We start from the raw sequence: 72,089 nt of genomic DNA on the forward strand, positions 1-72,089 counted from the left end.
AGTGAGAGCAAAGACTGGTTGACTCAAAGACAAGAATGATGTGTCTTGTTAGGGTGACAGCTCTTCCTGCATACTGTTAAACAAGTTTGTTAAAGATCTGGCTCATTGTGAAGGGTTGTCTCAAAAACAAGAATAATGTGTCTTGGTGAAGTGACAGCTCTTCCTGCATACTGTTAAACAAGTTTGTTAAAGATCTGACTCATTGTGAAGGGTTGGCTCAAAGACAAGAATAATGTGTCTTGGTGGTGTGACAGCTCTTCCTGCATACTGTTAAACAAGTTTGTTAAAGATCTGACTCATTGTGAAGGGTTGGCTCAAAGACAAGTATAATGTGTCTTGGTGGTGTGACAGCTCTTCCTGCATACTGTTAAACAAGTTTGTTAAAGATCTGGATCATTGTGAAGGGTTGGCTCAAAGACAAGAATAATGTGTCTTGGTGGGGTGACAGCTCTTCCTGCATACAGTTAAACAAGTTTGTTAAAGATCGGCTCATTGTGAAGGGTTGGCTCAAAGACAAGAATAATGTGTCTTGGTGGAGTGACAGTTCTTCCTGCATACTGTTAAACAAGTTTGTTAAAGATCTGGCTCATTGTGAAGGGTTGGCTCAAAGACAAGAATAATGTGTCTTGGTGGTGTGACAGCTCTTGCTGCATACTGTTAAACAAGTTTGTTAAAGATCTGGCTCATTGTGAAGGGTTGGCTCAAAGACAAGAATAATGTGTCTTGGTGGTGTGACAGCTCTTGCTGCGTACTCTTAAACAAGTTTGTTAAAGATCTGGCTCATTGTGAAGGGTTGTCTCAAAAACAAGAATAATGTGTCTTGGTGGTGTGACAGCTCTTGCTGCATACTGTTAAACAAGTTTGTTAAAGATCTGGCTCATTGTGAAGGGTTGTCTCAAAAACAAGAATAATGTGTCTTGGTGAAGTGACAGCTCTTCCTGCATACTGTTAATCAAGTTTGTTAAAGATCTGACTCATTGTGAAGGGTTGGCTCAAAGACAAGAATAATGTGTCTTGGTGGTGTGACAGCTCTTCCTGCATACTGTTAAACAAGTTTGTTAAAGATCTGGATCATTGTGAAGGGTTGGCTCAAAGACAAGAATAATGTGTCTTGGTGGGGTGACAGCTCTTCCTGCATACAGTTAAACAAGTTTGTTAAAGATCGGCTCATTGTGAAGGGTTGGCTCAAAGACAAGAATAATGTGTCTTGGTGGAGTGACAGTTCTTCCTGCATACTGTTAAACAAGTTTGTTAAAGATCTGGCTCATTGTGAAGGGTTGGCTCAAAGACAAGAATAATGTGTCTTGGTGGTGTGACAGCTCTTGCTGCATACTGTTAAACAAGTTTGTTAAAGATCTGGCTCATTGTGAAGGGTTGTCTCAAAAACAAGAATAATGTGTCTTGGTGGGGTGACAGCTCTTCCTTCATATTGTTAAACAAGTTTGTTAAAGATCTGGCTCACTGTGACGGGTTGGCTCAAAGACGAGAATAATGTGTCTTGGTGAAGTGACAGCTCTTTCTGCATACTGTTAAACAAGTTTGTTAAAGATCTGGATCATTGTGAAGGGTTGGCTCAAAGACAAGAATAATGTGTCTTGGTGGGGTGACAGCTCTTCCTGCATACTGTTAATCAAGTTTGTTAAAGATCTGGCTCATTGTGAAGGGTTGGCTCAAAGACAAGAATAATGTGTCTTGGTGGGGTGACAGCTCTTCCTGCATACAGTTAAACAAGTTTGTTAAAGATCTGACTCATTGTGAAGGGTTGGCTCAAAGACAAGAATAATGTGTCTTGGTGGGTTGACAGCTCTTCCTGCATACTGTTAATCAAGTTTGTTAAAGATCTGGCTCATTGTGAAGGGTTGGCTCAAAGACAAGAATAATGTGTCTTGGTTGGGTGACAGCTCTTCCTGCATACTGTTAATCAAGTTTGTTAAAGATCTGACTCATTGTGAAGGGTTGGCTCAAAGACAAGAATAATGTGTCTTGGCGGGTTGACAGCTCTTCCTGCATACTGTTAATCAAGTTTGTTAAAGATCTGACTCATTGTGAAGGGTTGGCTCAAAGACAAGAATAATGTGTCTTGGTGGGTTGACAGCTCTTCCTGCATACTGTTAATCAAGTTTGTTAAAGATCTGGCTCATTGTGAAGGGTTGGCTCAAAGACAAGAATAATGTGTCTTGGTGGGGTGACAGCTCTTCCTGCATACTGTTAATCAAGTTTGTTAAAGATCTGACTCATTGTGAAGGGTTGGCTCAAAAACAAGAATAATGTGTCTTGGTGGGGTGACAGCTCTTCCTTCATACTGTTAAACAAGTTTGTTAAAGATCTGGATCATTGTGAAGGGTTGGCTCAAAGACAAGAATAATGTGTCTTGGTGGTGTGACAACTCTTCCTGCATACTGTTAAACAAGTTTGATAAAGATCTGGCTCATTGTGAAGGGTTGGCTCAAAGACAAGAATAATGTGTCTTGGTGGTGTGACAGCTCTTGCTGCATACTGTTAAACAAGTTTGTTAAAGATCTGGCTCATTGTGAAGGGTTGGCTCAAAGACAAGAATAATGTGTCTTGGTGGTGTGACAGCTCTTGTTGCGTACTCTTAAACAAGTTTGTTAAAGATCTGGCTCATTGTGAAGGGTTGTCTCAAAAACAAGAATAATGTGTCTTGGTGGGGTGACAGCTCTTCCTTCATATTGTTAAACAAGTTTGTTAAAGATCTGGCTCACTGTGACGGGTTGGCTCAAAGACGAGAATAATGTGTCTTGGTGAAGTGACAGCTCTTCCTGCATACTGTTAAACAAGTTTGTTAAAGATCTGGATCATTGTGAAGGGTTGGCTCAAAGACAAGAATAATGTGTCTTGGTGGGGTGACAGCTCTTCCTGCATACTGTTAATCAAGTTTGTTAAAGATCTGGCTCATTGTGAAGGGTTGGCTCAAAGACAAGAATAATGTGTCTTGGTGGGGTGACAGCTCTTCCTGCATACAGTTAAACAAGTTTGTTAAAGATCTGACTCATTGTGAAGGGTTGGCTCAAAGACAAGAATAATGTGTCTTGGTGGGTTGACAGCTCTTCCTGCATACTGTTAATCAAGTTTGTTAAAGATCTGGCTCATTGTGAAGGGTTGGCTCAAAGACAAGAATAATGTGTCTTGGTGGGGTGACAGCTCTTCCTGCATACTGTTAATCAAGTTTGTTAAAGATCTGACTCATTGTGAAGGGTTGGCTCAAAGACAAGAATAATGTGTCTTGGCGGGTTGACAGCTCTTCCTGCATACTGTTAATCAAGTTTGTTAAAGATCTGACTCATTGTGAAGGGTTGGCTCAAAGACAAGAATAATGTGTCTTGGTGGGTTGACAGCTCTTCCTGCATACTGTTAATCAAGTTTGTTAAAGATCTGGATCATTGTGAAGGGTTGGCTCAAAGACAAGAATAATGTGTCTTGGTGGGGTGACAGCTCTTCCTGCATACTGTTAATCAAGTTTGTTAAAGATCTGGCTCATTGTGAAGGGTTGGCTCAAAGACAAGAATAATGTGTCTTGGTGGGGTGACAGCTCTTCCTGCATACAGTTAAACAAGTTTGTTAAAGATCTGACTCATTGTGAAGGGTTGGCTCAAAGACAAGAATAATGTGTCTTGGTGGGTTGACAGCTCTTCCTGCATACTGTTAATCAAGTTTGTTAAAGATCTGGCTCATTGTGAAGGGTTGGCTCAAAGACAAGAATAATGTGTCTTGGTGGGGTGACAGCTCTTCCTGCATACTGTTAATCAAGTTTGTTAAAGATCTGACTCATTGTGAAGGGTTGGCTCAAAGACAAGAATAATGTGTCTTGGCGGGTTGACAGCTCTTCCTGCATACTGTTAATCAAGTTTGTTAAAGATCTGACTCATTGTGAAGGGTTGGCTCAAAGACAAGAATAATGTGTCTTGGTGGGTTGACAGCTCTTCCTGCATACTGTTAATCAAGTTTGTTAAAGATCTGACTCATTGTGAAGGGTTGGCTCAAAGACAAGAATAATGTGTCTTGGTGGGGTGACAGCTCTTCCTGCATACTGTTAATCAAGTTTGTTAAAGATCTGGCTCATTGTGAAGGGTTGGCTCAAAGACAAGAATAATGTGTCTTGGTGGGTTGACAGCTCTTCCTGCATACTGTTAATCAAGTTTGTTAAAGATCTGACTCATTGTGAAGGGTTGGCTCAAAGACAAGAATAATGTGTCTTGGTGGGGTGACAGCTCTTCCTGCATACTGTTAATCAAGTTTGTTAAAGATCTGGCTCATTGTGAAGGGTTGGCTCAAAGACAAGAATAATGTGTCTTGGTGGGGTGACAGCTCTTCCTGCATACTGTTAATCAAGTTTGTTAAAGATCTGACTCATTGTGAAGGGTTGGCTCAAAGACAAGAATAATGTGTCTTGGTGGTGTGACAGCTCTTGCTGCGTACTCTTAAACAAGTTTGTTAAAGATCTGGCTCATTGTGAAGGGTTGTCTCAAAAACAAGAATAATGTGTCTTGGTGGTGTGACAGCTCTTGCTGCATACTGTTAAACAAGTTTGTTAAAGATCTGGCTCATTGTGAAGGGTTGGCTCAAAGACAAGAATAATGTGTCTTGGTGGTGTGACAGCTCTTGCTGCGTACTCTTAAACAAGTTTGTTAAAGATCTGGCTCATTGTGAAGGGTTGTCTCAAAAACAAGAATAATGTGTCTTGGTGGGGTGACAGCTCTTCCTTCATATTGTTAAACAAGTTTGTTAAAGATCTGGCTCACTCTGACGGGTTGGCTCAAAGACGAGAATAATGTGTCTTGGTGAAGTGACAGCTCTTCCTGCATACTGTTAAACAAGTTTGTTAAAGATCTGGATCATTGTGAAGGGTTGGCTCAAAGACAAGAATAATGTGTCTTGGTGGGGTGACAGCTCTTCCTGCATACTGTTAATCAAGTTTGTTAAAGATCTGGCTCATTGTGAAGGGTTGGCTCAAAATCAAGAATAATGTGTCTTGGTGGGGTGACAGCTCTTCCTGCATACAGTTAAACAAGTTTGTTAAAGATCTGACTCATTGTGAAGGGTTGGCTCAAAGACAAGAATAATGTGTCTTGGTGGGTTGACAGCTCTTCCTGCATACTGTTAATCAAGTTTGTTAAAGATCTGGCTCATTGTGAAGGGTTGGCTCAAAGACAAGAATAATGTGTCTTGGTGGGGTGACAGCTCTTCCTGCATACTGTTAATCAAGTTTGTTAAAGATCTGACTCATTGTGAAGGGTTGGCTCAAAGACAAGAATAATGTGTCTTGGCGGGTTGACAGCTCTTCCTGCATACTGTTAATCAAGTTTGTTAAAGATCTGACTCATTGTGAAGGGTTGGCTCAAAGACAAGAATAATGTGTCTTGGTGGGTTGACAGCTCTTCCTGCATACTGTTAATCAAGTTTGTTAAAGATCTGACTCATTGTGAAGGGTTGGCTCAAAGACAAGAATAATGTGTCTTGGTGGGGTGACAGCTCTTCCTGCATACTGTTAATCAAGTTTGTTAAAGATCTGGCTCATTGTGAAGGGTTGGCTCAAAGACAAGAATAATGTGTCTTGGTGGGGTGACAGCTCTTCCTGCATACTGTTAATCAAGTTTGTTAAAGATCTGACTCATTGTGAAGGGTTGGCTCAAAAACAAGAATAATGTGTCTTGGTAGGGTGACAGCTCTTCCTGCATACAGTTAAACAAGTTTGTTAAAGATCTGACTCATTGTGAAGGGTTGGCTCAAAGACAAAAATAATGTGTCTTGGTGGGTTGACAGCTCTTCCTGCATACTGTTAATCAAGTTTGTTAAAGATCTGGCTCATTGTGAAGGGTTGGCTCAAAGACAAGAATAATGTGTATTGGTGGGGTGACAGCTCTTCCTGCATACTGTTAATCAAGTTTGTTAAAGATCTGACTCATTGTGAAGGGTTGGCTCAAAGACAAGAATAATGTGTCTTGGCGGGTTGACAGATCTTCCTGCATACTGTTAATCAAGTTTGTTAAAGATCTGACTCATTGTGAAGGGTTGGCTCAAAGACAAGAATAATGTGTCTTGGTGGGTTGACAGCTCTTCCTGCATACTCTTAAACAAGTTTGTTAAAGATCTGACTCATTGTGAAGGGTTGGCTCAAAGACAAGAATAATGTGTCTTGGTGGGGTGACAGCTCTTCCTGCATACTGTTAATCAAGTTTGTTAAAGATCTGGCTCATTGTGAAGGGTTGGCTCAAAGACAAGAATAATGTGTCTTGGTGGGGTGACAGCTCTTCCTGCATACTGTTAATCAAGTTTGTTAAAGATCTGACTCATTGTGAAGGGTTGGCTCAAAGACAAGAATAATGTGTCTTGGTGGGGTGACAGCTCTTCCTTCATATTGTTAAACAAGTTTGTTAAAGATCTGGCTCATTGTGAAGGGTTGGCTCAAAGACAAGAATAATGTGTCTTGTTAGGGTGACATGTCTTCCTGCATACTGTTAAACAAGTTTGTTAAAGATCTGGCTCATTGTGAAGGGTTGGCTCAAAGACAAGAATAATGTGTCTTGGTGGAGTGACAATACCTGCATACTGTTAAACAAGTTTGTTAAAGATCTGGATCATTGTGAAGGGTTGGCTCAAAGACAAGAATAATGTGTCTTTGTGGTGTGACAACTCTTCCTGCATACTGTTAAACAAGTTTGTTAAAGATCTGGATCATTGTGAAGGGTTGGCTCAAAGACAAGAATAATGTGTCTTGGTGGAGTGACAGCTCTTCCTGCATACTGTTAAACAAGTTTGTTAAAGATCTGGCTCATTGTGAAGGGTTGGCTCAAAGACAAGAATAATTTGTCTTGGTGGTGTAACAGCTATTCCTGCATACTGTTAAACAAGTTTGTTAAAGATCTGGCTTATTGTGAAGGGTTGGCTCAAAGACAAGAATAATGTGTCTTGGTGGGGTGACAGCTCTTGCTGCGTACACTTGAATAAGTTTGTTAAAGATCTGGATCATTGTGAAGGGTTGGCTCAAAGACAAGAATAATGTGTCTTGGTGGAGTGACAGCTCTTCCTGTATACTGTTAAACAAGTTTGTTAAAGATCTGGATCACTGTGAAGGGTTGGCTCAAAGACGAGAATAATATGTCTTGGTTGACTGACAGCTCTTCCTGCATACTGTTAAACAAGTTTGTTTAAGATCTGGCTCGTTGTGAAGGGTTGGCTCAAAGACAAGAATAATGTGTCTTGGTGGGGTGACAGCTCTTTCTGCATACTGTTAAACAAGTTTGTTAAAGATCTGGCTCATTGTGAAGGGTTGGCTCAAAGACAAGATTAATGTGTCTTGGTGAAGTGACAGCTCATCCTGCATACTGTTAAACAAGTTTGTTAAAGATCTGGCTCATTGTGAAGGGTTGGCTCAAAGACGAGATTAATGTGTCTTGGTGGGGTGACAGCTCTTCCTGCATACTGTTAAACAAGTTTGTTAAAGATCTGGCTCATTGTGAAGGGTTGGCTCAAAGACAAGAATAATGTGTCTTGTTAGGGTGACAGCTCTTCCTGCATACAGTTTAACAAGTTTGTTAAAGATCGGCTCATTGTGAAGGGTTGGCTCAAAGACAAGAATAATGTGTCTTGGTGAAGTGACAGCTATTCCTGCATACTGTTAAACAAGTTTGTTAAAGATCTGGATCATTGTGAAGGGTTGGCTCAAAGACAAGAATAATGTGTCTTGGTGGGGTGACAGCTCTTGCTGCGTACTCTTAAACAAGTTTGTTAAAGATCTGGCTCATTGTGAAGGGTTGGCTCAAAGACGAGAATAATGTGTCTTGGTGGAGTGACAGCTCTTCCTGCATACTGTTAATCAAGTTTGTTAAAGATCTGGCTCATTGTGAAGGGTTGGCACAAAAACAAGAATAATGTGTCTTGGTGGGGTGACAGCTCTTCCTTCATATTGTTAAACAAGTTTGTTAAAGATCTGGCTCACTGTGACGGGTTGGCTCAAAGACGAGAATAATGTGTCTTGGTGAAGTGACAGCTCTTCCTGCATACTGTTAATCAAGTTTGTTAAAGATCTGGCTCATTGTGAAGGGTTGGCTCAAAAACAAGAATAATGTGTCTTGGTGGGGTGACAGCTCTTCCTGCATACTGTTAAACTAGTAGTTTAAGATCTGGCTCAGTGTCTCTTTCTAGCAGGTTCTATGTACTGCAAATCCTCTTGGGTAAGTAATCGTTGTCTTGCTTTTTTTTTGTTTTGTTAGTTGTCCTTTGGTTTTGGCTTGGTGCCAATCTGAATAGTCTAGCCTCTTTTCAACTGTTGTCTCGTCTAAATGAAGGCATGCTGTTTCATGGCATTGGCAGCATCAACAATTTGTTAAAGTTTGTGGTTAATCAGCTTTAGATGCTCATTTTTTTTGAAGATTATTTGGACATGTCCCGTCAGTCATAGTCCATTGAAACTTTTGCGTAGTTTACATGTTAAAGTATTGTCATTTTGATTTCAGCATTTGCATTTTACTATCAAAATTACATACAGGCGAGACATCTCTCTATGTCATCAGTTCATTACAGTATTGTGGTACTGTTTCACCATTGTCCCAAGTTAGGGGAGGGTTAAGCGCTAACAAATATGGTTAACTCTGCCAACATTTTGTATGTGCCTTTCTCAAGCCAGTAATCCAGTGGTTCTGGCATGCCATATACAGTATGAAGTTTGCTCTTGTTGAAACATCCTTGACATTTTGTATTCAACGGTTAGTTGTCTCATTGGCAATCATACAACATATATTATTCTATATTCATATCCATATCATATTAACAACGTGTATCCTTTTGAATATGTATGCAATATTTGCCGCTGGACGTTTAGTAGCCATCAATCAATCAATTTGTGGTCAAGGATTCAGGTCCAAAACTTTTTCAGTTTGATAAAGGAAACACTAACAAATGTGTCAATTTCATCAAGTTTGTATAGAATATGTAAAGGCGAATTTTCAGATCCTTTTTCATAGAAGTCAAAGGTTAAACTGAAATCAATGATACAAGGTAAAACCTTTGTGAACATGATTTGGATAAAAGAGCTTGTTCAGTCATCATCGCCACATGTTGACATACTCTTCATGAGGACATGATATTTCAAGGTCAAAGGTCAGAGATATGGAAAACGCCCTTATAGAGTAAATAGTAACTTAACTTTGGAATTTATTTCTATTATTGTTGAATAATTTGAAAAAATACCTAAAACTAGTAGATGATGGAAACTTGGACATAATATATTGACTTTTTAATTTAGTAAAGTATTCCTAGAAGAAAAAGAGACAAGTCAGAATATAATCTAATACATAATATTTGTTGCAAACCTGAAGGAAGTCAGTTTAATAAAGTTACTCAAATTTTTTTCAATAGAAAATAATTCCTTATTAATATCAATATAAAGTTGTTTTCAAGATGATCATTTTTATTTTTTCAGGGGAGGGGTAGCAAATCCCAGGAATGACGGCCTTTTTAGGACATGTCGGGCCGTGTGACCCCTGGCCACAGCAAGTCTCGGACTCGACAATTACTTCTGTGTTTTCCCCATTGCGATGTGTTCTTATTTTAGTAAATGCTGCTATAATAAATTAAGCTGAATGGCCGATTGTTTTGTAAATACAGTATTGAAATTCCGATCAGCAAAAGATGTATTGTATAAATAGCAATAGAAATTTAGTAATTCAAAATCATATATTTTTTTTCTATTTTCAGATTTTAAAATATTTACTGAGAATTTGTAAACTAATTTAAAAAAAACCTACAAAAGACTTATCATGCAAGTTGAAAAAAATAATCTCAATAAAAAGATCTGTGCCAATCAAATAAACATGTTATTACAAAGTTTTAATATTTTTCGGATTACTTTTATTGGTAGGAATAAGGCAAAGCAATCTGATTAATATCAAATGTTTCACTTTGCAACGTATTTGTTTGTGGCTCGTGTACATGCCGTGACAAACAAATCTAGAGGAACAAAGTGAAAGATCTGATTTGAATCCTATTGATGGCAAATAATCATCAGTCAGTCATAGTCGCAAAGTATGTAACACTAATACAAATTTTCCATACCATTAAAAATGCAAAATGAATTGATCTATTTAAACCAGAGGCCGGTACTAGTGTGAGTGGTTGTGATTTCACCGATTGAGATATGTGGAGTAATCAGATAGAAGATTTATTCCGACATACAATAAATAACATGGTTTTACTGCTGCATCGAATAGTGAAACCAATACGTCATCTTTTCTGAAGATGAATATCAGTTCCACATTAGAAATAGAGACCTATATAGACACAAAGAAATGAGTAAATATATACAAGTGACGAGATTTATCGAGATAACAAACAATACTAGACAAAGAGATCATGAGATATTCAACACAACGACAATGTTTTCAATCTAGTCTCCCATATACCGTTGATCCTGCATAGTCAATTGTATCACGTTCCACAAGCCTGAGGATATTCAAAACAATACATCCGTCGGAATTCCGAAGGAGGGAAGAATTGAATAATCTTCATGTATTTTTATACAGAAAACAAATGCTATTTTAGCAGTTCCATTTTAACCTCAGTAAATTATGAAAACTTTCAGTCAAATCACAAAGATCCATGGAACTTTAAAATATTGACAGGTGACGTGGTCTGTCAATCCAGAAGAGTAATAGATGCAATAGACCTAGGAGAAAAGGTCTGTGCTGGTGCTTTTGATGGTATTATTTGTCCTGTTGGTATGCCAGACTGTATAAACTTTGTAGTAAATTTCGCCTTCGCTGGGCCTAGCGGTGCTTGAGTGTACATTCCCGCAGCTGATAACATTGTTGGTATCTTTGCACTCATCTTCCTAAATGAGAGAACACAGACATTTTAAAGATCAAAACAGCTGGTAATATTGCATCACCTAACTAAAAGATACACATATTTCAGTTTTAAAGACTACCATTTTTTATTTTTTTTTATATATAATTCTGCTTAGTATCACAATTTTTGGCTTATGATAACAGGAAATATTCTACTTTATCAAACACTTGCTTAATTTAGAGCATGCGTAAGAGTCCAGGGATTGATAGACTTTGTTTAACCTGTCAAAACTTTAATATTTATACCTTAACAACATTTTCTGCTTCTAGTCCATACATTTTGAGAGAGAGAGAGAGAGAGAGAGAGAGAGAGAGATCCCTTAAACGATGACATATTGATCGTGAAAAACATAACCTAACCATAACCTAACTATAACAGATTTTCAGTAAAAGATGGATGTGTATAAGACTAACATGGCCGCTAATGCTTTAGTTATACCAACACCAATCCCAGCAATAATGGCTGCTGTAGCTGCTACACCGGATACTGCGGCAATGTACACGGGTGTGTTATCTGAAACAAAAAAGATGAAATACTCCTATCTCACATCTGACATTCATGCAATAACTAACAATATCTATTTGTTTTAGTTTGTTGAAAAAGTAAACTGGTCCGCCATTGCGGACCTGTTTCTGTATTGTTATGAGTTACAATTTATGACTAAAATCAGCAAAGACCCATCGAAACAACATCTAATTCAAAAATTTAATAACACTTTTAGATATTTGGATGATATATTGGCTCTCAATAATGACGACTTCAGTATGTACACTAAAGAGATTTATCCTGCCGAACTGACTTTGAATAAAGCTAATACTAACAATGAACACTGCCCATTCCTGGATCTTGATATCTATATCTTTAACGGGAAGCTTAATACCAAAATTTACGATAAAAGAGATGATTTTTCATTTCCTATTGTTAATTATCCATTTTTAGATGGCGACGTTCCCTTGTCACCATCTTATGGTGTTTATATATCTCAACTTGTTCGATTCGCTCGTGTATGTAACAGCGTATTTGATTTTAACGAAAGAAATCTCTGTATTACTGAAAAATTATTACACCAGGGTTTTCGATATCACAAACTAGTCAAAACATTTACTAAATTTTATCATCGGTACAAGGACATCATTCGTAAATATAAATCAACATGCAGACATCTTATACGTTCAGGTATTTCACATCCAATCTTTTATGGTAATATTCTTTACAAAGCACAAAAATGTCGGTATTCACCTCAAAAGCTAACCAAACCTTTAAACAGACTTATTCAGAAGGGATATAGTTACGATACTGTTGTCAGGTCATTAAGGATTGCATATTTTGGTATTGATATTGATTCACTCATAGGGTCTTTGTATCGGAAATAAAAACATTTATTAAAAAACCAGTTGTTAGCATGATACGGGTTATGTTCTTCTCATATATTTTATGATGGTATGATACTTAACCCCTTAAGGGAGGGATTGTGCTTGATTTTCATATGATGAAGACATAATCTTTCAATCAGTTTAATTGAGGTCTGGAGCTGGCATGTCAGTAACTGCTAGTAGTCCTTTGTTAATTTATGTATCATTGTCATTTTGCTTAGTTTCTTTTGTTACCTATTCTGCCATCGGACTCGGACTTCTTTTGAACTCAGTTTTACTGTGCATATTGCTATGTGTTTCTTTATTCTACATTGGCAAGAGGTATAGGGGGAGGGTTGAGATATCACAAAACATGTTTAACCCTGCCGCATTTTTGCGTCTGTCCCAAGTCAGGAGCCTCTGGTTTTGTTAGTTTTTTTAATTTTAGTTCATTTATATGTTTTGGAGTTTAGTATGACATCCATTTTCACTGAACTAGTACACATTTTTATTAAGGGGCCAGCTGAGGCCCACCTCCGGGTGCGGGATTTTCTCGCTGCGTTGAAGACCCATTGGTGGCCTTCGGCTGTTATCTGCTCTTTGGTCGGGTTGTTGTCACTTTGAAATATTCCCCATTTCCATTTTCAATTTTATTCCATCTAAATCTCCGCACCGAAGGCGATAAGTGAACACAACAGAGGTCCAGTTTATTTAAAAAGAGGATACACTCTTGAGTGAATTTTTTTAATATAGCAATCTTTAATCTAATAAAACAAATATAAAGTACGACAATAATTAGAACAAATACGTTGAATCAATTTTAATGACATCTAGTCCTAAATGTCCTGGCTAGGTCAGTATAATCTACATGGAGTGGAACCTCTATGCTACCCGAAATATCAACAAATACGAAAAAAAAATTAACAAATTTAAACAAAGATGAAAGCCAGGTATCGAATGCCAGGTGTAAATTGAGTTTGTTTAAGGAAGTTAGCTTTTAGACTTTGTTATTGGCGAAAAACACTCACCAACTCCATCGTTTAGCACTAAATTGGCTATTTCAACGTTGTTTCTTTTGAATATGAAGAAATTGTTAACCAAATAATAATGGACTAATCATTAAATCTACCTGTACCACTCGTGTCTTCAGTACTGGTGGTATTAAACACCCCACATTTATCTACTGCTGATTCTAACACGTTACTATCTATAAATAAAATAAATATCGGCATTAGTCAGGAATTTTTATCATTTTACTAAAAATTAAAGGTCACTTTTTCAAGATGGGGCTCCCGTCTTTTTTTTTAAAACAAATCCTATCAGCAAACAACAAGATTCATAAACGTTTATCATCAATGAACGGTATCCGCGGTATATTATCACATCCGTATATACTGAATAAGGATCTCCCCACAATATATGAACCGAAGTGAACCCCGATTATTATTATCATTCCTATTAGAAATACATGGACAAACATAAACGAGGGTGGTAAAGGGTTATTTTCGTGCAACGTGTTTTGCCATTTTTATTTCACGTGCAGCCATGAAAAAGGTACGTTATTCACCGTGTTTCGTGAAATCGGTAAAAGGATCAACGTGCAAGAAATTTTTAATTGTTCGTTCATCGTGAAATGGTAATTTTATTTCGCGTTCTTCCGTGCAGATACCCCCCCTTTACGCCCCTCACAAACGTAGCATACAATTTGATTTTCATTTATACAGTGAGGGGGACATTTCATTATCGCGTATATATATATAGCTAACTTGTTTTAATAGAAATTGTGTCCAAACACAAACACAATTGCTTGCTAGTATCCCAAGTATATATTGACGGCTGTCTCGAAATGTTTTACAGGAGTTGGTATAATGAACAAAATAAAAATTGAAAACGAGATCAAAAAAGATATCCTACTAGCTAAAATGACTGGATCACAGCACCTACTATATATGCTTTGATTTTATTTGTCCCTGGCAGTTTGATAATACATGTACATATCATAGTGAATCGTTGTGGTTTTACTTTATGACAGAAAGAAAAAGGACATAGTCAGGTATATATTTTTTTAAAACAAAATGTAGTTTATTACATGTATATGTCATGAAACAAATTCCGTTCTGACTTGTATCAATCATAGGAAAATATAATTAAATCATAGTGTAGTTACCGATGTCTGTAACTCAGTGAGTTTTATTATCATTTTCAAAAATACAACTTTTAATTTACTGTTCTAAAAAAATTATTACCTAACTTTACCACCAATTCTGGTACAAGTAAACACAAATTTGAGAATGTTCCAACTGTGTTAACATAATACGAGTCTGGATCTGAAGCAATAGATTCCAGTTCCGTCATTGATGAAGTGACAACTGAACCAATACCAATAGCATACACTTCAATCCCAGCATTTTGTAGTATGCCGGCTTGGGTACTCGTTTCGGCCGTCTCGGTGGATATTCCATCTGTTAAAACAACCACGGCTTTTGGCACACCGCTTCGAGAACCGTGGCCTGACGTAAAGGTTGAACTGTAGCAAAAGTCCAGAGCATCGTGTGTGTATGTCTGGCCGCTTGGTGTTCTTGATTTTACCGCTTCAATGGCATCCAGGAGATCAGTTTGTGATGTATAGTCGTTCAAATCAAATTCTTCTGTTACTGAATTTGAAAATGTTATCACAGAAATTTGAAGCTCGTCATTGGATGAGCCAATGGTCAACCATTTAGTAACATTGTAAAGAAAGTCAACAGCTTCGTAAAAATCTTCGTAATAAATGCTCCCTGATCTATCTAGGACAAACACAACATCTACAAAACAAAGATAATTGTTATTGTTTAAAGCCTCAAATAAATAGTACACGCTGCTATATGAGTAACAAACAATGTAAACAACAACAAATATGTTTTTTTTGTGTGTCTGTATTTGATTTATGATAAATCGATCCGAGTCTAGTCAAGTTTGGATACATGAAAGGGGTAACATGAATCACAAAAAAAAAATACCAGACACCAAAACAGACCACACCAACCTCAAACACCCGACTCCTAAAATATTCAGACTTAAAACTAAAGACAAACAACAATATTCAAACAACACATGGTCCAGAAAGCTTGACTTAATAAAAATACAAAAAATGCAATGGGGGTAACACTAGTTTTACCTGTGCACAACCACCCCCTTTTGTCTATCGAGACCATATTTTGTAAAACAAAAACACACATTAAAATTCTTGCACAGAGCAACTAAAAACAGGAAATAAAAACGGCAAATACAGTTTGGAAAGCAGGGTCAGAATATTCTCGCTACTACAGGAAGCTAGTTAGTGGATACATTTGACAGCGACTATATAGATCTGCTATCAACACCGAATTCATAGGGCACGAAGCAGTTGTAACTTAAACAACCACTTCGTGACTAGGAACAGACACATCACATGAAATGTGGCTTGGTGAAACTAGTTTTTCTAAGTTCTCAACCCTCTCGCTTTTAATATATATCAGTTGGGTAGTCCTCATAAAATTAATTGCCCGGATTTTTTTTTTGGGGGGGGGGGGATTTCTTTTATAAAGTGCACCACTAGGAGTAATCCTAGTTAAAGAATGAAAACATACATAGCTTTTTGTTTTCTTTGATAAGGCGTTTAGACAAGAAAAAGATACACATACACACACAATGAAAACAACAAAATATTTAACATACAAATATTAAGTCTGCATATATATATCTAGTGTGTGTGTGTGTTTTTTTTATCGAAATATAAAGTGCTTATAGGCTATATTTGGTAAAAGGTTACATTTGAAATACCATACATTATTGTACAAATCGTTTAACTTTTTTTAAAACGCCGATTATCTAAAGGTAAAGAAAATGACTGAGTTAAATTACCTCTTGTGTCAGCTGCTGTTCTTTGCAAAGAATATATTACAAGAAATATGAAAATTTGACAGATAACATATAATCTCATAACAAAATATGTATAATTCAAATTCCACTACATTACAGTTATACCAGACGGTGCATTTTGAAAAACCTGATAATATGAATAAGCCGTTTTAAAGTTTAATCCTTTGTAAGCGAAATTGGTTAAGCGTCTTATAAGGTTAGACAGGGAATGTTTTGTCATTAAACAATGTCACTTGACCAAAACTTAATCAGTACAAAAAGGACAAGTAAGATACATAGACAATTTCTGTCAGAAAACTTTTACGACCCGTCATCATCAAATTTCCCTCTTGTATAAAACCAGTCAATATATATTGATAGAAAATAACAAAAATATGCGTAAAGGCGCTGCAGTATTATTTTTTTTCATAACAATTTTAAAAAGAAACAGGGTAACTTTAATAAAAAAAAAATAGAATAAAAAACATATGCCGAGTCATTTTGTTACAAGGCATTTACTTTTTTTTTACTTTTCATTTTTTTCTGGTTCATTATATGTTCCTTGTATGAGCTTTTATGAATTTCACGTAACATTTTGATTACAAAAGTTATTTATACAGCTAATTATTATCGGGCATCAATTGAGTTTTCCCAATGTCTGTATGAATTTTTAAGAGCTTCAATAAAAAAAATAATGTTGTAACACAACAGCCTAATTTCTTTACGGAAAACGTATTGTCAAATATAAAGCATGAAGCACTAGTCACTGGAAACGGATAGTCCCCTAGGGAGCAAAAACTATTTTACCAAAACGCGTTACTAACGAATTGGTAATAATGACTTGTATAAACGTACAATAACAAGTTCAACGCAGACACCTGTTTCTGGTATAATTTTCAACAAAAACATGTAAACGAGGACTAGAATGTTCCAGCCTTGAATAAGCACGTTAGTCACACTTCATGCTATATTAATCGGAAATAAAAGCTCTTCTTCCTAGAAAAGAGTGCCGTTTCTCTTCAAACCAACCAAGATTGCAAGTGTGGTTTCGCTGAGTCAGCTAAGGTTCAAGGTGGCAAAAAAAAATCCAACAGTTTCTGATACGTTTTGATGGGATTACACGTAGGTTCTTCAGTTCTTGTGAGATACTGAAACAGAAAGCCTGGCACGTCAAAAGGTTCAATCAGTCTGCTACCAATTTCATCCGTCATCTATTGTCAAAACTTTTATGATTATGTAGCTCTTGTGTGTTTTGTATGCTTGCTTTGTTTTAAACGTGCTTGCATTAAATGTTTTGTTTGTAATAAGACGATATAAAAGCTCAATCAAAAGCTTATGTTTTCTGCTTACAAACACATATTCGTCTATATATGAAGAGGTACTTATATTAAAAAAAAACGCGTATTTTAACCATACGAAATTGCATTCAGTAAAATCACTGAATCATATGTCAACACTGTTGAGCCGCAGCACGCCAGTCATTATCAAAATCACTGCAAAAATATATTAATCAGATTGTCTATCAGTAAGAAAAAATGTCTAAACAATTTAGTAAGTTACTAATATTTTTGTACCTAATAATAAATTAATGACATTAATGATTATTTAAGAATTCTCTAATATTTGTAGTCATTTATTATTCATATATTTTTCTAATTCTCATATGAAAGCCACTGTCACCCTCTTTTTTCACTGTACAATTATGGTTTTATTGTCTATACTTTATAATCATGTCTTATAAACCATTTATTGTAAATGTGTGCTAATAAATATTGTCTATTGTCTATAAATAAACCTTATGGAACTTTGAACTTTGTAAACGTAATGTGCATTTCATTGATTCTATAGTTTTTAAATTTTATTATGTGTAGGTCACCAGGGAAGATTAGCTATATAGTCAACTGTGATTCACCTCTTGGAATACAATCTTCTTTTTTGATACGGAATTTATTTTTACGTTTTGGTTCTAAAATTGTACAATGATATTCATTTCCGGCATCTTCAACAATGTCCGACGATTTACAAACGAATTTGTCTACGTATAAACTACAATTACAACAGGTAATTAGGCTTTGAAATGCACCGAATATTAGCCATTTCTTACATAATTTATATGTGAATAAATTAAAACTGAGTCTTACCAATATATGTACCATGTTGACTGGTAGGGTCTCGGATTTCCTTGATCTGTGTCCTGACCCAGATCGTATGCTAATATAATTTGTTGTTTCTGAATGGCTAGTCGTCTGACAGTCTTGGGTCCAGTCTTATTTGTTGGTCTTATCGGGTGTTACCTGTGAAATATTTAGAGGACCAAGTCGTAGAAATAACTACTTAAGGTTCATCATTACAACTTGCAAATGAAATTTACAAATTTACTCCGAGTACAGACAAACATGTGACTGTGCAATTGGAAAAAATTGTGGATTTTTACCTTTAAGACCTAAATTAAAATATTGTTTGTTTGCCCTTTTCCTACCCTATTTTTTGAAACAGGGTAGTTAGCATGGTTAGGTAGGTAACATATTTTATTTTTCTTTGCCAAAAAATAATTTGGCATGGTACATTTTTTGTCATGGGTAGGCAGTGAGTTAATAAATTTCACTATCAATGCATGGGGACCAAATGACAGCGAAAACTACACAATACAACAGCACCATATATATTGTTCCCTGATCATTTTTGAGCTGTTAATATGATGACACTAGAATGTTTTTATTAAATAATTTTATTTTACAATGTAGTTCAAAAGAATCAAGTTTAACCCTTTCGCCGACGAATCCCGGGATTCACCCTTCAGACAGCTGATGATGAGTCCCGGTTTACCGGGATCTGAATACCTCTTTTACATTTCCCGCTAAAAACATTGGAAACACAAGTTATCTTTCTTTGTTGAATACCCGGATGAAAGTGTAAACATGGCGCTTCCGTTTGTTGAAAACCGTGTCAAAATCAGATGAATTTTACGAATTTTAGTAGAATTTGAAATAAGGAAACATTTTTTTTGAAAGAATATGGAAGAATTGAAGCCAGACTAGTATACTTTTTTGATGTAAAATGCCGTTTTATGTACAAAAACACTTGGAATGGACATCGTTCAGTGTAAGAAATTTGTACAACCTTGTTGAATTTTTCAAACTTTTGCCGTTTAGGGTGAAAAAATTACGATTTTGGGTCAAAAAGTCGATTTTTCGAGAATTTCATCTCTCTAATGCCGAAAATTTGCAAATTTTGATTTTTTATGAAGAAAAAATTATCAAAACATTAACAAAACTGTGTCCATGGTGTAAGTGAATAATATAAAGACATAAATAACTACAGACAAGTTTTTATTGATATTTAATATGAAGATCTCCCACTTGTGTCATAATAGCCAGGGAAGACATCGTCTCAGAGTAGCTTCTGTCAGGCCGGCTATCGGTGAAAGGGTTAAAGATATGAAATCATTTTAATTTTAATCTGATAAATGTAAAAGTTCTGCATTATAATTTTATATTGTTGAGAGAATACTAGTACAATAATGGTAATGCTGTAATCTTACAGAAATGGGGAATGTGTAGTTTAACTACCATGACAATTTACAGAAACAATGAAAAATGTTGATAAAAAATCTCAAGTTTTGAGGCCCAAACTCCAGCTAAAAATGTTCAAATCTCCAGTTGTGACAAGACAACTCTGTCACATGTATGAAATGGGGCCTGGAAAAATTGTTTGGGGAACCCCTGCCCAATTGATTTAAGTTTATATGGTCTTGCTTCTTCAGTCCCAAACCTGCAAAAACAATGGGGACTACAGGTTTGCCGTTCTGTCTGTCACACTTTAGTTTCACACTTTTTTCACTATACATTGTATCTAAACCAATTTCAACCAGATATACCTACTGTCAAAAGTGCTAAATCTAAAGCTGGGAGAGATGAAAACACCTTGAAAACTTGTAGAGTTGTGTTGCTTGTTTGTCCAAACTGTACATGCTGTATTCAAAAGGGAATACCAAAGTGCTTGACAACAAAATGACATTTCTTCTCATGAAAAGTTTATTTTGTTTCTATTTTTGAGTTGTCAAATTTTGACATAAAAAAACCAACTTTTCACCTACCTACCTTCCCTCTTCTGAAAAGTAGCGTTGGGAGAGTATAAACACACTATATTTTAATTGTGAACTCAATGGTGAAAAAATGATAATCTGTTTTGTTTTCTAGGTTGAAGCATCATTAACTACAGATCCAGATAATGAAGATCTGTTGAAGCTCAAGAATGATTTACAGGTGGGTTGTTATACATCTATTGTAAAGTAAGACATGTACTATTTTCTTTCATTGAATTAATGTACATGTATTAGATGAAAATTTATAAAAAAATCTTTTACAATATATTTGAATACTTAACACTTTTTATGTGTACATAAATTTCAGTAATTCATTTGTAATAACATGAAAAATATTTTGATCGAAGAATAAACAAGTACATGTATGAACAGATGAACAAAAATTAAAAAAAATTATTATAAAACATAATAGGAATTTTAAAGTTGAAAACGTCCAAGCATTACAATAACTGTCAGTGTTAATGTGTGTATAGATTTATATTTTATAGACAAGACACAACAGCTCAGCTGTACAAATGTATTGCAAGAATAAGTTTGGATCGTAAGTAACAAAGACACACACAACAAATAGATATACTGGCTGTTAAAGTGGTAAAAATTGATTCAGGCTATATTTTTACTCAGTTTCAGGAATATAAAATATAGCTTACCGGGGTAATTGATTCTTTGATTTTATGAACATCAACTGATTTTGGACAGAAAATTAAAGGGTAAAATAAATTTTAAAAAGTGTTATTTATTAGAATAAGCAATTTTATAAACTAGATTGTGTGATTGTTATTAAAAAAAGATATGATTCTGACACAAATATTTTAGAAAGGAGAAGGTATGATAAGGATATCACACATGTTAACAAATAACATCCTTTAAGATAAAAGTCTGTCCTATATCCATGAGATCTGTTATAATATATTTGAATAGTTCGGCAGTGTGTGTGTAAAATGTCCATTTCTGGTCAGTTATTATATTCTTAAGACAATACAAATGACATGACAATGCTTTAGTGACCAGACTATATAAATGCTCTTCATTTATCAATAAAACTGACATAATGATTAATAAAAGATTAAAGAATGTTTCTATTTTTTCCAATTTAGTAGTCAAATAATGGCCCTTATCATATCTTCTTTATTAATATTTAAATAAAAGGCGATGTCTGGGAGAAATGACAATAAAACAGCACCCTGACAACCAAATATTACCTGATTTAGACATCTAGAGGTCACTTTATCAGGTGACCAAGAATGGTCAAGCATCGACACAATCTTAGGTAAAAATTACCCTCAGTGTAGACAATACATATATAAGAATGTATTGGGAATCATTCATAAGAGATGATACAAATTTATATTATGACTGCATATTGAAGGCAAATTTTAAAGATGTAATATCTGACTTGATATCTTTTCATGCTCTTTGCACAAAAAAAAATACAGTATTTGTGAACACAGTTGGACAATAGTGTACATTGTATATTAAAACTATGTATTAATGATGGCTCTAGTAGTAATAAACTTTATGCAAGTCTTTTCACCAAAATCTTAAGATGAATTTTTCACAAATTTGTATTCATCCATGTGTCCTATTATCCATTTTATCTTAAGATATTGTGTGAAAAGAGGAAGTTATTTACTGTAATCATTATGAGTGTTATATACCATGTACTCAAATACGATGTATTTGTGTATTTGACAGGAAGTTATAGACTTGACTGTGGATCTGATTGGTACCAAACTACCTCCTACTGCAACAGAAATACTGAAATCTGACACACCAGATGTATCTACACATACTTGGAAGTCAGGTGATCCATGTATGGCTATCTGGTCAGAAGACGGACAGTAAGTCACTGCATTACATATTGTCATTTGAAACAACAGATCACAAATTCTAAGTCAACATTGTCTAAATGTTCATTTTGAGTGGACAATACGACAAATTTCAGGGAATCAGTTCCACAATTGATGGTCTGAAATTGTGTGATCAAGTCCATAATTTGCATCACTGATTTAAAAATTAATGATTTAGTGGTGTTTTCTTTCATTTGCATGAGAATGCGGAAAAACATATGATATTTGAAAAGTTGCGGACATCAATTTTGATTTGATGGTTCCAAATATAAGTTTACTGGCTCTGCAAAGTTAAACTAAACACTTGCAATTCATTCCCAATGTCAGGCCATCGTTATGAAATTGATGCCCTAAACTTTGTGGAATCATTTAATCAAAATGAACATTACAAACATGCTGCATCGGAATATAAATGTAAGTGACGAAATTGATCTGAAATGCTTTCACCGTATTGAAAATCTGTAATTGCGAAATTGATGATAGCTGGCAATTCATTGTGTAAGACAGATTATATGTTAACTCTTGCTTTTCAAATACTATGACAGTCAGATGAATTTTACGTGAACTCTTTGTTCTTTAAGATCCTATGACAGTTAAAATGATTATATGTCAACTCTTGCTTTTCAGATACTAAATGACAGACAGATAGATTATATGTCAACTGTTGTTTTTCAGATACTATGGCAGTAAGATCGATGAGATACTAGAGGATGGAACATGCACTGTAACTTTTGATAGCTGGGGTAACACAGAAGTCACCAATGTACGTCAAATTAAGTTCTTGCAAAAAACATATACCCTGTGTAAAAGAGGGCCACATTTAAAATTTGTCTGATTCCTCTCTCCTGTCCCTTCTTTTCAGATGATGCATGAGAGTAGGCTGTAAGGTAAAAACAAATGTTTTTGGTCAACAGAATTCGATTTTACCAGGTTGACTTCAAGTTGGAATGTTATTCAAAGCTCACCCTATTACTGGCAATGGCTTCAGTAATATGTTAACAGATCAACATTTGCTGCTCACAATTGCAAAATCCATTTTATTTCAATGGCAAACTGAAAAAAAAAAATCTGCAGTAAATTATAGCAAAAATTGTTTTTAATTGTTATCAGGAAGACAGATCCTATTGTATATGCCATGCCAATAGCTGGTTATAAGGTGTGCATATTTGGTTAAAAAAAGATATACATACACAACTTTTAAAGGAGTATGCATAAAAAGTCCATAAAATGAACCAGAGTTAAGAAATAATTACATTACATGTAATTAGAATTCATACATTATTACAAAAAAATTTTGAATACAGAAGATGCAGCGAGCAACAAATCAAGATATTATACTTTTGGTGATAAAGTCTTGTCTTGTTGAAGTTCTTTAATTGGTTACATATGTTTAAAATTAATGCTATTTTATTATTACAGGTTATACATGTATTTACTGTGTCATAATATAAACATAATCACACACCTGTAAAAATGTGTTTCTGAATACCAAAAAACCTATCAAAAGCATAAAATCAACAATTAAAGTGTTCAGTCGGCTAAGAGTCAGAATAATTTGTCTGAAAATGGTGATACCTCTTCCTGTGGACTGTTACCTTGTGAGCTAGCAAGTTTAAAAATCTGACTGTCAGAGCTTTTCAGTATAGTAAGAAGATGGGTACAGGGCTCACCCTACCAGGCGACTAGGGCAAAGAGGTGGCTTTCAAGTCTGTCACTTCGCTTTGCCCATCCCTCAAAAGCGAAAAACAAGTCGCCCTGTTGTTTAAGATACTCGCTTTCAGTCGCTTTCGTCATCCGACATTTTCAATTTTTACCAAGTTGATAAAACATCAATTTTTTATTGATTATTAAAGAAATTCAGACATAAACGATTCATTTTCTTAAGAAAAGAGGTTTAAGCATTGACTTTACAGTGTGTAGCAGGTAATTTAATAAAAAGACTACTTTTTATCACTGCATGCACTTCCGGTACTTGTTACTCTGAGAGCGTACATCGATCTAACTTTCGGCGGCAAAATAAGTTTGTTACTTAATTTGAAAGTGATAAAAGTTGCCTCCAGTAAATGTTTAATCCATTTATTGCATTAAAAATGTCATAATCCTTTCCAAATAGCTTGTCAAACATCGTTTATTTTTATAAATTTTCTTCGTCCACCATTAACTGTTTACTAACTACGGATCGGAACTGGACCAGCTATGACCGAAATCCGTATTTTTACAATAATAACTACAGACGCATGAATAGAACAGCTGACAGAAGAATATTGATCCTAAAAGGGAAAATTATGCATTCCACACACATTAACAGATTTTTGGTTAGATCTAATTGATTAATGTATATAATTCCATATAATTTATATGGATTGTTTCAAAATATTGATCAAAGTTGCTTAACTACTAATATCAAAATATTATGGCCCAGCTTAACTTTGTATATCTTTTGATGAGAAACACTGAATTTCATAAACATGATAAACAAGAAAGTTTTAAATTGAATTGTAATTCATATATTATAATATCTTTACCTTTTTGACACAAAAAAAATTCTTTTTAGTGTTAGATACATGTATTTAGTTGGTAGTTTCTCTCAAGAACCTAAACTCAAACAACTTTGAATTTGAACTGTTAATTTAATTGTATACTCAGATATGAATTGAATAAATTAAAAAGAACACTATTTACATATGACCCTTTATACTTTAGTAAAATCAAAACATTGTAGCGCAGCGCGCGAAGGAGCACTTCTCTTTCAAATCTCACCACTTCTCCCTATCAGTTTCAAAAAGAGAAATCACTTCTCCCTATGATTCTGAAGTAGTGTGAGCCCTGGGGTAAATTTATCATATTTATACCTCATTAACATGTTATCATGAATATGCATGTAAAATTTGCTGCTGGATATTAAGAAATCATCAATCAATCAATCATTCATACAAATTGTTTTGTTTACAGGTTACTGTATTGAAGCCTATTGACCCTAATGCATTACCAGGTTCATCTGATGACAAACACAAATCAAAGTAAGTTTAGTAAATTATTATAAATGCGAGAATTTATTTTTTAGATTAAACACAGATGTGATTAGGCTAATTAGATATCATTTTCTGTCCATTAGTTTTTAGAAAATGACGCAGTCAATTTTCTTTTACCATTGACCAGACTTCCAATCCGCATTCCGAACTCGGTTCCGTATTTTACATACTTAAAGTGAATGTTCGTATGCTCATACATTGGTAAAAGAAAGACAACTCCAGCGTTGCAAATGTACATTTTAAAATAACAGATGGTGTTGTCTCCCTTCAATATCTCTTGTTGTGTACAAAATGGCGGTCATTAACCTTCGTGACCGTCGGGCGATTTTCAATCATCTTGTTGGAAATACAACTGGAACAGACTTAAATTTGTAATTTTCATTCTTTAATTTCTTAACCTGTCATACCTGCCAACTTGCACGATTCAGGCGTGAAATACTCGATTTTGACCCCTTGTCACGATTGCACGATTTTGTTAAATTCTACTGTTCCCAATTTCGAACTTTCTCAAACTTTTCCCAAGGGAGACAACTGTGATCAGCCAATCAAAATCGTTGTTTCTCCTGATCTTTGGGTATTGTAAACTGTAAATGTGCTAAATTTTGAACTTGTCAGGAACTCAGAATATTGTAGAAATCGTGATCATGGCAGACCAATTTTCAATTACAAGAAGGTTCTTACACAGCTTAAGAAGTAAATCATGACTGGTTGACAAAGTTCAAAGATGCAGTTCAACCATAAACATAATAAACAGTAGCTAATGGACAAATTTTACACTTATGGTAACAGATCATACATGTTGTCATTCTTGAAATTAAATTACCAAATCCATTAAAGTACAATGTTCTATCTTTTAATTTTCACAAGGAATCAGATATATTTCCTTCTTTGTGAATATTTTTATATTTGAAAAGTCAACAATCACTTTAATATTCCTGTGACCAATAATCTGATAAACCACCTTTAAGGTTCATCTAATATACACCAACAAAAATGGCTGTGTTTACACCATGAAATTTTCTCTGAATGCAGACAAAACTGTGTAATTCTAATAGTTTTAAATCCACACAGCACCTGGCCACAACTCCTCTTTTTCCTGTGGTACATGAAAACAATAAACCGGTTTGGTACATTGTTGAGGTCTGAAAGTGACTTATAACTGCCAACAGCCACATTATTTGGACTCTGGTAGATAGTACCTCAGACTGTTATCTCATTGGCAATCACATCCCATCTCCTTATTTTATTACGGGTCAATTATTTGAAATAAATGACTACGGTACTAAACATTAAATCATTTGAAAAAAATAATTTTGCAATAATTTATGTTGTCATTTTAAGATTTCAGTGTAAGCTTGATTACTACAGGCTCTTCACAATGAAATTAAGTTGTATAAATGGTGTCACATTGTTTGTAATTGTGAAACTAGTATAACAATACTATTGTCTACAATGTAAATCTACAGAAATTGATCACGTTTAGGTATTAAACTGAAATAACAATGTGATTATGTCACTAGGTCACCTGTAACTTATCTCTTGAATAAGGACTACTTTCTTACTACAGGCTCTTCATAATCATTTTGTTAAATAATTCTACAAATAAGGGAAACAAATTCACATATTACTTTGAATATTGTAGATTGTTCAGGTAGTCTTGAGCTATTTCCTTGTACAGCAGAACAACTAGTAGTTATTTTCACTTCACACACATATATATATATATATCTTGACAAACAAATAAAAACGCTATAGATTGTGGAAACAATTCACATCTATTCTATCAGTTACCCTACCTACCATAAACTGAACGTCGCCTAAGATTCAGTAGGTAAATTAAGTAAAAATCAAGACTTGCATCAAAAATATCCTAATATGAGAGACAATGGCGTCATTTTTACTTAGAGCTTTCAGCTCTTTGATTCTACTTTTTGGTAATGCCACTGGACATCTGGTATGTTATTTATAAAAGTTGCCTGTGCTGAAGGTTAAGGTATTTTGGTATGGTATTTGGGCTGAGACCAGAATTATGGGCAAAATGTATTTCCAGTTAATCAGTAACTAAGGAAATATTAGAAAGTATATTGATAACAAACTGTTAGCTTTATAACTCTACTAGTTTTAACTGTTGATTGACCTTTATGACCCTACTGGATTTCTTTACATGAAATTAGATATTCCCAACATGTTATAAATTGAGAGTTCTTCCTTAAAACTTGAATTCGATAATATAGAAAAAATGTATCAGGAGAAATAGAAAGCAGATTTGGTATCTGGAAATAATATAAATGTGTAGCAATTGAAAATGAAAACTTTTATCCATAAACTATCATAGTACCTATTGTACAAGAAAATACAAATTTGTTTTCAGACGAGATAAAATAGCAGAACAGAGAGAATACAAAAAAAAGAAAACACAGAAAAAGGCACAGAGGCTAAAGGCTCAGGAAGAAGAAAGAGAAACAGAGAAAAATAAATGGCTGGATTTTAATGCCAAAGTAAGTCAGTTATTTCAGAAAATAAATGGACAGTATACATTATTGTTTAGGTGCCAGCTGAAGTCCACCTCCGGGTGAGGAATTTTCTCACTGCATTAAAGACCCATTGTTGGCCTTGGGCTGTTTTCTGCTCTTCGGTCTGGTTGTTGTTTCTGACACATTCCATGTTCCCATTCTCTATTCTATAGAGTATAGTTAAAAGTTGGTAAGGGTTGTTGTGGAATAAATGTTAGGATTGCACAGAAGTAACTTTTTAAGTTTTCAAGAGTCCCAAGTGGCCAGCACCAACACTAGCTGATAAGCATTCCTGAGTCATTGTCATCATTATTTTAAAATCACAAAACATTGCTGTAAATAGGGTTTCACAAAAGTTCTTTTTATATGTTTTGGGACCTTTTTAATTGGCAAAACAGAGAGGGGATATCTTTACAATTAAATACAGGACATTTTAACCTGAAAGAACTGGTTTTACCGTTCTAGAGGTATGCCTCTTTACAAATGGAAAAATTGCTGAATTTTTCGTTTCTGTTCTCTTAACTTTAGTTTGCCTCAACCAAATGTTATGAAACTTATACACAATGCTTATTACCACAAAACACAGATCAAATTTGAATTTGAGTGGTGTCACTTTTACCGTTCTAGAGTTATGCCCCTTTACAAATGGAAAAATTGCTGAATTTTTACATTTCTATTTTCTAACTTAAATTTGCCTCAACCAAATGTTATGAAACTTATACACAATGCTTATTACCACAAAACTCAGATCAAGTTCGAATTTGGTAGACGTCACTGATTGGACACATTCTCAAATTATTGTATGATGAAAATATCGAAAAAATTTCAAAAATAAAGTCATATGAAGAACCATTTTATGAATGAGTTTTGATGGTTATTTGCAATTTTCCTAAAACAATTGTGCTTTAAATGAACAAAGATAAATCTATTTGTATAGCTAATTAAATCTATGATATTGTAAACCTGTTGTTTATATGTATTTTTCATCTTTTGATTGTTCTCTAAAATGTTAAGCATCCAAAAAGGAAAAAAATCAGTGAAGGAAAAAAATAACAGCAGAAATGTTTTATTACAAAGATTAAATTTTCCTATTCTTTCAGACATTTTCCAAGACAAATAAAGGGAAAGTAAAGAAGAGTATATTTGCCACACCAGATCATGTAAATGGTAAAGTTGGTGTTGGTACTTGTGGACAGAGTGGTAAACCCATGACTAAGTATACACACCAGGAGAAATGGAAGAAATGAGCAATCTCAGGATATATACCACTCATTTTTAACCTCACATTGTTCAACTTACAGCTGATAGATACTATTTTGAAATCATGCTAAGTTGTCAGATTAGAATTCTGATTCAGCCTGTTTTTTCATGTCACAGAGAAAGTATTGAATGAATTATCATAACATAAAAACTTCCTCATTTTCATCTGATAACATTTTCATTTTATAAGATATAACAATTTTACAATTGATAATTGAACTGAAGACAGTTAAATTCATTAGTTTAATATTTTCAATTGATTTTTATAAATCGAAAACAAGTATGAACATTTGTTTAGTATGGTTTTATTTGTTGTTTCATACAACACATTTTGTAAATAAAATGTTTAAACATGTAGCATTTTTGTTGATGCAATATATCTTAGAGAGAATACTTTATTTATATAGTGTGTTTGTGCTAAAACTATATTGTTCACTTCCAAAAAAATTATTAAGATATTTTCGTGTGATTGTTTCTTTCTCTGAGAGGACAGCCGCAGTGGTAATGTGCTTGCTACAAATGCAGAACATTGTGGGTTTGAACCCTGGACAAAAATCTGGCTCAGGGTGTCAGTCTAGTATAAAGCAGGGTTCATATTCATATCGCATTACATGTTCTTGTCCTGGTATGCATGAGACATTTGCCACTGATGAGCCCTGTTTCAACCAATGAATAATACATGTTTTTCCATACTTAAATATATCATTCAGTACATCTCCACTAAGCCTATTGGACCAAAGGATAGTCTTTTCCATAGAAAGATTTTGGATCACCAGTACTGTCAATCCAAATTGTTAAAAATCTCTTAATGCTAATCATGCAATCATTTTCAAGAAAAAATCAAAATAAAGACAGGTTAACTTGAAATATGAGTATGTGATGATGAGGTACTGCTACACAGTGAGATAATATAAGACACAAGTTAGTCAGTCACACATATGTACAATCAACAATGAACATGACTGAAAGAAAGGTCTTACAACCGACTATAACATATATACAAAACTTCACAATACAACAACATAAAAATGTCAGCACATATAATTTTAAAATAAGCTAAACACACATAAGAATCAGATTGAATGAAGACAACTATGGGTCAGAAGCACTTTAACATGTTACATAAGCACATAAATATTAATTGAGAACAAAAACTAAACATGTGAGGATAGTACAGAGCAGAATTCATAATTGGTGAGATCATTGTCATTGGACATCTTATATGCTTTCTTTCATGTTCTGTATTCATGAAATATTCTGGCCTGGTCATACCTGTAAAGTCAATAATGATGTATATATGTTAATCTTTAAAGATAAAGGGACATTAGCTACGAATTAGAAAAAAAATATAATTTTTTTTTTCACACGCTAATAAAAGCAGAATATAGACAACACATAGCTATTATCCGTCAGTTTGGTTCAATTTCGTCAAAATAAGCTAAAAAAGTTGCTGTTAACTTGCTAGTCAATATTTCAACCTCATTTGGATCTGTATTCATTTAGTTGAGATGGGCACATATGCGATTAAGATGTGGTTCATTAATAAAAAAGAAAAGATCAACATTGAAAAGTGAAACAATTGAGACAACAGGAATAACCATTTCTTTGCCTGAACAAGACCACAAAAAATTATTCTTATACAGATAAAACGATGATCAACATAGTTTTAATCTTTAACATGAAATCAAACAGGCCTACAGGATGTTTAATTCTTAGCCATGTCCGGTCAGAATGGAAAAATCAGCTCTGTACTATCCTCGCATGTTTAGTTTTTGTTCTCAATTAATATTTATGTGCTTATGTGACATGTTAAAGTGCTTCTGACCCATAGTTGTCTTCATCAATCTGATTCTTATGTGTGTTAAGCTTATGTGGTCATGAATAAAATTGAAACAAAATAAACTTGATGTATTCAAATAGGATATCCGTCATTCATGATGCTCTGAGTTAAACTTAAACATATGCAGAATTATATAAGGAAGTTAGTTGTCACATTCATGTTTGATACGACAATCAAACTTTTTATTGAAGGATTTCGGATCTAAAGGAACTGGAATCAATAAATCGCAGTTTTATAGATTTAGAACTGTTACATTCGAAAGTGTTTTACAACCACTTCCACCAGCAGCAACAGCACCACCACCACCACACCATCAACAACCCACTTCCCCCCAAAAACATAACAATAAAAAATCGTATGATGTAATTTCCATTCGCATAAAACGAATCACTGGAATTACCTTTATCAGGTACGCTCGAAACCAAATGTTTGGAAACCCAAAAAATAGAAAACGTTCGTGAGCCTGAAAAACAAAACAACCAATACCGTGTTCTGTGTTATTTCAAACCATGGGTCCTTAATCTTGAAAAAAGTATTAAAAAAATACAGAACTCCAAGGTAAATTCAAAAAGGGGGAACTCCATAAAATCTATCAAAATCAAACGTTGGACCATATTAACCAACGAAACGAATGGAATTGTGGGATATAGTCATGATAGTCGAGCGTTTGATTTTGTCAGGTTATCTGGACATCCCCCTTTTTCAAATTTACCTTCGAGGTTGGTATTTTTGTGAATACTTTTTTATTCATAAAAACTGAAACCAGTCTGGAATTTGTATCAATAACGCGAGTATTTTTGGCCTTTTGAAATGATAAATTGAGATCAGTCATTGGTATGGAAACAATTTGAAACCCAAATTGCGAATTTCCAAATGTTTTTTAACAGGAGGATACCAGACCACACAAAGACACAGTATGATCCACAAAAGGTGAATATGTCCGAAGGCCGTGTCTATTTTTGAAAGGTACAGAAGTACTAAATGATTATATTTTTGTTGACATTACTACACCTGAGACTTGACAAAAAAATCACCTTTGCATTTGTATGAAAATGCTGTTCCTACTCGAATCCAGAAACCTTCTATTTAAGCAGTATATTGAATTGAGATATTGGGTCACTAGCTGAATGATATTTCTCTATAATCACGATTTTTCATAGATAAAATAGAATGGTCAGGCCTGGATAGAGTGTTTATATAGAAATCAATCATGGATCATTATTATTAAACCTTTCATCATTCATTCTTTCGATTAACTCTCGCGTTTGTACCGACACAGATCAGTTCACAATGAGTACATTCAATACCCCACTGTTCAGATGCGACTGTATAAACTCATCAAAGATACCAGGTGTATACTTTTGTATTTTAGTTGTTGTTTCGACCAATAATAAATTTGATTCTTTAAAATCTCTTTACATTCAGTTTAGTTAAATTGGTATATGTATATGTTATGTACTTGTAATGAAGCTACATAGAACGTATTTAGATATAGGAAGATGTGGTATGAGTGCCAATGAGAAAACTCTCCATCCAAGTTACAATTTATAAAAGTAAACCATTATAGGTCAAGGTACGGCCTTCAACACGGAGCATTGGCTCACACCGAACAGCAAGCTATAAAGGGCCCCAAAAAATTACTAGTGTAAAACCATTCAAACGAAAAAACCAACGGTCTAATCTATATAAAAACGAGAAACACGTATGAACTATATACACAAACAGACGACAACTACTGTAATCAGATTCCTGACTTAGGATAGGTGCAAACATTTGCAGCGGGATTAAACGTTTTAATGGTACCAAATCTTCCCCCTTTTCTGAAACAATAGTATAACATCACAACATAGAAAACACACTATAAAATATCAATTGGAAGGCTTAACTCAATCAAAAAACGTAAATTAACACACAATGAACGAATAAATTTGACCTGTGACACCTGAATGCAAATACACAGTTAATAAAAAATTACAAGGGATAAATAATTAAAGTCAAAAGTAAATAAACAGGTTTAAACAAAGCTAAAGTATGATTACATGTTACATATTTGCCTACTTGTCTCAAAGATTGACAGATACCACATTGTATCTTTAATTAAAGTTACGTTAAACACAACATACATTACTAAATCAGACTAAAATTCCACATTTCCCGAGGGGTTTTCAACGGGGGTCTAATTGGGGGGTTCTGATCCCGGATCCCGCTTACTGTTTTGTCAGATTCCCGTATCCCGCTTACACTATGTACGTAAGCAATTCTCATTTTTTTGTAATTTCCCGTGTCCCGCTAGACTTCATTTCCCGTTTTCACGGCACAATAATTTGACTTTCACGTGTCACGCTTACAAAAGATCGGCAATCCCGCGTCACGCTTAGCCCCAATGAGACCCACTTCAACCTTATTTTACAAATTTATCAACTGAAATTTTATTAATGTTCGTCAATTCTCATTGCTTATAACGGAACACTCCATGATTATAAACGAAGTTGATACCATTACGGACTTACAGTCCAATAGCAGTAGTAATCAAAAGTTAAAGGTACATTTCGCTACTTTTAATGCGTTATACTAACCTTTCGCACGGAATGAATGAATAAATGAAAGAATGAATTTTTATTTTGTCCATGTATACGAAGATTTTTCATAAAAAGAACATTTAGAAAAAAGTCGTTATTTGCACAAACACAACATCTCATGCATTTTACGATATATACTCAATAAACAATAACTAGAGATAACATCAAACCAAATACAGATGAAAAGAACAAAAAATTAGCAATAAATGGATATTCAAAACTCAAAATTAACCCTATTTTTATATAATAAATACTGTCTGAATTTTGGCCATGTTGGACGAAGTCCTACCAGTTTCTGATATGATGATGTCGGGCATTTGTGTAATCAGCTCCTATCCAACAGTTTTCAACCCAGATACCTGAAATTTTACTGAAATAATGCACAGATGTAGCGATTGTGCACCAGCTATTATATAGTTGTTAGAGGAATTTCCCCCATGTTTCTTAACTTGAAAAAGGCGTTTTTCAGGAAGGTTGCAAAAGACCAATTTTGTGAAATCAACGCCTACTACCGTTATTACTACTGAGTGTGGATTCCCGCGCATGGTAGGTGATGCAAGAATAGCAGGAGACACTTACCTTGTCACCGCATGTGATCATGCTTTTTTTGGAGTTCATGCAATTACCTTAGTTTTTTTTTTAACTCGATTTGTCATCTTCTTAATGGATTAATTTATGATATTTGATCATCGGTAAATCTCCACCTCTTTTTTAAACTACTGTTGCATTTTATAAATGATCTCTGAATAATGATATATATATATTGAGGTTGTGCACCTGCTATAATGATTATGGAATCGTTTGAAGATTTTCTTCCCATTTTCCAAACGTCAGAACCAAGTCATTTCTTCAGCAAAAAGAAGGTTATAAATCTTGTTTTTATGTAAGGAACTTCAAGAAAGCTGTTAATTATAAGGCTGTGCACCTTCTATTTTTCTTTCCAATTTTGTATTTCCATATATTTAAATGTTCAGTTAACTAAGTATTCTATTTTTCATTGTTTAAGAAACATTTTGCTCAACCCGGACTTAGATTTGTTATACATAGAGTACAAATATTTTGCTATGTATCAAAATATTTAAGCAAATCATTCTAGACCAGACTGCAGCATCAAATTTGTATAATATTTCATTTACAGCTTCCTGAAGTACCACAAGAAGTTCGTCGTGGTCTAGATTAAAATATCGACGGGGTTTTTAATCGGCAGTTCAATAGCAATTGTATAGAACATTATTTTGTATGGCATTCTTTACCATTAATAAACCATGCCACTGCATTATTTAATGTTTGACAATATCAATCAACTGTTTGTTACAAAGAGTACTTGTGGCTTTTTTAATTGCAGGCGATTCTAAAGTAACATACACTAATAGTTTGAATTCCGGATAGAGAATTACCAGCCGCATTACTGTATGTTTACAGATAGTATTGTAAATTTGAATTAACGTATGAGTTCGAATCTATTTCCTAAATTACTTTTCCACCTATTTTCTTCTTGAAATTCATCAAATAGACGGAATAATTTTGACCACAACATTCGTCCTGGTATGTAATGAGAGGTATATATGCAACCAAGAGTTAGTTAATCAAAGTAAAACATATTTTGCTATGTTCGATGCGTTCACAAACCAAGGTTGGTCAAACCATCAATAGGAAGTCTAGTACACAATAAATAGGTTATCTGTTTGAAGATGGCAGAAATCCTACATAGAAAATAAGTCTACTTATTCATCTCTGCTTGTATCGGAAATATCCCCGCCACGATATTCGACATATGCTCTTCCATTTTTAACGGGGCTTCAATGTATAAGAATATTATCCAACTAAAACAGCATTATTTATGGCGCAATTTGTTTGGTTTTGTTTCGTTCACGTTTCATTAATGTTATTCTTAAAAAATATTGTCAGGAAGTTTGATATCGAGTTCATTTAGGACATTTGGCATGTTTTTGTGATATGCATGTTTCATTGTGTTTTACACGCTGAGTTGTTCAACGTCAAGTTTGATTTCTATTTTCTTGAATTTTCTAAAATACTTTTTTAATATTTGAAATATTCAATTTTTATGTAATATATTAGTGTATATTTTTTTCCGTCATCTGCATAATATATATTCCTATTGCATATGTATGTGATGTCATGCTGTCTAATTTCATTTCTCTCGTTATGCATCTGTTTTTTTATCTATTGTTTTTGTATTGTTCTGGTTTTTGTATTGTCCGTCTCTGATACGGGTATTTTACGTTCGCCTTATAAAGTTGAGCTAATTGACAAAAACTGGCTGAATTTCTGTTCACTTTAATTCATATGGATCAACATTATAGGGAAAACAAGGAACAAACAATGAAATACTCATGCAAGAGATTTGTTTTGAATTTTACAGCAACTCCTGTAACTTCAATATGATACAATAATGTTTTATCCAAAATCACTCGTACACACACTCATGTGAAACAATAAAAACATAAAAACAACTATAAAAGGTATATATTACATATGTACAACACTACTTTTACTGACTTTGAAACGAGTAAAAGTACACATGTTAGTACCAAAGTGACGTATTTCAGTTTTGTTGAGCTTGGACATTTTACATAATACTCAGGGATGTGTTAATTCTGATATTTTTACCTGGATAGCATTACAAAAGAATAAGTAAGGGTATTCATTACAAAAAGCAATAACAAGTGGATATTTGCACAAAAACAACATCTAATTCATTTTACGATATATACTCAATAAGCAATAGCTAGAGATGCAAAAAAAAAAAAAAAACATTTGTAGATAAAAGGTATAAATGTTTGTCAATCAATGTCCATTAAAACTCAAAATTAAACCTGTTTTCAAATAATGCATAGTTTGAATATTTTGGTCGGGCTGGACGAAGTCCTTCCGGCTTATAATATGGTGATGGCGGGTTCATGGGAGGGCGGGCGAGGTAAAATTGGATATCTCAATCAACACCGTATACAATTGTCAACCCAGATCACTGCAGATTCGTTGGAAAATTGCACCTGCTTTTATGAAGTGTTTGATGAATTTTCCCGACTATTTCGAACATTGAAAATTAGTCATTTTAAGGAAAGTATCACAGAGAGGATACAAAGATACCGTATAGCGGGTTATTTTCGCGGGGTGTTTATTTTTCGCTTATTTTGGCGGATGAATGAAAATCACGAAAATAAATTCCGTGAAAATGTATGCATACGTTCGGTACTTTTTAATAGTTAAAGCGTTTTGTAAACGATCTATTTTCGTGCGAGACCCTCATGGGTAGCCAAAGTCGTTAAACACCCCCCTTAGTAGTAAAAAACGTCATCTAACCATAATAATAGACTCTTGTTTGTCAATTTTTACAACCTTTTAACTGCAACAATTTCAGTATCCGCCAAAATATTTAACTGGGATTTAAGAATCCACCAAAATAAAAATCACCAAAATCTTTCGTATACTTTGTTGACCCTAAATCGCGAAATTTTACACCTTCAAAAATAACCCGCTATACGGCAAAAGGAGACGATTACCCTGTCGCTGCACGTTATTATTCTTCGTTTGGAGTTCATTCAATTCCATCTGTTTCTTTTTACTTAAATTTGTATCTACTAAATGGATTTATGATTCTTGAATATTGGTAAAACTCTTTTTAAACCACTGTTGCATTTAATAAATTAAACCAGATCCCTGAAAATTCACAAAATGATGGCATCAAATTCGTAAATGTATCATGTACAACTTCAAAAGTACCTCAAGATTAAGCACATCAAGGAAGAATTGAATCGTTAGTTTAATCACAATTTTATAGAATAAAGCATTTCCATCTGTTTATAAACCATCCCACTTTAAATTATTAAATGATTGACACTATCAGTAGACTGTTTGTTACTAAGAGTACACAGGGCTTTCTTAATGGCTGTCGATCCGAAAGTTACAAACACTAATGATTCGAGTTAAGCAACACGATACAGAAATGTCAACCGAATTAATAAATTTTACAGATATTAGTGTAAATTTTAATTAACTTATGAGTTCGAATCTATTTTCTAAATTACTTCTCAACCTGTTTACCTCGTGAAATTCATCGAATGGACCTACGAACAATTTTTTAACCACACCAGTTTTTTTTGTATGTAATAAATATGAAAACAACACTTTATAAATTTTATTCGTCCGAAGCGCTGTTCTAGATTTACCTTTACCTGGAACACCAAAAGCCGGACCTAAAAATAATAGCTAAATCTATCTAAGGTCAACTTTGCCTGAAGGAGCAAAATTCATAAATGGACAATTTTAGAAAAGATTGTTATAAATCATTTCAGTACCAAAGTACTGATAACTGAGATGATGATAGTGAGCTAATAAGAGGTCAATGGTCGATCAAAGAGGTAGTTGATTAGATTAAAACGTATATTTTGTGCTATGTTTAATGCGTTACAAATTGCATACACCTTCATTAGTAAGTCTCAGTAACACAATAAATAGGCAGGCTGTGGAAAGATGATAGAAACTCTATGTAGAAAATATTTCTAATTACTTATCTCTGCTTATATCGGAAATATCACCACCACGATAATTGACATACGCCTTTTCATTTTAACGGGGTTTCAATGTAAAAGGATATAGTCCAATTACAACAGCATTGTTAATGGCGATATTTGCTTGGCTTAATACGGTTACGTGTGATTAAAGTTATTCTTGAAAAAAATTGCCAGGAAGTTTGATATTAAAAAGATTTGGATGCGAGTATATTAAGGACATTTGAAATGTTTCATCGTGTTTTATTTTGTGGAATGTAGATTAACTGTGTACCGCCATCTTGGATTGTAAAACAAAAGTACACAATTGGTCTAGTTCTTTGCTTAAATCTGCGAATTTTGAGATAGAATGGCCACCAAATATTTGTTTTTGTTCGAATCTTTTTTCACCTTAGCCCTTTAAGGGGAGATAGTCTGATAGTAATTTTTTTTATAAAAAAATGTGAAAGAAATTTTCATACATATTTTACTTGTAACCAGACAACAAGTTCGGTGACAGCATTTTTTTCTTTTTTTATTTTCTTAAAGCATATTTTGAAACCTATCTTCTCATATTTTATTTCAAAATTCTATCTCATATATTTCTTTTTATTACAAAAAATGTGATTTTTCCTGAATAATCTTCAAGATTGGACAGTTTTGCCCGATTTGTAGCTTGAAAAATAGCAGGTGACCCATACTTTTTATTATATTTTTGAATAAAAAGCATGGCGAAATCTACATTTTGACAAAGTATAAGAAAATTCAATCATTGGAAATACCGATGATCCAACTTAAATCGTTAAAATATTCATTTTTTAGGATAAGTTTGTATTTTTTTTTCCAAAACTCTTTACCTTGATCATCTATTTAATGTAAGACTATTGTATGTGATACTCTACGGAAAAGATACAATCATGCCTTTGGTATAACGCACATGTTGTGAAATCAATCTATTCAAGTTGGTTTCTTAATATCTACAACCTTCCAGAGCACATGTACTCATATTAGGTTTTTGTTTTGGAGTTCTCTCTGATTTCATTTGCCTGTTAATTACTCTGTCTTTGTATTTATTGATTCACATTTGTGTTGTTCAGTTTTTGTCTTAACTGTCTCTGATATGGGTAATCTAAATTTGTCCTAGAAAAGTGTACTTGATAGAACCTTCACTGACAATCAATGGTGGAATTTCTGTATACTTTTCTTGGTATGGATCAATACTAAAGCAAATAAGGAACACATAATGAAATACTTATGCAAGAGATTTTATGAATTGTATAGTAACTCCTCTAGTAATTGCACAGTAACTTCAATATTATGTATTAATTCTCTATTGAAAAACACACTCTCAGCTACACATTATATTACACTTAATGGATTTAAAACGAATAAAGACATTTTTAGCACCTTTATTTTGCATAATGAAAGTAAGCCTTTCATTATTGTTGAACAGGGATACCCAGTAGTGTGTTGGCTTCTTATATTTTTTACTTTTTCAGATAGAATATTCATTACCAATAGCATATATGACACACATTCTCATCTTTTGGAATACTGACCACCTATCCAGCTCTCCTTGAATTAATATATTAAAAAAATCACAATTTGGAAATATATTCACGTTCGGTAAGTGATAATTCTATTGTTTGGAACAGACCGTAAAATTCACATCTTGAACAATTATTAAACCATTTTTGAATGAATTCATCTTTAAAGAGAGGCAGAAGATACCAAAAAGATATTCACACTCATTAGTTAACGACAAACTGACAACTTCAAAAGGGTTAGCACATTCTGCTTCACATGTGACACCCGTCCTGCTACTCTTCTAAAATAAGTTGTTAAGTAAAACCAGGTGATCAGGTATCAGATAATAACGAATTGATAGCTGACTCTTATCTAACCCCAATACATCACCAAAATTCGTAAACTATCGATCATGTAAATTGTCTAACCCTGAAACTTGACCAAGTGTGAAATTTGGTAATTTAAACAATTTGTCATGACAAGACTGTTACCGATATAAACAACACAACATTGAAAAAGTAAAAAACACAAAGAACAACAAGATCTCCTTTTAAACAAAGGTAGGGTTACTCATGTGCTCCAGAGGGGTAATCAGATCCTACAGAACATGTCCACCCATCGCATTGCTCATTGTTCTGGATTTGTGTCAGAAATTATTCTATTGATATACCTCTAATTGCAATTGATATGTCCAAAAATAGATAAGTTCAGAAATGTCTAAATCCGATTTAAGGTACTAGTAGTCAGCCCACTTACATATATAATTATTTGCAAATACACTCCAAGATACTAGGATTAAGAATTCCCTTTAGAAAACAACTAATCATATAATTCATGCGCAAATATTCATGTATATGTAAACAAACATTATTCTTGCATTAAAACTTCATTATAACATTAGTGTTTTTTCGATTGAATTTTTTTACAATTGTCAATTGTTAAAGAGAGGCAAAAGATACCAAAGGGACATTCAAACTCATTTTTTTTAGTCGAAAAAAAAACGGGCATCGCCATGACTAAAAAAAAAGACACAAACAGACTAACAGCAGTACACAAAACACAACATAGAAAACGAAAGACTGAGCAACACGAACCCCACCCAAAAATACTTATGTTTAATTTACCTTTCATATCTTATATGTTTGACAGTCAGGCTAGTTTTAGATGTACAATATTTTGATCAAGATAATTTCAAGCCTATTCTCTTTTTTTCGAACGCTAAAATTAAATAAATAAATCACCCAGATAATAGATTTAATGCAAATTTAAATGATGTTCGCCACTCGTTTTTTAAGCTTACAAACATACGGACAACTAAGCTGTATGCAGTTGAATAACATAAAACGGTAACCATTTTACTGCACCAGATACGCATTCCGAAATAAATTTCTCCTCAGTGAAATATTGCGTTTCTTTTTTTTTATCGCATTATAAATTTTTGTAATATTTTAATATTTACATCCTTAATAGTGTGTTAAAACTACAAGGAAATTTATAATTTTATTTGTGTAATCGTATTAATCTTTATAATGATTAAAACACACTTAAATATATAAGAAAGTATACTAAAATACCGAACTCCAAGGTAATTCAACAAGGGGAAGTCCATAAAAACTGAAAAAAAACCCAAAACGTTATCAACCAAACGGAACAAGTGGAAAAAAACTGTCATATTCCTGACTTGGTACAGGCATTTCCCGAGGAATATGGTGGGTTAAACCTGGTTTGATAGCTAGCTTAACCTTCCACTTGTATGACCGTTGTATATAGTTCCGTTATATTGACACAGTATGTGTGCAACCGATACTGATGTGTATGTTCTGTGTTGCTCTGTATAGGGACTTATATATAAAGTATCGCTCACACATATATCGCATGAAATCAGAAAACAGAAAAAAAAGACTGTACCTTTTAAAAACGTTATGCTTAATGCCTTTTGTACACCGTTTGGGGTATATAAATCTTAAAAGAAATGATTTAAATCAAAGTTTTTAATTACGTTGCATATTTTTCAGTGTATATATGTCTGTGTAGATTATCAACTTTGATTTCAGAATTTTTCTTATAATAAGTAAAAAGTTGTCCATTAGGTACAATGTAAACAAATCTTATCGAATGAATGAATGCTAATGGATGTATTTATCGTGACAGCAACTGGTCGGGTATTCTATTCAGGGTTGTTTATCTTTATTTGAGTTAAAAGAAATGCTAATGAAAACTGAATAACTGTTGTGATTATAAACTGTACCAATGCATACTTGCAAGTTAATAGAATGGGAACACATATTCACTGAAAATACTTAATGAGCAACTTTTATAGGATTAAACGCCTTTTTAAAGGAATTTATAGGTGTATAAACTCGACCAATTCACTCACAAACAAATAAAAGTCCGAAGGACTTTTATGATATGTTTGTGAGTGACTTGGTACAGTTTATACACCAATAAAGTCCTTTAAAAAGGCGTTTAATCCTTATAATTCTTTAAAATTGGAGATAAGGAATTTTTTTTCCACACTTGTAACCTCTATCACACGTAAATTGTATATTTGTGTCCTTGAATAGGCCTGGCGCATGAATATATTTGTTGGTTAACGCAAAAGTGTGTACTTCATGAAATTTGCAATCCGATAAAAAATAAACTACAAAAGCTCTTATCATCATTCAAACGAATGTTTTGTGTTTATTATTTAATTTAACGATTAACGCGAAGTGAAAATAAATTTTGTTAACGTCGATCCGGATTGTGTCATTATCGCCGCCATCTTGTTTACATTGGTTACGAAAAGAAGTTCGGTCAAAGTCGTCTATCGAAAAATAAACAACGTCAAGAACAACTACAGGAAATCCTCTCAACCAATTATATCAACGTATTCCCTAATATGCAAATCATATAAGAATTATTGGTATATACTGACAAAATATCAGAAAAACATTGTCCGATTTCGTAAAGCAATTAGAAAAAATATGGGGTATACTATAGGATTAAACGCCTTTTTAAAGGAATTTATTGGTGTATAAACTCGACCAATTCACTCACAAACAAATAAAAGTCCGAAGGACTTTTATGATATGTTTGTGAGTGACTTGGTCCAGTTTATACACCAATAAATTCCTTTAAAAAGGCGTTTAATCCTTATAATTCTTTAAAATTGGAGATACGGAATTTTTTTTTCTACACTCGTAATTTCTTTCACACATAAATTGTATATTTGTGTCATTGAATTAGCCTCGCGCACGAATATATTTGTTGGTTAACGCAAAAATATGTACTCCATGAAATTTGCTATCTGATAAAATATAAACTACAAAAACTCTTATTATCATTCAAATGAATGTTTTGTGTTTATTATTTAATTTAACGATTAACGCGAAGTGAAAATAAATGTGGTCAACGTCGAGCCGGATTGTGTTATTATCGCCGTCAACTTGTTAACATTGGTTACGAAAAGAAGTTCGGTCAACGTCGTCTATCGAAAAATAAACAACGTCAAGAACAGCTTCCGGAAGTTCTCTCGACCAATCATATTAACGTATTCCCCAAAATGCAAATCATATAAGAATTATCTTAAGCTAACACACATGTAATTTGGACTTTAAATTTTGACGATTTATAGATATCAAAAACGGATTACAATAATCAACAAGGAATAAAGTTAAAAAACGTGTTATAAGTACGACTGAAATAAGTTGATTTTAATTGAATTTTTGTTCATTATCAATTTCTATTGCCCATCTTTAATAAAATTGACAGTACTTTGAAATTAAACATATCGATTTCAAAATGTAAATTGGACCTGTTTAAAAATTAAAATAAATTATTATCATTAATGTTTAGTGTATTCAATTATATTAGCGATCAAATTATAATTATTTAATATTTTAAGATTGTTTTTATTGAATTTTAAAATAGAAAATATTTATCTCGTACAATTTGTCTTTTCAATTTAAAAGAAATCTCCTTTTTTTCAATTAGAGTTCAAACAAATTTACATGTACACTACTGAAATATGTTGATTACAGTTACGTCTTTTCTGTTGGCCAGCAATAATCTAATTGACATGATTTTAAAATATAGTACAGTCATTAAAACACTTGATTGAAATTTATTGATGTCAAAAAGTAAACTAGATTTAATTGCAACTTAAATAAATAAAATCAGATTATCATCAACATATGATACATTTAGTTCTATTTACGATCAAATTACATATGATATATTGGAAAATGAACAGAATAAACAACTTCTATTCAGGCTGATAAAATTGTTGTATTCGTATTTAAATGAAAACCTAATATTTTTCACAGTTTTTAAGGTAATTATTTCAATTTGACTCTAATTAGCTTTTTTGTTTGACGAATCAAGTTTCACTTAAAGTTTTGAAAAATGTTTCTGCAATATAAGCATACAGATGGTCATAAACGAATAATTGCTAAGATTTTTGTTTAGAAAAATACCTTCCTGAATATTTATGTTCCATTCTTTAAACATCCGGTAAGAATCGACCACAGGTCATCTATGACTCTATGTAATCATAATCGATGGTATTCCAACCCTTGGCAACTACTTCCAAAGATGGGGAAAACGTAAGTTGTTTTTAAAGTAGATTTCGCTAATAAGAGTTTACATGCTATTAATAATAGTAACATTTTCTACCAAAAGTCTGTGCAGAAAACAGCATCGGATTATTTCACAGAATAAACTACACCTGTCAATTCATATGCCTACAGCAAACATTTTGCGTCCAAGATTTTCAACCACAATGGGATATTTGAGACCTTTACCGTCAAGAATGCAAAATCCAAACCGCCAATTGCTCTTGATCATCGCTCCCATACAAATATAGTCCCTCTGGTCATGATAGTAATGGAGAACTTGCCATCATAAACAATAAACAACTTATATAGTTCTTAGCTTCAGCGAATTTCACAGCCCATCAATTGAAAGAAGAACTTCAGGTTACTGATGGTTGCAGTGGAGGACTATTCCAGAAAATTAAGTAATGGGCGAGTCAGATTAACCAAAACTGAATGGATCAGAGCTAATCGGTCATGCATTCAGAAGTGTATTAAAAATATACGACGTACAATGATCACATTGATTTCTTATCCTGTCAAGAAACCCAAGGTTGTGGATTCTTTCATGACAAATGTGTTTTGTTCCAGAAGACAAGCCTCTAACAATATTGTTTTATCTGCAAAATTCATAATTTGGAATGCAATATAACAAAACTTCATAGTAAAACTGGGAACCCAATATATGCCCTTCATTATTCACAATAGAGGAGAATTAAAAAGTTCGCAAATCGGCCTTTCTCTCCTTTGAAAATAGCATATAAAGAACGATGAAAATCTCCCTTTTTTACTGGATACCTTCACTCACAAATATCCTTTTGAAGAACAATATATGAACAGGTCGTCAAGATGTTATTACCATTTTTTCTACAGTAAAAGATGGCCTTCATAAATATTATAATGATGTATAGTCATCCAGCGGTGTCAATCAGATGTGTATTCCAAAAAGTTCTAAAGATCTCCAGAAAATCTTTAATCACAACTTAAAAATTTTGCAATATTACCAAATCTTTTTATTTTTCTACGCTTTTCAGTACTATTCCCCATGCTCAATTGAAAAATCGAATACATCGTTTCATTAAACAAATGCTTTTCCACAAAAAGGGGTTCGTAGATACGAATGTCTTGTTTAAGGTAGCACAATACAAAGATTTTTTCACCCCCAATCAGACAACTTTAAACTGTTGTAATTTCTTTCATCCAGCTCTTAAATTCATAAATTAGGATAAAAAAGAAAGAAAAAAGATTAATCTTCAAATGGTGATAATTTTATTATTACATAATTATTACATCATTGATTATTATGTAATTAGTTGCTATATTCGGAAGTCCACATTTGAATGAAATTAGCTTCCTTGTTATTCATAGCACCCCAAAATTTTTGATAGATTCTTGTGCAACACAGTTTGACCTCCAAAACAGTATCCCAGATTTTTCCTATTGTATTTCATTTTCTCATAACCCTTCAATCAAGTTTGCAACCTTATTTCATAAGAAACCACACAATTTAATTGGGTATACAATTTGTTCTATTGATGTTTTTGGAAATCTGAGACACGGTTTTGAAGATAACTGGTCATAGAACAACATGTGGTAAATTCAGGCATATAGGGGCACCGGTCTGGGAGCTAATTTCATTTAAAACTACATTTTTATTACAAAAATGTATGTGTCACAATTGAATTAATAAGGATTTTCCTATTTGAACCTCATTAACTTCAATATCATTCACACATGTTCCATGGGGACACTTCAGGATTGGCCTTTAATCACAAATCAATTAGGTTTTGACCAGTGAGAAAGCCTTCCATTTCTGCAATTCTAAATATATAAAGAAAATGCACACCCTTTGCATCAAAAACCAGATCTGGCGGGAGAAGTTATATCATTATTGACCTTGCTGTAAGTCCGTTGCTACTGATTTGGACAAAACTCCGCCCACCTGGATAAACATCAACCATTAATGATCTCAGAAGTTTAATTACACATTGCATTTGCTTTTTTCAATATGGATTTTTTTTATTCAATCAGTACATGAAACAATATATTTTGTTTTTAACATTTTCCCAAAATGTAGGTTATGCATGTGTACATAAAACTTGTCAATACATAATCAGTTGGTCAGTCTAGAGGATTCTTATGGGGGATTTCTAGAATTATAATTCTATACAATGAAACTATGGTGTTTTACACAAAGTAGAGATTTCTTTGTTTTGTATTTTGAAAATAAAATATTTAATTTGTGTTTTCCTTTAAAAAGAATTCATATTTACACATTTTTCTCAAGAAAATCTGATATAACCATGAGCATTAACATCAGCAACATTAATTGTTGTACAGTTATATTTGTTTAATATCTGTTCATATATATTTGATTCCCTCTATAGCTCCAAATTATTTTGTTTTTATCCTGGCAGCTCCAATATAGAAATGTATTTTTATAATACATAACAGAGATACTCAAACGAATCTAGACCCCAATTAACCTTAAATATAAGGTTTATTGTCTAGGTATTCTAATGGCAAAGTACTTACATCATAATTTTGATGTTTCGTATGCAGCTGCATTAGCATCATATATTTTGGATATAAAAATAATGTAAGCTATCTCTTTGGTCCTTTTCAGTAACGATGGACATTTTTACATTTCATTTGCGTTTTTCGAATAGGTTTGTTTATGAAGAAAAACTTATAAAAGAGCATTGATACATGCATTTAAAATGTTAATGTACTTTTGTTCTTTCTTTATTGTAATTACATGTATGTACAAAATGTTTTAATAAAGTTGATTTCAGTACCATAAGAGTTCAGTATATCTTTGATATTGCCAAATTCCGGATTTATTCGACACAATCAGTATTTCTTATTAATTTGACATAGACAAGATTTGTGACGACAAGTAATGCAAAAGGATATCAGAAAGACTTAAAATTCACGTCTGGCGTACAAAATGTCAATCCTGGTATATATGATGAATTTATTCTCGACCGCTTTGTGTAAAAAATTGATTGATCGCTTATTAATCAAACTTGAACTGTTTCAACAATAACATATTACATATCGATAATAGTAAAACATACGAACAGCTCTTTACTCAGTGAATCACATTTGTTGGTCAGAGAAATAAAAATTATAAGAAAAATTATGATAAAAACAAAGCAAACTTAATGACAGACCCGAAATCGGAAAACATTTGATAAAAGAAGTTATATTTGTAGAGATTTTAACTCTACGTTATTCGACAGTGCAATTTCACGAAACTCAACTTTTCCAATGTTTAACTTGAAAAATATTGACACCATTTTGCTCACACATTGTTGACAATATAATAGAATTCTATGCGACTGTCGCACAATTGAGAGGTTTAGCTAGCTATAACCTCAGGTTTATCCACCATTTTCTACATCAGAAAATGCCTTTACCATGTCAGGAATATGGCAGTTGTTTTCCATTCGTTTGATGTGTTTAAGCTTTAGATTTTGCCATTTGATAAAGGACTTTCCGTTTTGAATTTTCCTTGAAGTTCGGTATATTAGTTATTTTACTTTTTTTTAAACCGCTTTTGTGTTTGAAAATAACAAATATTGCCAACTTCATTTCAGTCCTTTGAAAATGTATTAATTTTTATTTATTTAAAAAATTCGGATATTGCTTTCCTTTAATGTAAAATTTGTTAAGGAAAATTGCATCAACAATATTGAATTACATGAATGGAAAGATTAATATCCGATTGGAATACTACTTTACAGTTTACCTTTTTACCGGTCTCGTGTCGTTTGGACGGCAACTTTAACTTGATTGGTATATTATACCAAATCATCAAAGATACCAGGTCGTCTTTTCATATTAAAATGGATTTACATCGGTATACTACTGTTTCCTGTTATTTACCAAGTAATTAGAATTATACCTCTAAATTATCCTAATGAATACGTGTACTATTAGGACTTCGACATCAATTACAAACTATACTTAATGACAAATCCAAATCGATACTTATTAAAGCACATAGATTTACATTGGGATTGGTTTATAATTTCAAAACAAATTAGGCGTGAGAAACAAATAAATACGATTTAATGCTTTACATAACAAGTAGATCGGGAAAATAACAATCATAATTCAGAGAACAAATTAAAACTTTCAAAACAACTCTTAATGATAAAGTTCACGTACAATGTTAATGTTCTCTTTGGTTCCTTAAGTTCGAAAGGGCCATCAAAGGAATAAAATATTATCACATTTTTGTTCATTCTTCAAAAAGTGCAATAATAGATGTACTGAATTTACATTACATTATACAGGCTAGTAGAACATTTCATTAAGGTTATAGATTGGAATAAATCTCTATACTTCAATTCTAAACATTGCAATTCGTGTTTGCAAACGCTTTATTTACCGAAAAAAAAATAGAATAAGCCATCCCTTATGAAGCGGATGCGGATGCATTTCCCATTCATCCACCAAAACTGTAACGGAACAATTCTCATATTGAAATTGTGTCATAAGAAGTCGAGCATGTTTTTTATCTTCCAAACTGAATATACGACAGAACTTTGCTTCGAGTTGCTGATTAGAAAACGAATAGAAATAATCCTGATGTTTTAATTTGTCTTTACCTTTCGCGTTAGTTTTACAATACTGTTAATTTATCAGTTTAATTGTCCACGAGGTTCTATAATTGTTAAAACAGTGGAATTAAAAATTGTTTCCCAGTAAATGCATGCATGTGAGTGGATGGGTGGGTAAATTCATTTTTTATAATGTGCTTGTTTGTAAGCTGCACTGTTTAATTTTGGCTCCAATAATCGATATGAATTTTAACTGACAATCAATATTACATTAATTTGGATTTCATTTTAATTCTGTTTCGACCTGCAGTGAAATGATGTGATATTTACATTATTGCACTTAAATGAACGTATCGAACCTTGAATCATTTGTTGACACATACAATAGCATTATTCTGGAGTTTTTCTTTTTTAAATAAGAATAAGACATTGGACTTACATTACAGCTTCATAGATATTAGTGGTTGGTGATAGTATAAAGCGTTAAAGGGGATTATATTTATCATAGAATGTTCCTAAAAGCTTTGCATGACATTATATGAACCTTATGAAGACATACAGACTTTATTATCTTGGTAATACATTCTGTTACGTCTTATTTCCCTTTTCCAGTTAATAAAATCTTACAAAAAGTTTCTACGGGGCTACAAAAAGATCACAAATTCAATTACAAAACAGAATATATCATGTATTTAAAAGGAAATTAATTTGTTCGTTCCAAATTTAATTTAATAACAACACTTAAAAAAGGAAAGAACAGTACAAAGCAATTTAGTATATCTCAAGAGTAGGGCATAGTTGAAACTAATTAGCTTAAATTCAAGCTTAATTGTATCAGCGTCAATTACAACTAAAATAATTTGTATTTATAGATAGGAAACAAGTGACCTTGTGGATAGATGTTGTTGATCTTGTTCTAGCAGGACAACAATATCTACTAAAACTCTTTTAACCAGATTTGTTGAAATAACAAACTAAGGGTATCATTTATCCATTAGAGAAAAGATGACAAAGAAAAAGCAATGTCCACACAACAGAAATTAATACGCGGGTAGTAACGTCGTCATATCAAGGTGCGTTTTACAGTGATTTTATCACGATTTGGTCTAGTAGGTCATGGTTTGGTTAGGTCACTCCTCAGTTCATAATTCTATTGTAGTGTAAATGAGAGGTGTCCGTTGTTATTCTGTGGTTTACATTTTGTAATGTACTATCATATTATGTATTTATGTATGTCTCTGTCCTTTTAGTTGTAATGTATTCCTGTCACGTAATGTTGTCATTTTAGCAGTATTTTAACATTGCCATAGAAGCGGGAGGTTTGACTAGCCATACAAGCAGGTTCAACCCACCATTTTTTCTTAAAATGTCCTGTACCAAGTCAGAAATATGGCAGTTGTTATCAAATAGTCCGTTTCTATGTATATTGGCGTTTGTTTTTGTAGCAGTTCAGTGTTTCTGTTGTTCCGTTGTTTTCCTCTTATAGTTGATGTCTTTCCCTCGGGTTTGGTTTGTGACTCGGATTTGTTTCAGTTAAATCGATTTATGACTATTTAACAGCGGTATACAACTGTTGCCTTTATTACTCAAACCATTGACTTAGGTCTCTACAAATAAGGATACAAAAAGATGGTTGATTCAATGTTTTACGTCAAACTTTCAATATTAAAATTGTGGTTGTTGAAAATTAATGCACGTAATGCATGAAATCAAACATTAAACATTAAACATTAAACGCTGGTTAAGAAATTGACATTGTTTGGTTAAGTGTTCCAAATTTTGTCATGGTTTTCAAAAAAGTAAAAAATTGATTCATATTAGTTTTCACGAAAATATTGATAATGATAGTTCGTTCGTTAAAAAACCCAAATTTCACAATGTACCAATAAAAAGAAGCCTTTCTAGGTGTTATACCACCAAATCATAGTACGTCACATCCGGTTGCATACGAAAAAGGGTAGAAAAAAAATATTCCCTTGAATTTGACAATTGTAGGAAAGTAATCCTACATTTCATTGCAGTGAAAAATTTCTGGGTCATAAACATATATCTTGGGTGTTTCAAAGCACCATTATTTTTTTATTTGGTGTTTCTATAGAATATTTTGGAAACTTGAGGTTACATGGTTAATAAAGCTTGTACACAGGTAAAAAAGAGGTGAAAATTTGATTGGTTAAAATCCAGTGATGGTTGTTTTCCTATATGCAATGAAATGTTATGTGAAATTTTGTCTATAGTACTGGACAGGATAAAACTTTACTCATGCCAAGTATTTCTTTATTTTAAACAAAGATTAATTCTTCACAATTTTTTGAAAAGTGCAAATTTAACAATGACTAATAGGGGAAAATCAATGGTGGAACTACACCTCTAACCAATTAAATTGTTTTTAATCGATTAAACCTTACATAAAAAATATTACCTATAGTTCGTATCCAACGATATCATACTAGCTATGCATAATATAATTGATATTGACATTGGGAATAACTCGTTTGTGCTACCATTCAATTGAACTTTTTTCGCCTAAAATAATCTCCGAATGTTGGCTACGAATTATGTCAGGGATGTATAGATGAGCGACATTAGGAGTAACACGGTAGAGTCTGGTAAGATTTGGATTTTTTTTTATTCTGGAATCCTATAAAAAAATATCCCCATCAAAACCTCGGAATGGTGTGTTAACAAGTAAGTTTATAAACTATCAAGCCGTATACAAATAGAGAGATTAGCCATATCTGATTATTTTTATGTATACACAAAACCAACCAATGTGCGACTGGACTCGTCATTTACGTGTCTTGTGGCAAGTAACCCATGTTTGATTCGTTTTTGTTTGTTGTATCAATTTTTATCTTTTGTTGCTTTTTTCGCCGTGGGGAAAAAAAGGGGGGGGGGGTGACATTTGATTTAAAATCAAATAAATTCTTATATCAAACCATCTAAGTGAAAAAAAAGTAAAATAACAAAAATACCGAACTCCAAGGAAAATTCAAAACAGAAAGTTCTTTATCAAATGGCAAAATCAAAAGCTCAAACACATCAAACGAATGGAAACCTGTCATATTCTTGACTTGGTACAGGTATTTCCTTATGTAGAAAATGGCGGCTCCCCATATGGATCTACATATATGGTTAATTTATAGACTTTTTATATGTTCAACTCCTAACGTTGCTTGATTTGGAGTCTCTTCTTTTTCAAAAACTTGGATTCGCATCTGATACTTATATTGTATCACAGCCTAATTTGTGTGCTTTATGGTTCTAACAATATGATTGCTCATTTCTACACAGAGCACCAATTTGTAAGTGCCCGAAGATAGTCCAATGCCGCAATTTTGACAGATTTTTGCAAATTTGAGATTTTATCCCAAAAATGTATAAGAAGATCATCGTTAACCAAAACCAAGCTTCTGCTGGAAGTAAAGTTAAGTACTGTATTGCTGATATACAAACATTGATTTTGACAAGCGACATTAGTCGGTGTAAAATTCGACAATAATATGTAGAATTTTCAACTTTGTATCAAAACGCCTTGCAACATATAGAAATGAATAGCATTAAGTGTTTAGTTTATGGAAATATGTAACAAAATATTTTTAGTGTATGATATAATCTCTTTGACATTGAATTTCCAGTAGAACTGGACAACCTTTAGGTGTTTGACCTTTGGAGTGAAAACAATACAGGGTAAATGGTTCGTTTCTCTTCAAAACGTCGACAAAATAAAATTAAATTAGATTTAAAAAAGCTAAGCAAGATTTCAAAATTTATAAAAGTCGTCAGTTACTATCAAAGTTCAGGTTAAGTGATCTATGTAGAATTAGGCTTATAAAAAGAACTATATATATAGCGATCTTAGAATTCCTTTATTTTTCAAAGTTTTATTGATTTTGGAAGAACTGTTGGTAAAGAAGACAGACTTTCTTTGCTTGGAATAGTAAAATGTAATTTTGAATAACCCGGATCAAAATTAAAGGCTCTGTAATTTTATTCTTCCATCTAAGCTCTGATATCCAAGACCTCTCGTGTTTTTATTATTATTGTGGAATGATAGGAATCCGATTTTCAAAAACATTTGGTTCTGTCGGTAAAAGACAAAGCCGACACGCCGACGGAAAACATCTAAAAATAACATAAATACAAGCTTTTTTTTTATACCATCGTTTTGCTAAATAAAAATATTAGGCGAAGGTCTCTTCTGAACAAACTTTGGTGAACCTCCTTGGCATATCTTTTTAAATAGTTATTATAATATGAGTAATTCTGTGATGATGTTTTTGGCCATGGCGTTGTCAGTTTGTTTTCGATCTATGAGTTTGACTGTCCCTCTGGTATCTTTCGTCCCTCTTTTGTAATACGTAACAAGTTTTACTGTTGTTTTTTCCGATTGAAATGTCATGTTGACATCTTTAACAGTTACTATATTGCATTGGTTTTGAACATTGTTTAAGGTTAAATGGTGACCTTTATCTTACATCCGCGTAATTTGTATCTGGTGGATAGATGTATCATTGGCAATCATGCCACATCTTCTTATTTCATATTGTCATCGTTGGTAGTATTTTTGTTGAACCGAGAGAAATCGGTCTCCATGGTTAAGTGATTAAGGTGTCCCAGAATCGAAAATAAATCTATTTTTTCAGCTCTTAATATTGACAGCAGAACTCCAGTTTGAAGTGCAAATTAGTAACATACCTTTATAAAATTTAAGTTTTTAAGACTTACAGTTTCAATTGAACACCATATTATCGAATTTGTTATCCTTGTGGTCGTTTTATACATGTATTCTCAATAACGTTATAGGCTTAAATCAAATAATTGTATCATGTTTGTTCATTTGTTCAGTTATCTCACTGATTCTATTTCATATGTATGATGTACATATATGAATTACAGAACTCATGACATTACTTAACCAAACCATGGCACTGAGTTTTCATTAATATATAATTATTTGCAAAAGCGGCGATCTTTTTCAGAATATTTAAAAGCAAATTAAATTATAACCAATAGTGGATTGTTACACGCAGAATTATTTTTAAGCATACTGTTTTAGATTTCATCTTAAGCGTAGTTGGTTATCGATGTCAAAGTTCTAGTAATAAGCGTTTTCATTAAGATACTTTGAAGGAGTCAACAATCTCCAATTCAAATTACTTGGTAAATCGTTAAGCAATATTCCAAATCCTACATAGACATCTCCCTTTATGTAATTCAATATGGTTTTTGCAATTTATAGTAGTCGGCGATGCTTTTAAAGAAATTGGGATGTTTAATGGAATTAGATAATCCAATTTTATGACTACAACAAAAAATAATAAACTTTCAAAGGACTGAAACACAACACCAAATATGAATGAAGTAAATACATTCAAAATGAAAATATGAAATGTTCAGTAGAAATTGCAAAGTTCAAGTAGAATAATATAAAGTCGAGATCTTAATGAGTTTCCTATTATGTTACAGAAGCTTACAACTGATATGGACTAAACTATGCAGTTCTTTTGTTAGGCTTGAGTTTTAAAAATCTTTTTTTATCACAATGTACGAATTGCAAATCCGTCTTTGGAAACTCTTTGTATCCAGAAAAAAGTGTACCAAGCCACTCACATATGAAAAGCTGAACTATTTAGACTCACAATGTGTCCAGAGCTGATACATTGTTCCATAACTTCCTTAAATTGTAACTGTCTTACTCTTATATTGTATTAGTGTCATATTCAACAGTGATACCATATGGAGTTTATTAAAAATGTAGATAACTATTTGAATCTTCATCATTGCTACTAAAATCTTTTATTTATGAACTCCGTGCAGACATAAGAACTTTACGGTATGGGTTTTGCTCATTGTTTACGGTGATCTATAGTTGTTAACATCTTTGTCATTTGGTCATTTGGTCTCTGGTGGAGAGTTTTCTCATTGGCAATTATACCACATCCTCTTATTTTTATATCTATTAAATTTGTTAAAAACCATATTTCTTTTTCTTTTTTCTACTTTTCTGCTAATAAGGTATAAATTAAGTTTCTAAGGCGTTTTAAGTAGACGATCAATTCAATTAAGAAGGAAGTAACAAGTTTATTTAATAGAGGTTTGTAATAAAATTACATTACTTCACATAACTAACCTATCTAAGCGTATATCGGCCTATTGCATTGCGGAGGGGAGCATATACTGCACGAATTGTTTGCTCGTTGAATACGCATGCTTTGTTGGAATATATTTTTTTTAAATTTAACCCAATATTGTATTTTAAATTTTTACACATTTTACAATTAAATGTTGGATGATTTTCTTGACAACTATCTCTAAAAGAAAGGACTAATTAATCCAGATTAATGTAATTAAATCCACCGATTTCGACTTGCTAATTTCACTTGACCTATATATTTAGATCCTCAAAGGGTGAACTTTCTAACTTCTTAATAAAAACCAAGTCTGAAAAAATAAGATAATGAAATCTGAAGCGAGTTTATATTCTCATTTTTGATTTGTACGTTAAAAGGTTACATTAAAAAAAGCCTGAATGTTAAAGTTAAAGACATCTGTGTCAATATTGAGGAAAATATCAATATATTCCGTTTTCTGCAATAACGCCACCTTTTCGAAAAATCATCGATCCGCCCTGCATAGAGCAGAATTCTTTATGTGTACACGAAGAGAAGCGATGTTGATAAACTTTATTTTCTTATTCATTAAAATTTACATAAGCAGAGTTTAAAACAATACTATAGAAAACAATTCAACTTTTATTCACGATAAAAAATCTGACAAACACTTTGATTTCGATATATATAAACTTGTCAAAACAATATCCTTCTAAGATTCTTTCCTCCAACTAGAAATATAAATTGAAAAAGAAAATATAAAAAAAAAAGAAAAAGAAAGAAGGAACATGTGATTACGATAAAAATAATAATGTTAAATATTGAATAATGGAACGTTCATCTGGAAAGTTTATTGAAAAATAATTGTCATAATAAAAACTTTGAAAGATAACTCAAATCAGATGTATGATAAGTAAAGGGTGTTTATACGTGATCTAATGACTGAAATTCTAGATGGAAAACAGGAGAATCACGTGATTAAAAAAATACATGATTTCCATCATTTTGACTACTGAAAAACTATTTAATATGGACAAAAATTCCTGTGTATGGTGTTATAAGTCTGGGGATACTTAGTTTAACCTTGAGCGACGTATTTAACTAAATTCATAGTGTGGCAATAACCGGTCCCATTAGGTTCGTTAGTCAAGTTACGTACGTATGTTATTTTATGGGAAATCCTAGCAAGACATATGTTTATGCAAAACAATGTCAATTTTAGAAAACATACTTTAATTGCCAATCAGACATCACAACCAAACTTGACATACCCCAAGGGTAGGGCATAGTTTAAAAAATAGGCAACCACAAACACTTATAAATCAATCTTATCCGAAAAATCGTCGTAGGTATATAGCATTTCAAATACAGTTTAGGAATTATTTACAAATGGAAACAAAACATTATGACTGTCAGTAAAGATTATTGTTAAATGCGTTTCAAGATGCATTCCCTATGTATCATATTAATAATAAACAACCTTGAATGAAAATTGTTGTGTCATTTCAAATATATATAGTATTACCAATTTTGTCTGATTTCCCGATTTCATTGTTATTAATGGGATTTTTAGTTTGGTGGAGAATTGTAATGACTTCAATTTCCGGACCCGTCGTTAATACTTACTTGATATTCAATACACCACTTTGCCTTTTTTCTGTAGACATAAATACTGAAATGTTATTTACCTTAATGTTTAGCCTCGACAAAAATACCTAATACAATGATATAAGAACGAGAGTTTTGTGGTGACCAAGAACCTTTGACCACGCTTAACATTCCTTATTCTATGGAAATTATTATTTAAAATTTCTAATATGAAGGTCGGTTGAGAACTAAACTGTACGACAAAAAGGATGGAATTGTCCACAACCCAAAAGTTCCTGCGTATGAACATTTTTGCTATCTAGACTAATCCGAAAAAAAGCAGTTACTTAGACAACTTTCTTTTGAGGTCAACAACATAAACGGTACCAACTTTTCTGCACCAGATACGCATTTCGACAATTAATGTCTCATCAGTGATGCTCGAGTCTAAAATATTTGTAATTTCAAAACTTGGAAAAAAATGAAGAGCTTATAAACGAAAACGAATAAAAAGTAAAGCCAAAACCGGGCGAGGACTCAGAGATTTGCATGAGGGAAATACATTCCTTAATTCAAAATGATTTTCCAAATTTTGTCACAAAAACTTTTAATAACACAAAATCGGTATTTCATGCTAAGCGTCGCAAAAACAAAGGCCAACATAAAGGAGCTGAGGGAGGAAAAGTTTAAAAGGCTAACATTTGAAGTTGTGATGTTTATAAACCAATTTAAAGTAAAAACAAATGTTTTGTATGAAGTTTTTATGATGGCTTAAGCATGTCTTTTTGAAATGTTTTGTGCACAATAAATTGTTGAAACAGGGCTTCAACTGGTTTGTGACATTATGAAAAAGTTGTGTAATATCAGAACTTCGGATTGGAATACATAGCAATAAGGTCTATTGAAATCCTACCAAATAAACCATGTGTTTTAATATTTGTCGTGTAAATAAATTTAGTAGAAATCAATTAGAATTTAGTGTACAATGTTATTTTAATATGTTAACAAAACTTACAGAGTGAACTTCTTAAATTTTTATATGTTAGTGGTTGAAGATATCATTTAGCTTTAAAGGTAAACATAGTAATCATATAACTGTTCCTAAAAGCCTTACAAAATAACAATATATATATAAATATAAAAAAGGATACATCAACTATTTAAAAAGAAATTAATTTTGCTCGTATCAAATTTAATTTGATAGCAACGCTTTAAAAAAATTAAAAAAAACTACAAGGCAATTCAGTTTATCTCAAGGGTAGAGCACAGTTGAAGCAGATTAGCTTAAATTCAAGCATTACTGTATCAGTGTCAATTACAACTAAGAAATGATTTATATATATAGATAGAAAACAAGTGACTATGCGGAAAAAATGCAGCACAACAACATCGACGTTGAGCTTTTGATTTTGCCATTTGATGAGATCCTTAATTGGAGTTTGGTATTTTTGTTGTTTTACTTTTTAACCTGATTTGTTGAAATAACAAACTAAGGCTTATCATTCATCCGCTAAAGAAAAGACAACAAAGAAAAACCAATGGCCCCCTAAAAAATTAATGAGTGAATTTAGATTTGTAAAGATTATACAAATGTTTTATTGATATGATGAACATTTCGAGTAAAAGCAAAATATAAAAACATCTGTCGGAAAAAATTGCGAGAGATATCAATGGGCTATTCATACTCATAATTCAATAAATACTGACAACTCAATGGCAGAAAACGAAAAACCAACAAAAGTCCACAAAACACTACATAGAACACTACAGACTGAGCAACACGAACCTTAAAAATTAATTAGGTAATCAAGAAAGGTCAGCAGTTCCTGCTCCAGCTGTGGCACTCGTGAAAGTATGCACTGTTTTCATTATGAAATTTTGATAAAATTGGTTTTCACGCGTAAAGTGTCCATCTGTTATTTGTGTTTTTCTTCGCTTCTCTTAATGTTGATTTTTCATGCTTCTTTTTTTTTTTTTAAAGTGAATCACATTGATGTGCTTTTTATTCTTAAATAGTTCTTAAATTTTAAATCAATCCTAGTATATACCTATATTTGCGTTTAAACATATTGATTTGCATTTCATCTAAAGAGTAATTTGTTGTAAATGTCGAAGTCCCTGTAATACGCGTTTTAGTTAAGATATTTTGAAGAAATAAGAAATTTAAATTAATTGGTAAGCCGTTATAAGCAATATTTCAAATCGTAAATAGATATGTCTCGTTATGTAATTCAATGTGGTTGTTGCAATTAACATTAGTCAGCGATACGTTTCAAGAAATTTGGATGTGTAATGGAATTAGATATGCCTATTCTATGACTACAACAAAAATTAATAAACTTTCAAAGTACTGAAACGATGTGACAGTTTTTGTAACACACTACCGGATATAAATTATGTGATTATATTTAAAATGAAAATATGAACTCTTGAGTTAAGATTGCAATCACATCAACGGTACTAATGTTTACGCACAAGATGCACATTTCGACAATTACTATCACTTCATTGATGCTCGAGGCCGAAATATTTATAAATTGAAAACCTAATAAAAACGTTGAAAAAGAGAGGCGAAGGATACCAAAGGGACATTCAGACTCATAAGTCGAAAACAAACTGACAACGCAATGGCTAAAAAAGAAAAAGACAGACAGAAAAACAACAGTACACAAAACACAACATCAAAACCAAAGATTGAGCAACACGAACCCCACCAAAAACTGGGGGTGGTCTTAGATCCTCCGGAAAGGAAAAAAGATCCTGCTCCCAGTGTGGCACCCGTCGTGTTGCTCATGTTAGTACAAACCCGGTGATAATTATGTATAATTCGGTAGGTCGCATTGAGGGAAATTGGGATAGGATTGTAGTTACGACAAATGGAACATATCCGGTGTCATTCGTGAAACGGATATTCCATAACGGTCAACTAACCCGTAATGGCGTCCGTAAAATTAACGAAGGTACGATTTCAACTTCACCACTTGGAACTCTTGGATTAATAGCTTCCTTGTGAGCAGCAACCCCCTATCAAGGAAATTATGAGAGGAAATACAAGCCTCGGATATCGTATCAACTGGGAGATATATACTCCGTATGCAGGCACTGCTGGAATGTTGCAACAAAGAAATGGAAAGTTCATAATTGGGAAGCTGAAATCATCTCTTATGTCGTACAGTTTGGTTTTTAACCGACCATCATTGTCAATTTCTAGATGTAAGTCAAGATATGAAGCAGACATAACTGTATCTGTTGTATTCTTTTTCTCAAGTTCGATGAAAGAGCTGATCAAAAATAAAAGAAATTAAAGTAAAGCCAAATCCCCAAAAGGAATCAGACCTTTTTACGAGGGAGATAGATTCCTTAATTTGAAATGATTTAAAAAATTTACAACAAAGTTCATGTAGAATAATATAATGTCGAAATCTTTATGAGTTTCATATTATGTTATTAACTACATCACATAGCCTTTTACATGTTTATGTAAATAATGAAAAGCTATAATTGTTAAAAAAAACAACCTTAACAATAATACCTAATACAATGGTTCATTAGAATGAGAGCTTCTTTGTCAATCAAGAAACTTTGAACGTTCTTAACGTTCTTAATACTATGGAAAATTGCAATTAAAGATGTCTAACGTGCGGTTCTGTTAGAACTAAAAGAGAGACGAAGGATACCAAAGGGACATTCAAACTCTTAAGTCGAAAATAAACTGACAACGCCATGGCTAAAAAAGAAAAAGACAAACTAAACAGTACGACAACAGAGATGATGTTTTCCACATTCGAACAGCTCCTGCTATTGTATTGAGTACTACGTAATTAAACCAAGTACTTTACTTTTTTGTGTAATAAAATTAGTACAAATACATTGAATTACATTGGATTAAGGAAATAAATCTATTTTTAGTATTTGATATTTATATATGTAGGACTCTAAAGTGCGATGGTACTCTAAAGTGCGATGGTCACGCTAAAGTGCGATTGTCTACGCTAAAGTGCGATGGTGTCAGACGCTAAAGTGCGATGGTCTACGTTAAAATGCAATGGTGTCAGACGCTAAAGTGCGATGGTTGTTTGTTTATAATTGCGATCAGATAACACGCTAAAGTGCGATGGTATGATACGCTAAAGTTCGACGGTGTAACGGAAATGTGATTCAGACAATGGTTTTCGTTTGTTGCTGAGTTCCTATTACTTTTTCGTTTATTGTTTTAATTATACATCAAGCCGTAGTCTTTCTATTTTGAATTGTTTTACACTGGTCATTGTATAACCATATATAGCTTGTTATATGAGGCATGGGCCATGGCTTTACGTTGAAGGCAGTATAATTATAAGTTGCATACATGAACGACATTTTGGGTTGAATGGATAGTTCATACTACATTATCTTATTTTTATTTAATTTACAATAGTCATCCAAAAAGTGAAATGGTTACATTGCAGTAGTGAGTTTATCCAGAATTTAGTGGTAGTCGTTTGTTTGTATATTTCATGTTTGCTGTTCGTTTATTGTTTTGTATTTAAATGACGTTGCTTTTTTCTCGTTTGAATTGTTTTAAACTGGTTGTTTTGAGGCCTTTTGGTCTTAATGGAATACTATGCGGTGTAAACCAAATTGAATGTTCCGTTTTAAAGGTCATGCTTTAACCTAAAGTTGCATACAATAATGACATTAGGTCTTGGATAGAGAGTTGTCTAATTGGCAATCATATGATGATACTACACATATTATTCTGTCCGTTAGGTTGATGTCTAGTTAATGTATATTCATTATTTAAGTAAATAACAAACCATATCGTAATTTTTTTATAGAATTATTCAATTAGAAAGTAAAAAAGCAATTTGTTGGCACCCCAGCTGTTTTGATTAAATTTCTTTTTACAATTTTACAAATTAAGTTAACCTGTTCCAGATTGTGATCATTTATTTCTCTCTACTTTTTTTTCTTGTGTAATAAAAACCCTTAATCTGGACAAACATTCTCGTCATAATGCTGTTTAACGTTGCTAACGTCGATACTTTTGCGGAAAAACGCACTTTAGCGTGTTCAAGTGAATTGCACATACCATCGCACTTTAGCGTATCAACCCATCGCACTTTAGCGTGGGCCATCGCACTTAAGCGTGACCATTTCGTTTTAGCGTCCCCATCGCACTTTAGACTCCTACATATATATATATATATATATATATATATATGATATGGTGTACTAATTTTTGCACCTTTTGTTTGCGGTATACCATCTTTTTCGCAAGTTTATTGTTTTCTGTTTGGTATTAAATTAATAGTTAAGATCCATTTTGTTACATCTGGTGATCCGTTTATTTGGCAATCGCCAATGGCAGTCAGCAGGACATAAGAACATCCGTTGTCCGACCTGCTAGTCAAATGCGTTTTGTTAAAATATACTTTTTAATTTTTTTGGTCTTTTGGAAAATGTTGTTTGTGCTGTATTAATACCCCTCTACCAAGAAATTTGTTTTGCATGCACACGTATAAAAATTGCGGTTTTTATCCAACGCAATCATAGGTTTGAACGTTGTTTTCAATTTAGACTTGTTACATTGATATTTATATATATATTTATATTTTTCGGTCTTTTGGAAAATGTTGTTTGTGCCGTATTTAGACCCCTCTACCAAGAAATTTGTTTTGCATGCACACGTATAAAAATTGCGGTTTTTATCCAATACAATCATACGTTTGAACGTTGTTTTCAATTTAGACTTGTTGATATTTATATATATATATTGACCTATACAAGAAAAAAAAACCAACTGCTTTCTTGGTCTTATATAGATAACGACCTATTATTTGATGATTTCAAATGTAAAGGTTTTAGCATAATCTTTCTTTAAATTTTCAAAGATAAACAATTCATCAAACGATACATCAAGAATGAATAAGTTTTATTGTACAATTTGTCATCAATCGTAGTTTAAAATGTAAATAAATAACGTTAACGTTTAAAGAAACATGCTATTTACAAATAGAGATTAAAATCGTAGTTGATAACTTAAACTGCCTCAAACATATCCGATAGACACTAGTTCACCTTACACACAATTGTATAAAGGACAAACATCTACTTGAAAGGCTCTACTGCTTCAATATTTCGTATAACGAATACATTTACCCCCTCTTTACTTTAAAGAACAACTACAACTTCCATCAAACATTATCATCGGTTTCATTACAATTCTTAAAACAAATCGATATGAAAAAACGTTTTCAATAGCCATTCACAACATTATGAGAAAATGCCTTGCCTATAATAATGAAATAGTATATGCTTTATATACACTTAACAATTTCAAATCGTTTACTTCTTTGACATTTGACTTGGCCTTACACATACATGTGGTACATGTTAATTTTATTCTCGTTACGTTCGGATTCATTTCAGGAACTGAAAAAACCATTTCAATGTACTAATAATTCTGATGACTTATATCTAAAACAAATATTGCAATACTACAGGCAATGTATGTTTATTCCTTTATATAATGCAATGCAAAAAATATTTAGAAAACATTTTGGATGAAATAGGTGTATTTTGGACATGATGCGGACGACTACTCCAAAAAAAAAAACTACAAACATATAGTTATTAATGAAATTCTATTGAAATATATTATTAATGTCTTAGACCAGGATCAATTAAAACATGTAAAACAAACGTTTATACAGCCTCTAAATACTTAGCTATAATTCACAAATAGTATGATTACAGTTCATATTATCTGATTTGTGTGTTTTAAGTTAAAACGTTTAATGTCCTTCCCAAAAATTCCTTTAAATTACATAAATAATACAAGTTATTTTACAGCATCTATATTATTGAATTCATTTGGAACCGGTTTAAAAAATATGTGGTTAAGAAATAAACTCATCATAGATACCAGGATTAAAATTTGTACGCACAGACGCGCTTTTTGTCTACAAAGACTCATCAGTGACGCTCGAATGCCATTGCAGTGTGCTTGACACATACTTCTTGAACAAACTTCATCAGATACGATCAAAACCAATACTTTGGAAAGCTTACAATATGAAACTTTTGAGAGCATAAAAACCAAATGAATTTAAACAATTAAATACCGTTAAATGTCAGCACTGGCTTGCGGAGTTGCAATCTTAGTTTCAATACAAATGCATGAATTATAAAAACTACAAATAATGAAACTCGAAATTTAGAGACAAAAACTGTTATTTTATTTTACCGAATCCCTGGCTACATTGGGTAGTTATAGTCCATCGACATTTGTACCAACCCTGTGGTAATAGAAAAGTGTAAAAAAAATATGATAACATTTATACTGTTTTTGCTTCCCGAGAATCTGAGTTAATGTGTTTTGATGCCTAATCATGCTAATATTGAGTTTCTGTGTTAAAATTTATAAACTATTGTTTGTCGATTTGTCTTTAAGCTATGATATTGTCTATTCGTCTTCGACCTGTAATTTTTCATTGCTACCTTGTTATCGTTTTTATTTGAAAAAAAAAGAAGTACATGACATAGCTTATTTTCAAATAAGGAAATGGGTCAAATATTTTTTCAAAATATGTATAGATGTTTTCAAAATATTTTTGGGGGTATTGGATTTTTTTATTTTGTATCGGCGCCAGGGAAAATTAATTGTGATAAGGTATTGTAATAATGAACTAACCTACTTTTTTACTAATGTTTGACTTACTTACGCAAGAAAACGTGTTTCTGAAGTCTTTATGTCTCAAATGGCGACTACGTTTGCAGTATAGTACATATTTTGAACAGACATTATGTCAAAATGTTAGAATGTTATATAGATTTCAGCTTCGAAACGTAGGCTTGTTGAAATAGTTTTCTTCCGGGAAAGATTAAAATATATGTATGCTAAATGTATCCCCAGAATCCTATTATGTAGAATTCGAACGATCCCCATAGGAGTAACATATTTTACTAATCATTTATTTCATTTACCAACCAGGATAGATTGTAAGAAAATAAAACGCAATTATAAATTAGTTGATGTAATATTGTTACCGGGAAATCATTAAACTGCTATTTAAAAGAGATATGTAACACGACATATACCTTCTACAATATGCCTTCTTTAAACATATGAGTTCAATACGTTCAGTGAGGTCCTATTAATAACAGGTATGTACGACGCGTAAGTTTGATCTTAATAATACCCCCTTGTAAAAGTAATCGGAATTCTAAATTCTATCTGTACTGAAGTTTAAGAAAAAGTATAATATCACAGTCAATGGGTAAAAGTACAATAAGGACGGGAGAATATGCAGTCTCTGCTACAAAAATGTAAAGTATTATTGTAAGACGATATTTAGTTTTGTAACATGAAAAAAGAAGATTTGAGGAATACTTCAATGAGACGAATGCAAACTTGAAAAACTGAAAAAATTATATAGAAGGATACAACATTATGCTAATTTTACCCCTGATGTCACAGAGGAGAGGTGGGAGATACCAATGGGATATTCAATGTCACTAGTCGAAGATAAACTGACAATGCCATGGCAAAAAAACCCAATAAACGACAAAAAAGACAAACAACAGCGACTGCCCCAACTAAAACACAATGCAATTTTTAATTATATTCGGTGTCTACGTAATTTTTTTTTGGTCTTTTGACAGTGTAAACAATATCTTTTTCGATCTTTAAAAGGTTTCTGTCAATTCAAAAAATCATAGTGTTTGCATCAGAAGTGTTTGGTATATAATTAATGAAGAACTAATAAAGGCAACAGTAGTATACCGGTGTTCAAAAGTCATAAATCGATTGAGAGGAAACAAATCCGGGTTATAAACCAAAACTGAGGGAAACATATCAACTATAAGAGGAAAACAAATGAACAACAGGAACACCGAAGTGCAACAAAAACAAACGCCAACACACATAGAAACGAACTTTTTGATAACAACTGCCATATTCCTGACTTGGTACAGGACATTTTAAGAAAAATGGTGGGTTGAACCCGGTTTTATGGCATGCCAAACCTTCCGCTTTATGACAATGTTAAAAAATATCGCTAAAACACTACGTGACAGAAATACAGCACAAACAACCGCAAGAACATTCATAACGGAGAAACGCACAAACAAATAATATAATAGTCGACACAACATGCAAACCACAGAACAACAACGAACATATTCCATCAAAGAAAAACACCATAGGATATCAAAAACCAGTGACGCGCTTACTAAGCCATCTTCGAATAGTTTCATCGATAGATTCAAAGTGGTAAGTATTGCTTTCGTATTTTTGAAAATTTATTAAAGCGTAGTTCCTATATTCAATTAATTACGTTCTGTAATCGGAGTCATACGATGGACAATATTTCGTTAACATGTCGAATTTGATTCTGTTACAATAACATTAACGGTACCAATTTTTCAGCACCCGATACGCATTTCGACAATAAATGTCTTTTCAGTGATGCTCGAAGTCAAAATATTTGAAATTCAAAGCTTATTAAAAAGATGAAGAGCTAGAAACCTTAAATGACAAAAACAGTATAGCCAAAGTCGGGCAAGCAATCCGAGCTTTGCATGACGGTGTATTCCTTAATTGAAAATAATTTCCAAAATTTTGTAACAGATTACTACAGATTATTACTACATTAATAATGACTGGATTTGTCTTCTAGGTAATACATTTCGAGTTCTTTTGACCAAGTCGTGATCTTTGGTGATTTTATTTGTTTGAATATTTATATGTCTATACATCTAGACAATCAATATGTATTTTGAACGATTAATGAACATCGGTATATTAAAAAGCTAAAAATATGAGTTGCACAAATTCTTTGAACAATTAACCGATTAAACCGATTTACTCCCCCTAGAGGTCTAGCTAAGCAGCATACAAACGTCAATAAAACACACGTTTTATGAGTATAAGTGATTACGAAGTGATATTTTCATCACTCTTAACTATGAAAGTGCCATTACGTATCAGTTTTACAGCATTAAAAAAAATCGAATTTACATCATAGATATACCGGTATTTTACCCATTGGAGTATCTAGGTAATTAATTCGTTATATTGTGTTTTAAGCTTTTTTGTTGTAAATTGCAAATAAATCCTCAGAAATAAGTCAGTAACACCGACTATTGTAATAAAGTTAGACATAGCAGGAGGTTACATTTGAATTACATACATTTTGTGCGGAAACTGCATTTACAAATTCAGGAATATGATAGTTGTTTTCCATTCGTTATATTGGTTGATATAGTCAAGCGTTTGAATTTACCTTGGAGTTCAGTATTTTTGTTAATTCTTTTTTGTATAACTCGACATTTTTACATACTTTTTTGAAATAGTAGTATTTTCTAAATAGTAAACATTTAAAAGTTTTAAAACCAGCTGTTTTCTGTATCTGTTGGCCTGTAATGCTCATGATATGTTGACTGTCTATATTAACCAATGATCTCTTAATATTACATCAGTAATAATCATTTAATTGGCGTAGAAAATCAAACGAATCATATTTCTTTTTCTAAAAAAAATGTATCAAAACAGTTACAGACTGCATTTTCGGACAGCGAACGTTTTTCTTTAAGCTGCGCAACCGAAGATCTGTTAATTAGCTGGTTTTCTTTATTTGACTTAAAGTTTCTCTCCTGCAAATAAAAAATCTTTCTATAAAGAAAAACGACATAACACGACACTACTGGTAATGGACTCTGTTCTTGGACATGCATTGAAACTGTTATCTTTCACTCACAGACTAGTAATTTGTTCACAGCCTTCTTTCACTTAAGCGGGGGCTGCTGAGGAATATATTTAGAATTTGTTGGAATCATGAAGGAAGAACATTTATGGTCATCATCACGAGATTAACTCAGTGGCTAAAAAATATTCTAATAATGTATACCTTCTCATACCGAATTTGACTCGTCACTAAATATCATTTATGATTTATAGGGAAAAGAGTAGTATTACATTTTCCCAGCTTTAGGTTGGCCTTTCGTGTACCTAAGGAATGTGAAGGAAGTCAATTTAGCAGCGCCGTGATTAGATGTAAGGGCATAATATATCTATTTATTCATTTATGAATAACTACAGTGTGTATATTTACAATATAAACTTTGAAACACATTGAAATAATTTCTTGAGAATTATTTGAAAAGGCTCCCAAATTTTCATAAATCTGATGTAAAATGACGATAGGCATGGCTACCACAAACAATCTTCCGTTCGAAGATGGTCATGATACCATTTGACTTCAATTTCTAAAACCGAATAATAACGTACTGATATCACTTGTAACTGTTTTTATCAAAAAAAGTGGTAAATTTAGAAAATGTTAGTATTGTCGCCTATAAAAGAATAAACACTACCGTTTTCCCTATAAGTTTGACAACAAGATATAAAAGGTGTTACAAACGCAACAGGATACGCTTATTATGTTTTATTAGAAATTTCTATTGACCTCACCTTAATTGTTTTGTGTTTTTATGCAAGTTCACGTGTTTATGCATCGTTATCTTGTTCATTGTTGGTTTTGTCGGTAACTCATTTTCCTGTTCATTTTCCTACGTTATAACAAAATTTGTTTAAACAATTACTTCATTTTCCTGTCCGTATGAGCTCTCAGTCACTTGATTAATTGCATGGTGGCAAAAAATATTAGAACATTCAGGACAAGATAAGATTAATGAGATATGAATACACCCTACTTTGGTACCAGATTGGCTCGTGAACACACCCTATTTGGTACCAGATTGACAGTCTAATCGGATTGTTTTACGTGATAACTCCTGCGGTTACAGACAGCAGAAAGACACATCACCCTATCCAGATATATAGTGTCGACCACTGTTTGCACATACTTCTACATTCAGCGAGCCTTGTGAAACCAGCAGTCCTAGTCATATAGATATACTAATAAGGAGTTGTGGTATGAGTGTTAATGAGACAATTATCTACCAGAGAGGGGGATGTAAACACCTACAAGTCACTGTAAAGCTTCCAACAAAGAGCAAAACCCATTCCGTATGATAAGATGTAAAAGACCTCGGCATGACAAAGTGTGTACTATTCAGAGAAAAACATAACTGCCTAGTTTATGCTTCAAGAAAAATACAAACAACAAATATAGCAGATTGTATCCAACAACAAACATTCAATTACAGGCTCCTGACTAGGTGTCAAAAATGTTTGTAAAGGGGACATTGTGTAACACCACAACATAAGAACAAGATGTTTCAATATACATTGTAAGTTGTAAAGGGCTTGACTCATCAGATGGGTACAAAGCACACACAAAACAACTAACATTAAGACAAAAGTAACAAAGTACCGTCCAAAAAGAACTCACAATTGCTGAAAGGTAGTTTAAAGTTAAAGAAGTCATCAAATAGTCAATGGTATATAAACATCGAAGCAATATAGGAAACTCCAGTCTAGACAAGCACTTTAAACTATCATAGTAGTAATCGAATAAAATAATTACCTTCATTATTCCTCTAAAATCTTGCTTGATACAATATCATACAAGTTTTATTTGTGTAAGTGTAATACAATTGATATATTGATCCCTGGTAAAATCAAAAGTGTTTTTCTATAAAAAAGAGGAGACAGGACAATAAGTAAAACATTGACTGGTTAAATAATATGTGATGTATGTAATATAAATGTGTTTGAATCAATTGCATATATTGTATATTAAAAGTTAATGCTATTTCAGATAAATTATTAGCCAAACAATTCCAAAAATTGCGTCTTTAATATTTATTAATGATAGAAAGTGTATGTACTAACCAGTAAATTAAGTCCTGACATCTTGTTAAACTTTTACTCTATTTTCTTTTACCTAATTGTATTATTTATCATTTTGAAGAGTGAATATCTTACTTTATTAAAACTACTATCCAACAAAAAATTTGGTCGGATGTAATCCTGATCTATTGAACACCTGCTTATGTTTGTTTCAAGTCAAAGACTGTGATCTGTCGAATACCTCTTAACAACCTGATGTTATTGATTATAACTTCACTACTTCAAAGATCTTTCTTTCTTACCTAAGATACAAATTGACCACACATTCTAAAATGACAAATAAAAGCAACAGTCTTTGATTGACAAAATAATGACTACTTGAAGGCACATACATTTAAGAAAGTACTCACTCGAAAGTTTTCATTTTTAATACAGTCCTAAACTGTCATAATGTTTTTGAACTTATGTTAGGCGCCATTTATGGAGATATTAGTTATACTTGATGGTCCAATTCTGATTAAACCATATTTTTTTTTAACAATTATTGAACTTCAACAATTATTTGGCGCTAATACCACGCAGCACGCCAGCTTAGATATTTTCTAAAAGTTAGTTTTCTCTCTTAATTGAATCGAATATTTGTATTTGCATAATGCTTATTGGTAACAGTCATGCATGCTTGTGTTGCTGCTTGAAGCAATGATTTTATTTTGAAAATATTGTTTATCAATTTTTACCTCATGTGATACTGTAGTTTTATTGGTTTATTTAAGAAAACATAACATATCAGTGATTATGTTATGACAGCAAAATAATCCCTGTCAAACATAACATAAGTGAACGAGCAACATTTACCGGTATCACACTAGTGCAATATGGCATTTAAATGCAATCGACAATGGTAGGAAAAGATATCTGGATCTAGACTTAAGTGTAGAACGTGTTAGTATTTTTTATTTAGAAAAAATAAATACAAACCAACACAAAAGACCCCAAAAACTATGCCGTTAAAAATAAGCTCATATTAATTATTCAATGAAGAAGGTATATTGAAAAAGTAATTTTTATAATAAAAAAAAAAATGTTATCGTGTACAAAATGCAATAGTGTGCACAGATACTAATGTTGCAAATGGTTTTTGTTTGAAATTATTCCTAATTTTCAACAAGTTGTATAGTCCGTTAAAAATTTTTATTGAGTGTCTAGTTACATTCAAATGGTTTAAAAAAAAACAGTTAATTTAGTTTGAAATTTCACTTATAGTACCGTCTTGTTCTGTACAAAAAATATCAAATTGTCTTTATAATCAAAATGAAATTTAGACAATGTTAGATTTAACCTTAGTATTAAGTGCAAACCTGAGACGAAAGACAAAGTTTGCAGATAGAATTCTCCTTGACTTTCTCAATAAATGAAGTCACAACTTATATTGAAATGTGTAATGAAATTAAAACATTTACAATCATCAAACTGGTACGTCGTCCTAAACATGCATGAAGTATTTGCTACTGGACGTTAAGCAACCAAAAATCAATCAATCAATTAAACTGGTACGTGTTGTGCTTCATAGAACTGTTCTTAAATGAATGATAATTTTTATCAATTGGTGCATTCAATTTACATTATACACTAAATCGTAAGAAGTGGCTTAAGGATATAGCGTATACGTAAGAATGACCAGAGTGGTTTTTCGTCTTATAAAACAATTTGATACTTTTGCATGAATTAAATTCTTAAATATACACTGTGCAAAAAAAGCATATATAAGTCCAATTCATTTTTTTAATAAAGTTGACAATGAATGAATGAATATTAAATAATAAAATATTTAAGCAATGTATTATGTAATTCAACGTTCAAAATAACACAATTTGAAGCCTTTGGCATTGATTTAATCAAATTTCTCCGTAAGATCGCTCAAGAAGTGGTAGGCCAAGCATATATACTTAAGCTTAAGATCGCTATATCAGGGTGTTTTATTTACGAACACAAACAGTCACTACTACAACCACTGCTGATGGTATCCCATAGTTCGTAACAGGCTTTGTGATAGCGGAATTAAGCAAAAAACAAAAACAAAAAAAACACGTCGTGAGGACCATTTTTGACCAAAGTTCACACGTATTCGTTTGTGTCATACATTGTGAGTCGGCACTTTGAGGAACGTTTTCTTCACAAAGATGTGATAAGCAAAACCGTGAATACAGGCGTTAAAACGAGAGTTCCGCCCTCGTATGTGTAGGATGTTGACAGATGTTATCTGGTGGTGGAAGCGTCATGATATGAGCAGTTACATACTACAATCGCCGAATAAATCTAATGCGTGTCCAAGGAAATTTAACGTTTCACGACGATATTTTTAGACATAAAAGGTCAATGTTACAGAGAATGCAGAGCAGAACAATATTCAGGCCAATACAGCTAGAGTAAACATAGATTTCCAAACTGATTCATTTAAGAAATGTAAGCTCAATCCACCAAAGCATTGCTGTATAAATTGGTTAATGCGTTTTTTTTTTGCATAGTACAGATAACATAAAAGATTAGGAAGCAACCATTTTTAGGAGGGGGGGGGGGGAGGAAACGTAACACCTGTTTTGTTTGATAAATTTTCAGACTAACCTTAATCTTTTATTCTTGTTTGAAATGGTCCTGTATTTTTTCATACATATTGTTAAATCAAAGACAGTCGATTCAAATTCTACTGCGTTTTTCTGTCTGTATCGGATGAATTTCTACTGGCTCTATAAGAGATTCAATATAACCTGTATTATTTTAATTTATTTTATACTATCGAAGCTTTTAGGTGAATCAAAGTCATTCATAATCAATTAAAATTAACGCTGAATATACCCAGGGAATATTCAAAACTCACAAGTCGAAGTCAATTACAAGAAAGTACTATTTACCTTATCCCTTATTTGATTGTTACTATTCTTACAGATCTTTTGATTTGGTTAGTAGTCATATCTAATTCACACCACCCCTAGAATAGGTAGTTTCATAGTAACCCTGAAAACTTTATTGCAGATGAAATAGAGGTTTATAATTTCGAAAGAGGTTTCATGGAATATTTCGTATAGCAATATAACATGTTTTAAAATCAAGTTCAAGCCACAATTTTAATCAATAAATGTTTTCCTGGACTAAATACATAGCAGTTCATTTACAACCGATTTAGTGTGAAGACGTCG

General features: G+C 32.7%; 2 protein-coding genes across 2 annotated transcripts; one reads left to right on the top strand and one right to left on the bottom strand.

Moving 5' to 3' along the window:
- Positions 1 to 10,309: 10,309 nt before the first annotated feature.
- LOC127702842 (collagen alpha-1(XII) chain-like) lies at positions 10,310 to 17,305 on the bottom strand. The gene is made up of 5 exons (XM_052207145.1): positions 17,215 to 17,305; positions 14,462 to 15,019; positions 13,345 to 13,422; positions 11,277 to 11,376; positions 10,310 to 10,846 (listed from the first exon to the last, which is right to left on the bottom strand). The coding sequence occupies exons 1-5, from the start codon at positions 17,303 to 17,305 to the stop codon at positions 10,651 to 10,653; spliced, it is 1,023 nt and encodes a 340-aa protein (XP_052063105.1). The 3' UTR covers positions 10,310 to 10,650.
- A 741-nt stretch (positions 17,306 to 18,046) lies between these two features.
- Positions 18,047 to 29,211, top strand: LOC127702170 (survival of motor neuron-related-splicing factor 30-like). The gene is made up of 7 exons (XM_052206276.1): positions 18,047 to 18,155; positions 20,294 to 20,359; positions 21,895 to 22,040; positions 22,725 to 22,812; positions 25,002 to 25,069; positions 27,453 to 27,579; positions 28,695 to 29,211. The coding sequence occupies exons 1-7, from the start codon at positions 18,102 to 18,104 to the stop codon at positions 28,839 to 28,841; spliced, it is 696 nt and encodes a 231-aa protein (XP_052062236.1). The 5' UTR covers positions 18,047 to 18,101; the 3' UTR covers positions 28,842 to 29,211.
- Positions 29,212 to 72,089: the final 42,878 nt, after the last annotated feature.

Source organism: Mytilus californianus, unplaced genomic scaffold (genome assembly GCF_021869535.1).
Source record: "Mytilus californianus isolate M0D057914Y unplaced genomic scaffold, xbMytCali1.0.p SCAF_5, whole genome shotgun sequence".
Taxonomy (NCBI): domain Eukaryota; kingdom Metazoa; phylum Mollusca; class Bivalvia; order Mytilida; family Mytilidae; genus Mytilus; species Mytilus californianus.

Excerpts from the sequence above, each read along its gene's own strand:
- LOC127702842 (XM_052207145.1), bottom strand. The coding sequence starts at position 17,305 with ATGACGGATGAAATTGGTAGCAGACTGATTGAACCTTTTGACGTGCCA. Across the intron at positions 13,423-14,461 it reads AGAATTGGTGGTAAAGTTAG|ATAGTAACGTGTTAGAATCA; the intron begins GTAATAATTTTT and ends TTTTATTTATAG. Across the intron at positions 10,847-11,276 it reads ACTAAAGCATTAGCGGCCAT|GAAGATGAGTGCAAAGATAC; the intron begins GTTAGTCTTATA and ends TCTCTCATTTAG.
- LOC127702170 (XM_052206276.1), top strand. The coding sequence starts at position 18,102 with ATGTCCGACGATTTACAAACGAATTTGTCTACGTATAAACTACAATTA. Across the intron at positions 22,041-22,724 it reads ATCTGGTCAGAAGACGGACA|ATACTATGGCAGTAAGATCG; the intron begins GTAAGTCACTGC and ends GTTGTTTTTCAG. Across the intron at positions 27,580-28,694 it reads GGCTGGATTTTAATGCCAAA|ACATTTTCCAAGACAAATAA; the intron begins GTAAGTCAGTTA and ends CTATTCTTTCAG.